The sequence below is a fragment of the Chenopodium album genome, chromosome 8 (assembly GCF_948465745.1).
Source record: "Chenopodium album chromosome 8, dcCheAlbu1.1, whole genome shotgun sequence".
NCBI classification, from domain to species: domain Eukaryota; kingdom Viridiplantae; phylum Streptophyta; class Magnoliopsida; order Caryophyllales; family Amaranthaceae; genus Chenopodium; species Chenopodium album.
The window spans coordinates 49,309,499-49,381,587 of record NC_137841.1 but is presented as its reverse complement, the minus strand read 5'-3'; the positions used below and the strand labels follow the sequence as shown (position 1 = coordinate 49,381,587).

General features: G+C 35.7%; 3 protein-coding genes, 1 long non-coding RNA gene and 1 other non-coding gene across 11 annotated transcripts; 4 read left to right on the top strand and 1 right to left on the bottom strand.

Annotated features, from left to right (window-relative positions):
- The first annotated feature begins 24,016 nt into the window (after positions 1-24,016).
- Positions 24,017-25,377, top strand: LOC145641851 (protein SLOW GREEN 1, chloroplastic-like). Its single transcript, XM_081692843.1, has one exon. The coding sequence runs from the start codon at positions 24,063-24,065 to the stop codon at positions 25,137-25,139; it is 1,077 nt and encodes a 358-aa protein (XP_081548969.1). The 5' UTR covers positions 24,017-24,062; the 3' UTR covers positions 25,140-25,377.
- Positions 25,378-27,822: 2,445 nt separating this feature from the next.
- LOC145641849 (uncharacterized) lies at positions 27,823-33,365 on the top strand. Of its 4 annotated transcripts, none has more exons than XR_014115565.1 (5): positions 27,903-28,782; positions 28,868-29,846; positions 29,953-30,039; positions 32,130-32,296; positions 33,035-33,365. It is a non-coding gene; the product is annotated as an uncharacterized LOC145641849 (long non-coding RNA). The 4 variants fall into 4 exon arrangements; XR_014115567.1 differs by having other exon boundaries at positions 27,921-28,782; positions 28,868-29,003; XR_014115566.1 differs by having other exon boundaries at positions 27,823-28,782; positions 28,868-30,051.
- Positions 33,366-39,661: 6,296 nt separating this feature from the next.
- On the bottom strand, positions 39,662-44,924 carry LOC145641848 (uncharacterized). 3 transcript variants are annotated; one of them, XM_081692841.1, is made up of 5 exons: positions 44,784-44,924; positions 41,819-42,030; positions 41,432-41,740; positions 41,273-41,354; positions 39,662-40,318 (listed from the first exon to the last, which is right to left on the bottom strand). In XM_081692841.1, exons 2-5 carry the CDS (start codon positions 41,899-41,901, stop codon positions 39,788-39,790), a joined length of 1,005 nt encoding a protein of 334 aa, XP_081548967.1. In that variant the 5' UTR covers positions 41,902-42,030; positions 44,784-44,924; the 3' UTR covers positions 39,662-39,787. The 3 variants fall into 3 exon arrangements, with proteins under 3 accessions (XP_081548967.1, XP_081548968.1, XP_081548966.1); XM_081692842.1 differs by lacking the exon at positions 41,819-42,030 and having other exon boundaries at positions 44,784-44,919; XM_081692840.1 differs by lacking the exons at positions 39,662-40,318; positions 41,273-41,354; positions 41,432-41,740; positions 41,819-42,030 and adding an exon at positions 42,088-44,073 and having other exon boundaries at positions 44,784-44,909.
- A 4,458-nt stretch (positions 44,925-49,382) lies between these two features.
- Positions 49,383-51,800, top strand: LOC145556103 (uncharacterized). 2 transcript variants are annotated; one of them, XM_081617775.1, is made up of 4 exons: positions 49,383-50,176; positions 50,259-51,179; positions 51,274-51,381; positions 51,561-51,800. In XM_081617775.1, the coding sequence occupies exons 2-3, from the start codon at positions 50,838-50,840 to the stop codon at positions 51,355-51,357; spliced, it is 426 nt and encodes a 141-aa protein (XP_081473901.1). In that variant the 5' UTR covers positions 49,383-50,176; positions 50,259-50,837; the 3' UTR covers positions 51,358-51,381; positions 51,561-51,800. The 2 variants fall into 2 exon arrangements, with proteins under 2 accessions (XP_081473901.1, XP_081473902.1); XM_081617776.1 differs by having other exon boundaries at positions 50,091-50,176; positions 50,278-51,179.
- A 4,808-nt stretch (positions 51,801-56,608) lies between these two features.
- Positions 56,609-56,716, top strand: LOC145557007 (small nucleolar RNA R71). The gene has a single exon (XR_014092090.1). It is a non-coding gene; the product is annotated as a small nucleolar RNA R71 (small nucleolar RNA).
- Positions 56,717-72,089: the final 15,373 nt, after the last annotated feature.

Here is a 72,089-nt window from a genome sequence, read left to right as displayed (position 1 = left end):
ATACCAATACAAATTGGTATATAAACTTAGTAACTCCAAAAGAAAGTTGCTAAGTTTAGATACTCAACTTTGAGTCTCATTTGACAAAAAGTGTGGTCCCTTATCAATATTATAATATGTTTTGTAATTTATTTAAGTTTAATTTTTTTTTCTCTAAAAAAAACGTATAATATGATTTGGTAGCCCATAGATTGAAAGTGACATTTGTATGTTTTAGAAAGTTTCACCATTGGAACATTAGACTTTATTTGAGTTCCTAAATTGAGAAGTGGATTGAGTATCACCATTAAAGGTATTTTTCAATACTCAAATTTGAGTCTCACTATAAATGTTCATTAAAGTTGGATTTACACTAATTTAGTGTAAATCAGCTTCTTAAAGAAAACAAATATTGTTTCCTTTTTTACTCACACGTGCGCGTTAGTTTTTTCAAATTTAACAAAAAGCGTAATTTTCTCTTTCTTCTTCATTATTCAGCAAACTACTTTCTCTGTCTTGTTTCTTCCTCAATTCGCCATTTTATCTCTCTTGGAACAACATTTTCGCTCTCTTCAATCTTTCTTCAACAATCAATTGTTGCTTTCTGCGTTTGAATTTCGAAGTTTATTTGCTATATTCAGGTTCGTTTACTTAATTTTTTTTGCGATTTTTGTTAGTTTAAGTTGTTTTGAATCTTCGATTTTTAGGTTTTTTATTTTATTTTTGTTTTCGATTTTCGTAGTGTTTTATTCTGCAATGGTTAAGAAGAAGATTACAAAGAAGTCTTCAGATGTTGAAGAAGGTGTGTTTACTTAAATTTTTAATCACTTTTCAAAATTTTCAATTGAATTTTCGCTTATATATGTTGAATTAGTAGTGCATGTTATTTTTGTAGTTTTACTTGATTTTTCATGCAGATTCTGATAATTGAATTTGAATTTTGAAGTTAATATGTTTAATTTTGCTTTATTATTTTGTTCATTGTTTATAATTTGTTAAAAATTTGTTATATATGTGTTGTTGTATGTTATACCTATTTTCATGTTTATTTTCAGAATTTTTTTATCATTGCTTATTTTTCCTTTTAATTTTGCATGTTAGGTTTTTAGCAGAGAATGCTAATTAAACTGATTTTAGGTTTAGGTTTTATGTTTTGGTTTGAGTATGAGTATGAGTATGAGTATAATAGGCATATGTGCATTGTGTTTGTGCATCTGTGTTTGATTAACATGCATATGTGCATTGGGTTCATTGTGTTTGAGTAATAGACATATGTGTCATTTATATGCTTTGACAATGTTCACTTTATGATGTTAAAAGGGTCACTTTATGCTGTTAAAAGGGTCATTGTATGTTGTTACATGGGTAACTTTTTCAGTTAAAAGGGTTACTTGTTGTGTTTAAAAGGGTCACTTTATTTATGCTGTTAAAAGGGTCACTTTATGCATATAAAAGGGTCACCTTTTGCTGTTAAAAGGGTCACTTTGTGTTGTTAAAAGGTTATCTTTGTTTTGTTAAAAGGGTCACTTTATGTAGTTAAAAGGGTCACTTTGTGCTGTTAAAAGGCTCACTTTGTGCTTTTAAAAGGGTCACTTTATGCATTTAAAAGGGTCACTTTATGCATTTAAATGGATCACTTATGCACATTATTCTAAATTTTTCCATGAGTAATTTCTGAATTTGTAATTTTTTGTTATTTCTCTGTAATAATTAGATACAGGTGGTTCAATAGGTGTATATCGTTATAAAATGCCTACAAAAGGAAAAGGAAAGCCTAAAGAGCCTGCTAGGGGTAAAGCAGTACCAAAAATTACCCAGATTGTTCCTGAGAATACAAAGCAGTACCTAAAAAGGTTGTGATAATTCCTGAGAAGGGCTAAACTATTTCTAAGAATGACAAACCAGAGTCTGAGAAGGCCAAAATAGTTCCTAAGAAGGCCAAAATTGTACCTAAGAAATCTAAAACAGTGGAAGATTCTGATTGTGAAATGCTTTCTAATTCTGATTCTGAGTCTTTTGTGTAAGCATACATAGTTTTTTTTTTTTTTTACATTTTTTAGTTATATTTTGTTTTTAGTTTATATTGTTTCAGTTACATTTTTATTTTTTTTATTATTATTTAGGGAGTGAAGAAGTTTGATTGCAAGGTGTAGACCATATTCATTGGAAATTTTGTTGCAGAACTTTAGTCCTGAGCAAAAACAGGCTGTTGAAGAAATTGGTTTTGGTGGTTTATTACATCTGAAATTGAAAACTCTTAATCGTCAAATGCTACCTTGGCTTGTTGAAAACTTCAATGGTGGTAGCTGCATGTTTACCATTGCTACTGGTAAAAAATTTGTTGTTACTAGAAATGATATATGCAATGTGTTTTGCTTGCCTTTGAGTGATATTTGCGTTCCTGAACTTAATAAAAATTCTAAAGATGAAAGTGTAGATAAACATATCATTTAGGCATGGAGATTTGATTATGGTCTTTCTAGTAAGCAACCTCTTCATTTGTCAAAATTAGAGTTTCGGATGGTTGATTTTGTTGATGGAGGGGAAGAATTTAAGAAGTGTTTTGTTCTTCAAGCTATGTCTAACTTTTTAGCTCCTACTACTAATAGGACTGTTTCATTGAAGTTGTTGAAAGCTGTTGAAGAAGTGGATTAAATTAAAACTTTCGATTGGTGTTCATATGTTTTGTAAAAGTTAAAGAAGGTTGTTCAGAAGTATAAGAATGATGAAACTGCTCAAAATGTTAGTGGTTGTTTGTTGGCTTTGCAAATTATGTATTTTCATCGTTTAAATTTTTCAAGGTGAAAAGGAAAGTAGTACTCTTCCTTTGATTCAACATTGGACGGATGTAAAGATTAAGAAGCGGATTAACTTAGAGATCAAAGCTGGTGGTTATGGGCAGGGACCGTTGGATACTTTTACATATCTTGTGTCACAACTTAATTTTAGGGAAACTGTTTTTAAGCCAGCTCCTACTTTGGGTTATGATAAGGGTGCTTCTACAAGTGGTACCAATGGCCGCATTGTTGCATTTGAGCTTCCAAAAGGTATTATGACCGATGAAGAAATTAAAGAAATTTCAACTGATGTAAGTGTTCTGTTTTCTTATATGTTTAGTTATTATTGCTTTATGGGACAAAAGTTAACCTTTTTGTATACAAAAGTTAACCTTTAGTTGCACCAAAGTTACCCTTTAAATGCATTAAAGTTATCCTAAATATTTAGTTAAAAGGGTTACTTTATGCATATAAAAGGGTAACTTTATGCATTTAAAAGGGTCACTTTATGCATTTAAAAGGGTCACTTTAAGCATATATTTTGAATTTTTACTTATTTTATTATTTTTATTTGTAACATTTATTTATTTTTCTTTGTTCATATGTTTGTAGGTTGCTCATTAAACATTTCTTTTGTTTAAAAGAAATATGGATGTTTTATTATTTGTTCAGTCAACTGGTTTTCAAACCTTGAATGATCTGATTACTTCTCGCAGAAGTGTTTCATTATCTTCTGATGATTCCGTTTCAGTTTCTCAAACTGAACAGCTACTCTCTGATCCTCATTATCTGAAGATTTTAGATGGTTTAATTGATGAGTGTAATAAAATGAAGTCTGTACATGATTTGTTTCGTGGTTTTTATGAACCTACAGAAGGTAATGAAGATGTTGTTCCTGAAAAAGAACCTGCACAAGGTTTCAATGAAGATATTCCTAAGGATGATGACAATGGTCATGGAAAAATAGTTAATGAAGGTCTTAATGGTTCTGGTCCTTCTGCTATCATTCCTGGTCCTACTGAAAATATTCCTGTTGGGCATATTGATCAAAATGAACCTGCTAGAAGTATCATCAGAGCAAATAAATCTCTATGCTCTCTGGACTGTGAACCAGTAGGTGTGCATGTGCCTTTTATAACTCTGTTTTTGAAGGGCAATGCTCGAATTTTCAGGAATTTGCCTCAGTTACATTTGGAAGTTCTCGATTATTGTTTGCTGAAGGATGTTTCAATGAATAGGAAGTTAAGTGTCATTTTTTATGATAATTATTTTTTTTATCTGTTTTTTTTTCTTATATATTTTTTTTAATGCTGATCTTATTATTTATTGTTTCAGTGAGAGCCTTGCTACTTTTGGAATGAATTTTTTAATTTCAAGAGAAGACATGGTGTCCCTTGTTGCTCCACTCAGGATTCGATGGTGCATTATTGATTGCTATTGTTTATATTTGAATGAGAAAGCATGTTTTGAGGCTACTGGTCCTCGAAAATTCTTCTTTGGTGTGAGGCAAAGTGTAAGTTATTTCATTCTTTTTTTATATATATTTTAACACATTTACTTTATATATATATATATATATATATATATATATATATATATATATATATAGATCTTATACTTTAATAGTTTGGATTCTTGCATGTTTGTGACAATATTGGCAAAGGTAACATTTCTAGTGCTGTTAAGGATTTGCACGATCTATGGGAAGGTTGGGTGAGCTATGAGAATCCAGAATGTGATATAATGGATGCTAATCTGGTATATTTATGCTAAACTTAATGTCATAACTTTTAAAGAGTTTTTTTTATGATATGCTCTATCTAAATCTCTTTTAATTTTGCTGTTTCAGATCTATTTTCCTGTTCTTATTGAGAATCACTACATTTTGTTTGTTATTGATCATACAAAGGAGTTGGTATATTATCTTGACAACGTTATCTAGAGTGATTCTGCTCTTGATTATATAAAAGAATTGTGTTCACACATGGTATGTTTGTGTTTATTTTTTGTTATGTTTCTGTTGATTCATTGTTTCCATTTTAACTTTTTTTATTTTAATGTATTCTAAACTTTTATATTTTATGTCAGTGTGTTCAAATGGGTGCTTTTCTTGGCAAAAGAAATCATCCAAAGAGTTCTCAGCTACCTTCTTATGGGTTTGAAGTTGTTGAGTTGGAATGGAGAAAAGAAAAAGTTGACAATTTAAATTGTGCAATGGGGTCTTTTTCATGCCTCACATGCTCCATTTTGTTGGCGTATAGTTCAAATTAAATGAACTCAAAAGATATTGGAAATTCTTCCTTCCTTGTCAAACTTCACTCTAATAAAGAAGTTTGGATCCTCTGATTGTTCCTGATTTAAAATGTTCACTAAAGTTTGAGCATCTCTAGCCTCAATTTGTTCCATTCTTAACCTTGAGCAGAAATTCAGGTGATCTACAACACTATGACCTACATTCTGTTCTCCTCCAGCCTCTGTAGCTATGTAATTGTAAGTGTCCATTGTAGTTAGACCTGAAGATTTCATTGTTTTTATTGCTTCAGCTTTTTCTTCTATCATTGTTCTTTTAGAACGATGCAAATAATGCCACTGTGACCTTGTTAGCTCATGGTTATGCTGAATAACATGAGCCACTACCTCAAACTGTCCTTCTTTATTCACTTTTGCTCTTATGCATGCCTTGCAATTCGATCTTGTAATGGCTACTTGTCTTGGCTTTCTTATTTTTACATTCACATCCTCTTCATCAACCATTTCAACTAACTTTGTTTTCTTGTCACCTGAATTTCTCTTTCCTTCAGCAGAACACACATAATTTTTCTCAGTTACTATTTTTTTGTGTGTCTTGTTTCTAGTTGTATGCTTTCGTATTGAAAACCCCAGTATAGCAGCATGTTTTTCATACAATTCCAAAATTTCTTCAAAAGTTTCTCTTACCACACCAAGAAATGAAACCTCTAAGATCTAAACCAGAAGCATGAATTGGATTTGTATCTGTGATTTAATACAGATATATTAGATTATAACCAGAGGCAACATATCATTTAAATTAGAGGCAACAAAAGGGTAACATTTGTTTGAAAATAGGGTCACTTTTATGCATGAAAAGGGTAACATTAAGGCATACAAAGGGTTACTTTTTGCATACAATCTGAATTTTCTGCATACAATCTTAGGGTAACATTTGTGCATAAATAGGGTAACTTTTATGCATGAAAAGGGTAACTTTAAGGCATACAAAGGGTTACTTTTTGCATACAATCGTAATCTTCTGCATATAATCTTAGGGTAACATTTGTGCATAAATAGTGTCACTTTTATGCATGAAAAGGGTAACTTTAAGGCATACAAAGGGTTACTTTTTGCATACAATCTGAAAAGTTTATAGAAATTACCTTCAGTTGCATTTGATTTGATTGTTTGTTCTGAATTTGAATCAATTGATTTTCCAGGTACCACTTGATTTTTTGCATTCTCAATTGCTTCTTCTGCATTCTCAATTGCTTCTTCTGCATTCTCAATTGCTTCTTCTGCATTGTTAATTACTTCTTCTGCATCGTCTCCATTATTTGGATTGTTGAATATTGGTACAAATTCATCTCCAAAACTCTTAGTTTCTTCTTCTTCTATAATCGATTGATTTCAAATTCAGTTTCAATTTGCCTCTGTTCTTGTAGCAATTCGTGGATGAGATTGCTACAATTTGTGGTATTGAAAGTCGAATTTTCCATTGATGATCGAATTCTCCCATTTGTGCGTTTTCACACTTTCTCTCTTCTCAACTGATGATCGAATTCTGCAATTTGTAAGTTTTCTCACTTTCTCTGTCCTTAATTGATGATCGAAATTTTCAATTTGTGCGTATTTTCACCTTTTTTCTTCTCAATTGATGATCGATTTCTACAATTTTTGCGTTTTCTCACTTTCTCTCTCATCAATTGATGATCAAGAGCTGCGTTTTCTCACTTTCTCTCTCCTCCATTGTTGTTCTGTGTTTTTTTGATTTTGAGGTATTAAATTCCATGATTTTGTTTGTTTTTTTTAAAAAAAAAAAAAACCTAGTAAATGAGTGGCACGTGCAAACAGTCCGATGTACAGTAAAAATATTGTACACCGGGTGCATGCAAAAGGGATTGATTGAAGATAATCTTACGGAGTAATATGAGGAAGTGGGACTTGCCCCTCTTTCCCATGTTTCAGTCACCAACCCTTTACCTTTCCTTATCTTATATATAATTTAAGAGTTTTTTTTTGCAACTTTCATTTACAGCACTCGAAATTCTCATCCTTGCAATTCTAGCCCTTCTATTTTTTATTTTTATTTTTATTTTTTTTTAAAATAACATAACCACCATTTTCACTCATAACTACCCATATCACTCAATTAAATCTAGCCCTCTATTTAAAAAAAAAAATATCACTTCTACAATTTTTTTCTCTTCTAAATATATATACTACATACACTCTAGTATTAAGTAATTACGGGGTTTTCTATATATAAATCTAAAAAATGAATATCCAAGAAATGCTCTCTGCAAAACCCATCCCCGTGAGGGAAAATACAAACCTTAAGGAAAGTTCAATTTCAATAGAAGAAATAGATCAATTGGATCGATCAAATAAAAAACCTAAGAGAAAGATTACTCAATGGATTTTTGATAGAACTGATAATGGAGTCCAGAACAATATGGACATTGATGCCAATACTAGTCAAGTGGTGTTCAATAATCCTCAGATGATTACTCCAACTGCTGCTCAGAATACCGGTGGGAATATGCCATTATCCTAGGCGACAGGGAAACAAATGTCTTTCAGAGATGTAATGAGGCTATAAGTGCTGAGTTCGCTGCTGGAGATGAAGATGATGACCTTCCCCCGGAGAACTTTGAAGACAATGACAGATGCCCTGTTATTCTGCTTACAAAAGAAGAAAAAAGGGCTATCTGTAGGCCATGGAGAAGCACCCTTATCATCCGTATGTTTGATGGAAGTCTGGGTTATATGGTATTAATGAAACGTTTGAAGAAAAAATGGCAATTAAAAGGTGATTTATCTCTTACAGATATAGGAAGCAAATATTTCATTGCAAGGTTCAATAACCAGGAAGACTACAACTTTGTGCTGACTCAGGGGCCTTGGCTAATTGATGACAAGTACCTGACAATCATAAAATGGACCCTGAATTTTATCCCGGAAGAAGCATCAATCAAAGTACTAACAGCATGGGTTAGAATTCCAAATCTCTCGGTGGAATACTTTGATAAAGATTTCCTCAAGAAAATTGGTGCTAAGATTGGTAAAGTTATCAGAATGGATAAATCCACAGCATATGCAGAAAGGGGCCAATTCACCAGACTGAGTGTAGAGATCGATTTATCGAAACCTTTATTATCAAAATTTTGGTTGAAAGGAAAGATTTGGAGGATTCAATGTGAAGGAATCAAGCAAATATGGTACAAATGTGGTAAATTAGGCCATACTGAGGAACAATGTGCCTCTACACAAGCCAATGAGGAGATGATAGTAGATCAAGTTAATGATATGGTCTTGAATGAGGCTAACAATGGAATAGCACAGGAAGCTAATCATGTCTAGAGGCCAGAGGAAAACCAAGATTTTGGTTCGTGGATGTTAGTGAAAAAACCAATTAGAAAACGTCCAAATAAGCCTGATAAAAATAACCCGGTGACCGGAAAAGATGATACTCCGGTGAATAAAAACCAAACAAAAGGAAAAATACAAATTCAAAATTCAAAACAAGTCAAAGATGGAGATTTGGGGTCCAGATTTAAGGCGCTAAATCAGGAGATATTGGAGGAAGAAGAGCAATCAAATGCTATATCTTTGGAAAAGATAAACTTAAAAGATTTAGCAAATAATTCTACTCTAAATGCGTCCGAAGATAATATTGGTGACTCCACTGCCAACCTTGGAGATAAAGCTCAAAATATTCCCCAATCTTTTAATTTCCAATTGGGAGTCAAATTACAAAAAAATAAGAATGTTAACAAATTTAAAAAAGTTAACATAAATGGAGGTCAAGGTAACCAAAAGGGTACTAGTCAAAAAATAAGTCCCCTAAAGTCGATTACTAATGCCCTTGAAATAGACACTCCAGTACAAAACCAACCCCAAAGTATTTTCCCAGGAAAAGAAAATCACATCACCTCTACCAAAGCCACAAAAAAGCCTAGTGAAGAAAACTCATACTCAGAAGATACTACAGAGGATCGTGTAGAAGAGCCAGTGGATATTAGTGAAGATGGAACTGTTTTCTCAGGAGGTAATATCTCTCAATATCCCTCCAGAAAAGACTCTGTTTGCAGGACAAACAATGGAGATGGCTTACATGATCACAGCCAACCCCCTGACTCACATAATGGAGGTTCGAATGGAGACTTGGATAGAACCAACACCGGAACCACCGGAATTGGTGATGAATCTCTTAATTCCAGTAGAAATTAATCGTATCATTAGATTAATTCAAGAAGCTTACCTAAGTGTCTCTAATTTCTCTATTGATTTTATGAATCATAATCTTGCAAACTTAGCCTCGAATCTCCTGCCCATATCATGTATGGTATGGAATGTGCAAGGAGCAGGAAGTAGAGAATTTATTGTTGCGCTAAAGGAAATTATTAGGGTGAATAAACCTAACGTGATAGCCTTGGTAGAAACTCACATGGGAGGAGCCCAAGCTATCAAAATAGCAAATATTATTGAATACAATGGTCATACGAGAATTGATGCTCAAGGATTCTCAGGTGGTATCTGGATTTACTGGAAAAAAGAACTAGTGACAGTAGAACCAATTCATCAACATGGGCAGTATATAACTATGAACATAACAAGAATGGGAGAGGTGCCTTGGTACTTTACTGCTGTATACGCAAGCCCAGACCCTTCAAAAAGACAGGAGCTTTGGAGGGAACTTAAAGAATTCGCCAGTACTCATAATATGCCATGGGTAATTGCAGGAGACTTTAATGATACCCGCTTCCAATGGGAAAGGAGTTCAAGCTGTCCTGAAACAACGAGACGCTCTGCTAGATTTAATGAATGGGTGGAGGATATGGGACTACTTAAAGTTGAATTTAGTGGAGCTTCCCATACTTGGTCTCGTGGTAAAATTGTTGATACTTGGCAAAGTGCTTGTCTTGATAGGGCAATTTGTAATAGTGACTGGAGCCTTCGTTTTCCTAATGCATCAGTCAAGCATCTACCAGCCATACAGTCGGATCATACACCCATTCTAATAGCCCCGAATGGTTTTGCTCCCATTGCTGACATTAACCGACCTTTCTGATTCCAAGCAGCTTGGATGACTCATGAAAACTTTATAGATTTTGTGGAGAGTAAATGGAAAAAAGATGCTCCATTAATGCCTCAACTCCACTCCATGGTAGAAGAGTTACAACAATGTAATAAAACTATCTTCCACAATATTTTTAAGAAAAAACGTAACCTCTTGGCTAGGATTGCTGGGGTCCAACGTGCATTAGCACACCAAAAAGCTCGGGATTTGATTAAATTGGAGTCTAAACTCAGGGGAGAACTTGATGAAGTTTTAGCTCAAGAAGAATTACTTTGGTACCAAAAGTCAAGGGTTGATTGGATTAAAGATGGTGATCGAAATACGACCTTCTTCTAGCTAAGCACCATAGCCCGTAGATGGAGAAATAAAATCTCAGCAATTAGAGAATCTCCAAATGGTGAATGGATTACTGGAAAAACAGAAGTGCAAGCAAATATTGTAAGTTACTTCCAAAAATTATTCGAGTGTGACAATACCCCCTTCAATGAAAACTTACCAAGGGATATATTCCCAGAATTTACTACTGCTGCCTGGCATAATTTAACTAGGCCCTTTCTAAAGTGTGAAATCGATAGGGTGATTAAAGAGATGGGAGCTCTCAAGGCCCCGGGGCCAGATGGATTCCAGGCATTATTCTTTCAAAAAAAATTGGGACTTGGTGGCTGAGAATGTTTATAAAGTTGTACTACGCTGATGGGAAAAGGCTTACCTCAAGATATAAATGAGACTTTCTTGGTTTTAATACCAAAGGTTGATAATCCGGAACTAGCATCACAATTCCGGCCTATTAGCCTATGTAATGTGGCGTATAAAATTATTACAAAAGCTATAGTTAATAGGATAAAATCTATGATGCCACATCTCACCTCTTGCAAGCAATCAAGTTTTGTTCCAGGTCGTTAAATTACTGATAACATTGTTATCGTACAAGAAGTCATCCATACTATGAAAAACAAAAGAGGCTCTAAGGGGTATATGGCTATAAAAATAGACTTTGAGAAGGCATACGATCGACTAAGATGGTGTTGTTTTAAAGAATACTACAAGAAGGGGGGGTTGAATTGTAGTATGAGAATTTAGCCAAACTTATTGCGGAATTAAAATTAAGTTAGCTAAAGGAACTGAAACATTAACTAAAGGAACTAAAGAATGCAAGAGAGATTTTACGTGGAAAACTCCTTGGCCCTAACAAGGAGAAAAAACACGACCACTTGGGATTTTGGGAAATGAATCTTCACTATAATAGGGCAAATGAACCTATTACAAGCTAACGACTCAAACTCAAGTTCCTCTACGAACTTGAGACCCTGAGGAACTAGTCACCCAACTAGTTACTCTTCTCTTCTCTTTCTCTCTTCTCACTTCTCTGTTCTCTCTTCTCTTTCTCTTCTCTTTATTTTATCTTTCTCACTTCTCTTTCTCATACACAAATGTTCACTCGAACTTCCCCATTCCCCAAATTACAACTCGAAAGAAAAAAAACTCTAGTATAAGGACATTAAGAGCACTCTAATAAACTTATGTGGAATTGACACTTGACTCGATTTGAAGCTTTAAAACTTATGTGAGCAAGGGTGAGTTTTTCCAACATAAATCAATAGCTATTTATAGATCAACAAACGCTTTGGAAAATCCTCTTTGTGCAGCAACACCATTACGCCACTACTCATACCCACTAAGAAGATCATGTTTCTAAAATTAAGGAAAACATGAACTCCTTAATGTGCAAGACCATGACTTGAAAAAAAATCATGGAGGAGTAGGCCGCAAGTTTTTAGAAAACGTGGGAGATTTTATTTTCTAAAGATATTTTCGAAAATCAAAAATAAAATAAAATCTTTTTGGTTAAGAAAAAGATAAACATTAAAGACTTAACCACTTTCCTAAAAACTAGCCTGCACAATTTTATCTTTTAAGACTAATTCCACACAGATTTTTTTCGAGTGCAAATAAATATCTTATACTTACATAAATCCTAAAATATAAAAATATATTTAGTCTTCATGTTCTCTTATGAAGCTTCTACTCCGAGGCTTCTGTTCCTTGGGAGGAACTTCTCTTCTCTGATGAGGCTTCTTCTCTGAAGCTTCTGTTCCCTGAGGGAACCTTCTCTTCTCCAGTCTTCATTTCTGAAGCGCCAGTTCTTGTGAGGGAACTCTTCTATATGGTTAGCTCTGCTTCTGGCCTTCTTGTTCCTCATGCTATTATTACAAGACACTTCATTCTCCTAGTCTTTGTAACTGAGTACACACTTAAACAATCAAGCACTTATTAGTTTGTAAGTAAGTGAGGTTGTGTCATCATCAAAATCATTAAGTCCAACAATATTCCCCCTTTTTGATGATGACAAACAAACCAAACTTACTTACAAGGAAACAGAGATAATCCATTTTATTCCTAAAGAAAAGAAAATGCACAAACGAAATACAATGCAAAATGGAAACTAAGTTAACAATACATAAATAAATAACTTAAGGAAAAACTGAAAAACTTGAAAAAAACTTGTATATACATTATACTTGCTTGTAGAGATTAGGCAGTTTGGGAAGATTTCGAACAGAGACCATAGAATGATTAAGTTTCCTTGATAGTTTGCATCCTTTTCCCCCTTTTGGCATTATCAAAAACTAACACACACAAGGATATAGTATACCATAACACAGCACCATCTAGTGGTTTAGTGTTAAGACAAGAAGCATGCATAGAGAGAAAACATTCACAAAGCATATAGGCAAGAGAAACATAGATTATAATCATCCAAAACCGATTTAAAACATCGTCCAATGTACCAAACTTGCAAGTTTACCAAAAGAAATTAAAAAGTGCCCAAAATATTACAGACCCAAAAAAAAATGTTTCCAAAAGCAAATAAACATAAGTTTCATCAACATAAAGATAATTCAAGGAAAGACAGTTTAGGATGCAATGCTCTGGTCATCATCAACAGCAAGATCCTCCAGCTTCTTGCTGATTTGAGACACGATGTCCTTGACAGTGGACTGTCTCCCCTGTTCTGAGCCCTTGACCAGTTCCTTCACAGTAGCATCTAGAGTGAGCACACTCTTCTTCAGTTCCTCCATCTTCACCTTTGACTGCTCTTGTTCCTTTAGCAATTTCTGGAGCATCTCCTTCATCTCCTTGACATCTTCGCTGGGAACATTAGGTGGGGAACTGAAAGATGCAAAACTTGTACCTGCAGATGCATGCTTGCCCGAAATAGGAGAGCTTGTGACTTTCTGCAATTCCTCTTGCACCCCAGTCATGTCAATGCAAATGGGTGTAGAGGTCTCCTTTTTCTTCATCAGCCTCAAGCTCTTCCTTTTCTTCCTTCCCCCTGTCTCAATGACCTCTTCCACTTGCTTTTCCTCTTCTTCCTCTTGCTCCTGAATTTCCTGAACAACTCCCTCAACCATACCAGCGACCCTTTCATCTTCCCCCTCAGATGGTGCACTCACTTCCCTAGGTCCAGTCTCCTTTTCCTCCTGTACTACTTCAAAACACCCATCTACAACCCTCAACTTATGGTTTTCAAGGAATATAGGTTGTATGTACTCAGTGTTTTTGAGAGGCAGGGGTTCAACATTAGTCAAGGAGATATCGAAGCTTTCAAATACATAGGTGAGTAGGTTTCCATATCCCACCTTCCATCCCTTAGGAACACAGTGGGAAAGGTGTTGGATCATGATGGAGGGAAAGTTGATTTGGATCTTTTTGGCTAGGCAATAGATTAGGATAGAATCAAGCTTGTTGGCACTGTCTCTCTTTTAAGAACGAGGGATTATATCATTGAACACAAATTTTAACAGAATTTTATCAAGAGGGGTTAGGTCATTGTGGTTATGTAGGTTTCCTCAGGGTCACCACCTAAATACTCCACTATTTCATCAATATTGGCATCAGGAAGAGGGTTCCTTATCACATTATTTTTGAAATAAATATCATAACCAGTATTGGGCACATCAAACAACTCAGCCAAATACATAGCATCAAACTCAATATCCTTCTTAAGCACACAACAACGAATTACACCTTTAGAATATTTAAAGCTTTTACAGAAATCCTTCGTAGCATCAACATACATACTCCAATTAAAGCATTCACACAACAAATTCACCCAATTCTGAGCCTCAAACAAATCTAGAAATTCATAAAGCTTAACAGATCTACACCAAGGTAAATTAAGTGCCAAACCTGTCACAAAGTGGTCACTGATCTTTTCCAGCCTCTTCATGGAAGCAGGCTTGTCTCGATAGTTGACACCCATCTCCGTAATGTTCTCGATTTCCTCTTGAATGTCTTCAGCTTTCCTTTTGCAAGAAGCGTTAGAGTCAGTTGGAGATTCATGCTTGGAGGCTTCAAGATTTTGTGTTTCCGGGATGATTTCCATGATGATGTCTTGGGTAGGGTTTGTGTTTGTTTCGGCTTCAATTTGGGTTTTTGGTGAGACAGATATTGGTGAGTAATTTTGATCGGAGTGATGAGAGAGAAGGTAATTTTTGTGTGGAGTGAATTTTGAGGAGGCTGACATTGCTTTTATGGTGGAGGTAACTTGGTGAAGTAAATAAGTGAGGTGTCGCTTGGGAGGTGAAGTGAATTTAGTTGATTTGACACTCATATTTATTGCTTAGGGAAACGCAAACCGTGTTTCAAGAGAGTAGTGTAAGTGGGCTACTTTTTGAACAAAAGATAATGATGAATTTAGATGCATTCATCCGATTTTTGTGTTTAGATAAAAAGAATCAGGAATTTTGAAAAATAGATAAACACAACAATTTTATCTCTTGAATTTTATCAATGAAGAACACTTGCAAATACAACTTGATACACGGAACAAATCAACAAGGCTCATGCAACCAATTTTGGACTTTTCATATTCTATGTCTTTCAAATTTACATGCCCTTAGTAAATATTACTCCTGCTTACAACTTGTCTTAACTATGTAATTAAACATATAACACTTGTGCACAGTATACAACAGATTAAGCATGTCAGTTTGAGCTTCATACCTGAGGGAACTTGATGCATTTTTCTCAATATAACTTAATCATCCCAAGTTCCATTCTCATCTTCTCATGCCTTTCTCTATTCAAGGGTTTTGTTATTATATCTGCAATTTGATTGTCAGTTTGGCAGAAATCTAATTTAATCAAACCCTTTTCAACATTATCCTTAAGGAAATGATGCCTTATATGAATATGCTTAACTCTTGAATGATGGACTGGATCTTTAGATATGCAAATTGCACTAGTGTTATCACAGTAGATAGTAATGCAATTAAATTTAATACCAAAGTCACGTAACTGTTGTTTTATCCAGAGGATTTGAGAGCAACAAGCAGTTGCTGCTACATACTCAGCCTCTGCAGTAGATAATGCAACAGTATTTTGTTTCTTGGAACCCCAAGAAACTAGACAAGAGCCAAGGAACTGAACCATACCTGAGGTGTTATTCCTATTGACTAGGTCACCTGCATAGTCAGCATCTGTGAATCCTCTAAGCATAAAGTCATCACTTCTAGGATAGAACAGACATAGGTCATTTGTTCCTTTGAGGTATCTCAAAATTCTCTTAACAGCCGTTAGATGTGATTCTTTAGGATTAGACTGAAATCTAGCACACAATCCAACACTAAAAGAAATGTCAGGCCTACTGGCTATTAGATATAGCAATGAACCAATCATACCTCTGTAAGTGGTTTGATCCACACTTGTTCCTTGTGGATCCTCATCAAGTCTTGTTGCTGTTCCCATAGGTGTATGATTTGTCTTGGCATTTTCCATGTTGTACTTCTTCAGAAGTTCCTTGACATACTTCTGTTGGTGAATCATTATTCCTTCAGCTGTTTGCTTTATTTGAAGTCCAAGGAAGAAATTCAATTCACCCATCATGCTCATCTCAAATTCACCACCCATTAGCTCAGCAAAGTACTTGCACAAACCATTGTTAGTAGCACCAAATATAATATCATCTACATAGATCTGTACAACTAACAAATCAGTTCCTCGAGATTTAAGAAAAAGAGTTTTGTCTACTTTTCCTCTTTTGAAATCATTTTTCAGTAGGAACTTTGAAAGCCTTTCATACCAGGCTCTTGGAGCTTGTTTAAGCCCGTAGAGAGCTTTATCAAGCTTTAAAACATGATTTGGAAATTTTGGATTTTCGAAACCTGGAGGTTATTCAACAAACACCTCCTCATTTAAGTAACCATTTAGAAAAGCACATTTCACATCCATTTGATGGAGTTTAAAACCCATAAAAGAAGCAAAAGCCACTAGGATTCTAATAGCTTCTAATCTAGCTATAGGAGCAAAGGTTTCATCGAAATTAATACCTTCCTGTTGGTTGTAGCCCTTCACAACCAATCTAGCCTTGTTCCTTACTATGGTGCCATGTTCATCAAGCTTGTTCCTGAACACCCATTTGAGCCCAATTACTTTCTTTCCCTTAGGCTTTGGCTCAAGGTGCCAGACCTTGTTCCTTTCGAACTCATTGAGTTCCTCTTGCATGGCCACTATCCAATCAGCATCTCCCAAGGCTTCTTGATGATTTCTTGGTTCTAGAATGGACAGAAATTCATGTAATGCGCAGTAGTTCCTCATTTGTGATCTTGTTTGAGTTCCTTTTCCTATATCACTGATAATGAGATCAGTTGGATGGGAACCTTGATACTTGAATGGCCTGGGTTGAAATTCCCTTGCTGGAACTCCAATTTGAGGAGCTTCTGGTTCTGTTCCTTCTGCTTCTTCTGCTTGTTCCTCATTCACCTGTTCATCTGGTTGAGGAACCTCTCTATTTTCTTGATGTTCCTGTTCTGGAGCAGGCTGTTTTTCTTTGGTTTGCTTTTAGGTCTCTTCTTCATCCCTGTCTCTTATCAATCCAATTTCAAAATCATTATCATCTTCTTGTTCCTGTACACTCACAAACTGGTTAACTTCATCAAAGATTATATGAATGTTTTCCTCAACACACATTGAGCTTTTATTGTAAACTCTATAAGCTTTGCTATCAGAGGCATATCCTAGAAATATGGCCTCTTCACTTCTTTCATCAAATTTCCCTAGGTTTTTCTTACCATTGTTATGTACAAAGCACTTACAACCAAAGGCTCTAAGATGAGATATGTTTGGCTTCCTTCCCCTGAATAGTTCATAGGGAGTCTTGTTGATGATACTTCTGATTGTTACCCGGTTAAGGATGTAACATGCTGTATTCACGGCTTCAGCCCAGAAGTTCCTTGGCAATCCACTTGCAATCAGCATCGTTCTAGCCATTTCCTCAAGGGTTCGATTCTTCCTTTCTACAACTCCATTCTGTTGGGGAGTCCTTGGAGCTGAGAAGTTATGATTCATGCCATTTTCCCTGCAAAACTCATCGAATCTTGAGTTCCCAAATTCAGTTCCGTGATCTGATCTGAGATGGACTATGGAGTGACCACTGATTTTCTGTATTTTCTTGGCAAAAGCAACAAACTCGTTAAAAGTTTCATCTTTACTAGCAAGAAAAATAACCCAAGTGAATCTAGAATAATCATCAACAATAACCAAAACATATTTCTTGCCACTCCTGCTTTGAATTCTCATGGGACCACACAAATCCATATGGATTAAATCCAAAGGCTTTGTAGTGCTCACCATTTTCTTCAATTTAAAAGATGAGCGAACATGCTTGCCTTTCACACATGCATCACAAAATTTGTTCTGTAGGAACTTGATAATAGGAAGTCCCACAACCAAGTTCCTTGACCTTAGCTTGTCCAGTAACGAAAAGCTAGAATGTCCAAAACGTTTATGCCATAGCAGGGGATCATCTTCAACAACACTCAGACATGTAAGGTTGTTCCTTGGGATTAAGTTGAGGTCAACTATATAAGTGTTCCCTCTTCTAGTTCCTTCTAGAACAACCTTTCCTGACTTGTTGTTGATGATGTTGCAAGAGTCAGAAGTAAAACTTACAGAATTTCCTTTATCACAGAATTGTGATATACTGAGCAAATTGTGCATTAAGCCCTCGAACAAGAACACATTATCAATGGAATGAGATTTTGATCTAGCAATTTTGCCTTTTCCAATGATCTCGCCCTTCTTATTATCCCCAAAGGTTACTGTTCCTCCAGGGTAGTCTTCTAGTGAGAGGAATTTTGATTTATCACCTGTCATATGCTTTGAACAACCGCTGTTGAGATACCACGAGTTGTTCCCCCTCACTAGGACCTGCAAGAAAACTAAGCATTAGGATCAGGAACCCAGGTTTCCTTGGGTTCCTTAGACGTGGATGTAACATCAGTTTTCTTGACCCACACTTGTTTTACATTTCTTTTATCAGCTTCTTCTCTTATCCTACACTGTCCATAGAGATGTCCAGTCTTACCACAAAAAGTGCATACCTTCATGCTAGGAAGTTCAACATATTTCTTTTGCTTACCTTTCTTCTTGGTCATATAACCAAGGCCTTCAGTTCTTTTTCCTTGAGCTTCATCTATCCACTTAGGTATGACTTTTGGGTCAATACTTTTATCCTTTCTAGCATTCAGTTCCGATTCAAGTCGATCCTTTTGGGTTTTTAAAGTAGAAAGCTCATTTTTCAAATTTTCAAAATCAACATTGAATTTAAGCAACTAATCGCTTGAGGAACTGCTAGAACTGATATCAGAATTTATGAGCTTATACTGAGTTAATTCAACATTCAGAAGAATACTTTCATTCTTAATTCTATCAGCTATCTCAGTTATGTGTTTATATTTAAAATCAAGCTCTCTTAATTTGCTTTGAGACTTGGCATAGGCTGTTTCCAACCAAGCACCATGTTCTTTGCAAACCTTAAGAGCTTTTTCACATTTGTTCAACTTTACACAAGTATCTCTAAAGAATTCTTCTTCTTCTAGACATATATCTATTAAGACATCTTTAGAGAGAGTTTTAAGCTGTTTAGGATCAAGAAATACCTCTTTCTGGAGTTCCTCAAGGTAAGCCTTTTCATCATCTGATTTTGCCATCAAACAAAGATTGGTCGTCTCCTCTTCTGGTTGGTCATCATCTTCTTCTTCACTTTCTGAGTTTCCCCAGGCTGCTATCATGGCCTTCCTCATGTCTAACTTTTGATAGTTTGCTTTGCTGAATTTTTCTCTTACCTGTTCCTTAGCCTTTCCTTTTCCTTTATCATTTTCCCAAAGGGGACAGTCTCTGATAAAGTGATCTGGGGATCCACACTTGTGGCAGCTGTAGTCAGGCTTTGGGTTTGAGGTTTTTTTCCCGAAGTTCCTTGAGGTTCGGCCTTTCTTGAACATCTTTTTGAATCTTCGCACAATTAGGGCAGCCTCATCCTCGTCCACTTCTGAGTCTTCCTCCTCATCAGCCTTAAGATCCAATCCCTTGTTCCTCATGGGTTCATTGTTGACTCCAAGGTGTAGCTCATAGTCATGAGATAACCTGCTAGTTGTTCAATATTGAACTTTGTAAAGTCCTTAGTTTCCTGAAGGGCTGTCACCTTAGCTCTCCATCTCTCATCTTGTGGAAGACTTCTAAGAACCTTCCTAACCTTCTCATCTGTAGGAATCTATCTACCAAGGGAAACCAACTCATTTATGAGGTTAGTAAAATGGGTTAGCATCTCTTGAATGGTTTCCTTAGGCTGCATTTCAAATCGTTCATACTTAGACATAAGTAGATCTATTTTTGAGCCTTTAACCTCATTAGTTCCTTCATGAGTAATCTGCAGCAAATCCCATATTTCCTTAGCGTTCTTGCACCCCATAACACGATTGTGTTCGTGAGGTCCAAGTCCACAGTGGAGCAATTTCACAGCCATAGCATTTATTTCCATTTTATCAAAGTCCTCTTTTTCATATTCAGACATAGGCTTAGGGATTACCTCATTCTGAGCATTGGTTTTGGTGACTTCGAAATCACCAACCTCGATGACCCTCCAGACTTGATAGTTCTCTGCCTTGATGAAGATCTCCATGTGGTTCTTCCAGTAGGTATAGAACTTTCCGTTGAACATAGGAGGCCTCTGAGTTGAGTATCCTTCCTCGAGCTTTTCATGAGTATTCATTTTCTCCAAGACCTTTCTTCTTCAGGGTTTCCTGATTTTCCTAGAAGTTAGGCTCTGATACCAATTGTTGTTTTAAAGAATACTACAAGAAGGGGGGTTGAATTGTAGTATGAGAATTTAGCCAAACTTATAGCGGAATTAAAATTAAGTTAGCTAAAGGAACTGAAAGATTAACTAAAGGAACTAAAGAATGCAAGAGAGATTTTACGTGGAAAACTCCTTGGCCCTAACAAGAAGAAAAACCACGACCACTTGGGATTTTGGGAAATGACTTCACTATAATAGGGCAAATGAACCTATTACAAGCTAACGACTCAAACTCAAGTTCCTCTACGAACTTGAGACCCTGAGGAACTAGTCACCCAACTAGTTACTCTTCTCTTCTCTTTCTCCCTTCTCACTTCTCTGTTCTCTCTACTCTTTCTCTTCTCTTTCTTTTATCTTTCTCACTTCTCTTTCTCATACACAAATGTTCACTCGAACTTCCCCATTCCCCAAATTACAACTCGAAAGAAAAAAAAACTCTAGTATAAGGACATTAAGAGCACTCTAATAAACTTATGTGGAATTGACACTTGACTCGATTTGAAGCTTTAAAACTTATGTGAGCAAGGGGGAGTTTTTCCAACAGAAATCAATAGCTATTTATAGATCAACAAACGCTTTGGAAAATCCTCTTTGTGCAGCAACACCATTACGCCACTACTCATACCCACTAAGAAGATCATGTTTCTAAAATTAAGGAAAACATGAACTCCTTAATGTGCAAGACCATGACTTGAAAAAAAATCATGGAGGAGTAGGCCGCAAGTTTTTAGAAAACGTGGGTGATTTTATTTTCTAAAGATATTTTCGAAAATCAGAAATAAAATAAAATCTTTTTGGTTAAGAAAAAGATAAACATTAAAGACTTAACCACTTTCCTAAAAACTAGCCTGCACAATTTTATCTTTTAAGACTAATTCCACACAGATTTTTTTCGAGTGCAAATAAATATCTTATACTTACATAAATCCTAAAATATAAAAATATATTTAGTCTTCATGTTCTCTTATGAAGCTTCTACTCCGAGGCTTCTGTTCCTTGGGAGGAACTTCTCTTCTCTGATGAGGCTTCTTCTCTGAAGCTTCTATTCCCTGAGGGAACCTTCTCTTCTCCAGTCTTCATTTCTGAAGCGCCAGTTCCTGTGAGGGAACTCTTCTATATGGTTACCTCTGCTTCTGGCCTTCTTGTTCCTCATGGTATTATTACAAGACACTTCATTCTCCTACTCTTTGTAACTGAGTACACACTTAAACAATCAAGCACTTATTAGTTTGTAAGTAAGTGAGGTTGTGTCATCATCAAAATCATTAATTCCAATAGATGGGATTTCATCAGAGACACGCTAATGGAAATCAGATTTCCAATTCTTTTAGTGGATACCATAATGGAATGCATCACTACATCTTCTATGAGGTTGCCATGGAATGGAGAACCGACTCACATGTTTACTCCAACTAGGGGTATACAACAAGGGGACCCATTGTCACCCTACATTTTTGTGCTTTGTATGGAGAGGTTAAATCATATTATTGAAGAATCCATTATCCTAGATAAATGGAAACCAATTAGAGCAAGTCGTGAAGGGCCAAGATTATCAAACTTAGCATTTGCGGACGATGTTATACTGTTTGTAGAAGCTTCAAAAGACCAAGCAATTATTATTAAAAATTGTTTGGCTCGTTTTTGTGACTCCTCTGGTCAAAAGGTGAGTAATGCTAAATCTAGAATTTATTTCTCACAGAATGTGGGGAATAATGTGCAAGATGATATAGTCAGGGCTTTGGATATAGAGGCAACAACAGACTTGGGGACATATTTAGGTATGCCAACTCTGACTGGTCGTGTGACAAGGGAAACATTTGGATACCTTTGTGAAAGAATTTATAGAAGATTAGCAGGCTGGAAATCGAAACATCTTTCTCTTGTTGGCCGAATTACTTTAGCTAAATCCACAGTGACGACTATGGCATCATATGCTATGCAAACTGCTCGAATTCCAAGAACTATCTGTGATGACATTGATAAAAGAACTAGAAGGTTTATATGGGGAGGAGATGAAGAGAAGAAACGAATTTACCTCATATCTTGGGAAAATCTGCAAAAACCAAGAGAATTGGGGGGACTTGGCATACGTTCATCAAGGCAAGCTAACTCAGCATTCCTCACCAAACTTGGCTGGAGACTCCTCACTGAACCAAATGCCTTATGGTCAAGAGTTCTTCGAAACAAATATTGCAAAGGGCGGATAGATATAGACATGTTCGAAACAAAAACAAACATGTCTAACGTTTGGAAAGGTATTACAGAAAATGCCCATATCCTATATAAAGGGGCAAGAACGGCTGTTAGTGATGGATCAACAACACTTTTTTGGGACCACAGATGGGCTTGCTCAAAGCCACTCCGAGAGCTGGCTGTCACAACAATACCACTTGACATAGAAGGAGCTACGGTTGCTGAAATGTGGAATGAAATTAAAGGGTGGAAGTGGGAAATATTTGCTGATTTATTACCTAAAAATGTGCTAAGAGAAATTGAGGCTCATGCCTTAATTAAAGACCCTGATAGAGGAGATGTTTTCTATTGGGCTGGTAGTTCAAAAGGTGGCTTTTCAATTAAATCAGCAATGCAAATTATAAGGCAAGATAATGAAGAGCACGAAGATGGTTCATGGAATTTGGTTTGGAGACTGAGAGTTCAGCAGCGAATTAGAGTTTTTCTATGGTTGGTTCTCCATGACAAAATCATGTGTAATGCCAACAGGTTTAAAAGAGGCCTGACAGATGAACCTTGCTGTAAGCTCTGTCCTGAAATAGAGAAAAACACCCGGCATGTTTTACGTGATTGCAAGGCAGCTAAGGAAGTTTGGCGTCAGGTAGGAGGACCAGCCCATGCTCCAGATTTTAGAAATGGCTCACTAACACAGTGGATAGTGAGGAACATCAGAGTACAGCAGCACAAGGATATGTCTCCTGAAATCTGGCCTACCTACTTTGCCATAGTAGTTTGGTGGATTTGGAGATGGTGAAACGCAGTAGTGTTTAATCGATCCAATGATATTCCAATTGATGTAAGACAATTTCTCTTACAACGTTTTGAAGAAGTGTGGTGTGTGCTTGGAGATGGAATTACAAGTTCTTCTCAAATTACTGCTGCAAGAAGAGAAGAGTATATCAAATGGATTGCTCCTCCAATGGATTGGTATGCCTTAAATTCTGATGGTGCAGCGAAAGGATGTCCTGGCCTGTAGGGGGAGGTGGTTTGATCAGAGATACTACAGGAAGGATGAAGTATGCATACTCTCTTAATTTGGGGAATTGCTTTGCTTTCAAAGCTAAAGTATTAGCAGTTGAATATGGTCTGGAATTGGCAAAAAAGATGGGAATTACTAAGCTCCAGATCCAATTAGATAATCAAGCTGTAGTTCAAATTCTGACTAATTCGAGTGAGTATAGTGGCGAATGTATTCATGATGTGAATCACTGCAAGAAGCTAATTACAAGGCCAAAGTGGAACGTAGAAGTGAAGCATGTATATAGAGAAGCAAACCAAGCTGCAGATTGGCTTGCCAATCAAGGAGTCTAGCAGAAGAACAAATTTCAGTTGATTCAAGTCCCACCCCTAGCTCTAGGGCGTATTTTACATAATGATGTAGTAGGTGTGGCTTTGCCACGTTTTGTTCCCCCTTAGTTTAGCTTTTGTTTTTCCTTTTCGGGCTTCGGCCCTCGTGTGCACCAAAAAAAAAAAAAAAAAAAAAAAAAAAAAAAAAAGTAATTACGGAGTAACACACTATCTAGAAAGCCCGAGGATTTTTCAATCCCTTCCACTTTTCTCTTGTCCTGTGCAATTCCCTAATTCAAAAATTTCCCTGTAAACAAGCTTCAAGCTATCAACAATGGAGGCTCTTACTAAAATCAACTATAAGCAGCCGCCATTGCCGCTCTCTCCCCGCTACCATAACCGCCCATCTTTCTCAACACCCATCTCTTCAATCTCCTTCAACACCAAATTTTCTCGTCCTTTCCCCATTAAATCGTTGTCATTCAAAATTAGATCTAGTTCATCTCCAAATCAATCGTCAATGGCTGATATCGCGAAAATTTCAGCAAAACCTAAAACCCTTAACCCTTTCTCTCTCCTCAAAACCCCTCTTTCAATTGCCGTTGCCGCGACCGCAATTTTCTTCTCTGGGTTGGGTTACAGGCCGTTGATTGCAAGAGCTGAGCCAGCTGCACCGGCTATGGTTGAGACGTCAGAGAAGGGAGAAGATGTAAGTTTCAGCGAGGAGAGAGAAAAAAAGCTTGAGGAAGCTGTTGCGGCGAACCCGAATGATGTCGAAGCATTGAAATCGTTAATGGAAGCGAGAATCAAGAACAAGAAGCTTCCAGAGGCAGTGGAGGTGTTAAACAGGTTGATTGAGCTGGAACCGGAGGATGTTGAGTGGCCATTATTGAGGTGTCACATGTACACCTATATGGGAGAATCGGAAATGGCGAAGTCGGGTTTCGAAGAGATCATAGCTAAGGACCCGCTTCGTGTTGAGGCGTTCCATGGTCTTGTAATGTCGGTTTCGCAAGGGGAATCGGATGGGAAGCAGATGGAGGAAGTCACTAGGAGGATTGAAGAGGCGACAGAGAGGTGTAAGAAGGAGAAAAAGAATGAAGAAATGAGGGATTTTAAGCTGTTGATGGCACAAATTCGAGTTATTGAAGGGAATTATGTGGAAGCATTGAAGGTTTACCAGGAACTAGAGAAGGAAGAGCCTAGAGATTTTAGGCCTTATTTGTGTCAAGGAATTATTTACACATTGTTGAGGAAGAAGGATGAAGCAGAGAAGCAATTTGACAAGTATAAGAGGCTAGTGCCAAAGGGTCATCCTTATGCAAAGTATTTTGATGAAAATATGCTTGCTACTAAGGTATTTTCACAAATGGGAGAGAATGAAAGAATGAAAATGGGGTCACAAAATTAGTTGCTTCAGTTTAAGGAACTTATATTCAAGTTTTGGTTTTTATATTTGATTATGTTTTAATTTTATTTACGGTGCTAGTTTATGTGTTAAGAGTTTTACCATCATTAGTGGAAGATTGAAAGAAAATCGAATTGAGTTATTTAGTGACAAAACTATGAGTAGTTTTGAGTATGGCATTGTAGTACATTGAGTAATTTTCTGTCAGAAATGAAAAATTTCAAGGCTTGGTTCCATGTTCTATACTGCTTATGATTTTCATTTGTGAAGAGTAATTTCAGGACTTGAAAGCAAATGTCATCAACAATAACAATAGTTATTTGTTCTTAGATTTTCATGAATCAGCGTACCTTTGATTTTCATGGGTAGATTGCATATTGGGTTGGCCAATATATATTACATATTTGAACTAGTTTTTGAGGTTTATATGTCTACGACAAGCCAAAGAAAATCCAGGATGATGAGTTGTTATATGATAGTATGGTACATTGTATGGAAGTTGAGTTATTCGGTTAATAAACTACTAATGTACAATGCTTGCTTGCAAGTTTATTTGATTATCATACACTGCACGAGTAATATCAAAAGGAAACCCAAGAAGCAATAATAATTCAAAACAATATTTGCTTGTTAATTTTTGCAAATGTGCTGATATCTTTAAGTTTGGTAGGGGTTGCATATTGGGTTGGCCAATTTATGAGCAAGTTTTTCTAGTTCATTCTTACTGGTTTTGCTAGGGGACTGGGGAGAATGATAATTTTATCCTCTATCTCTTAATTTTGCTAGCAATTTGCCTTAGATCATCCCTGATTTACTTACATGATTTCAGCATTCCAGTTAGAAGATATTCCTAATCTATTTTTGAGCTATGTTTCTTATGCATATCTTCGGCAATTATGTAAAAATATTGAACTTTTTGATTGAAAAGATAACACTGAAAAATAGAAATGGTGAAGTCACACTTGGTTTTAACGTTACGTTGTCAGCCGTCAGTGAAGCCTCTCCAAACAAACAATCTACCTTAGCCTCACAACAGAGTTTAAGCCATTCAAATTCACTCCTCTCAAGGCAGGCAACTTAAGGTGATGAATGCGAAGTTGAGAGAGCTTGTAAAATGATTTAAGAGGAGAGAGAATCTGAGAATATCAACCAATTCCCACTTAAAATCTTGAAGGTAAGAGGTGATATCATCAATTACTTGTATTTTTTTTGTTATGTTTGCCAGATGCATAACCCTAAATATATTCCTTTATAAACATGAGTAATTTGGTGAAGTTCTTATTCAGGTGATGTTTGAAGATGAGCATGTTAATTTTTGTAAAACATTGTACATGATTTAATTCATGATCTTATTTTATGTTAAACTTTGTAGAATTGTAGTAAGAGACATTAAAGTTGGTATGAAGTAGCAGATTAATTGATTCATATTATTCTATGGGAAATCAGGAAACGGAATTGTCTTTTGTTACTATGTAGTATGTACAATATAGGATGGGCTAGCCTCAGGGGCGGACCCATGAAGGAACAAGGGGGGACCATTGTCCCCCCACTTTCGGGAAAAAAAAAACAGAGGAAAAAAAATTTAGGAAAAAATAAAAACTGGAAAAATAGTTATATAAAATTGAGTGTAAGAATAAACAAATTGTTTGCCTTAGCTAAGTTGGTAATGGGCTAAAAATAGTTAAGGCGCCCAATTTTTTAGGTTTACCTAGATCAGGGTTCGAATCTCCCTTGTAACATCATTCATTTTTTTTTTAGAGGTGGTAAAAATAAAAAATTCCTTTATTTTAACCAAACCACTCGACTACTCCATTATTCCTATTTCCCAACCACGAGGCACAAACCACCATCCACGCAACCACGAGTCACGGACTGCAACGAGCATCTTCGGCAAATGTTTGTTAAGAAATTAACATCACAAGATAATATGGCATTCGAATCCCCCTTGTAACATCACTCCTTTTTTTTGGGGGGGTGTTTTATTTCAACCATACCACTCGACTACTCCCTTATTTCTATTTCCCAACCAAACCCAAATTACTTGTATTGTGTACCCGTTTTTTTTTTTAAATAGGTTGATGTTAGTTGAATTATCGAAATTGTCCTCCATTGTCAAATTTCTAGGTCCGCCACTGGCGCCTAGCCTGTACCCTGTAGCTTGACCAATTAGTAGGCTTGATAAACAAGAAAAAGTTTAACCTAGTAAATTGCCAGTATGTTGTATAAGTTTAGGGGAAATGAGTTCATTTCAATTCGTGCATTTGAGTACGAGGACAAGGTTTTTTTTTCCTTTAATTGAGTCATTGATATAGTTGTTCATGTTGTGTTGTTATTGTTTATGCTGTTACCATGTTGAATGTGAGTGTCAATGAATGTGGAGAGAATGCTCTAATTATAATAATTAAACATCAAGGTAAAAGAGAGCAAAAATGAAGTTCCACACTAAATCAGTTATGTGTATAATTTTATTTTTTAAAAATTTTAATCTTTAATCGAGTTGTTGCTATAGTTGATGTTGTAGCAGTTTTATTGTTTATTCCATTGTCATGTTGAATGTAAGGAATGTGGACTGTGTAGATATCCCTAACCTATAAAAGCCCCAAGAACTAAGTAAGGATTGCCTCAAAGTGATGCTTTGCTTAGCTACAGTTCTATTGTGAATTTGCCCTCGAAAGTAACCTGCAGTGTTTGGACTTTTTGCCCCCCAAAAAGTCCAATTACATATTTGTCCTTCCGTGTGGCATGTGCTCTGATCTTCTACATCCCTCTTTGTGTGGTCGACGTCTCTTAGATTTGCTTCACTCTTTGCCTGCCTGAATCTCTCTCTCTCTCTCTCTCTCTCTCTCTCTCTCTCTTTCATTTCATTTCCCCATCCTTCCCAATAAAAGGTCACTTTTCTCACCAAGAGCAACAGCTACAGCCGCTGAGAATTGCGAAGAAGGCTCATCCATGCTTTGTCTTATCATCATCTAAATCAATTTTACGGTTCGGTTCATCGTTAATTTATTTGTTATTTTAGTCTGTTAGTTCTATTTTCCTTTCAATTTTCGTTTTTAGTTTATACAAACTGAGTACGATTTGGGTCTCCTCCATTGAAGTGGCTTATGAGGTAAGGTTATTTTCCAACTATTGAAATCAATTTTACAATCTAGAGTCCGTTCTTTTTTATTTTGTCAATTAACTGTTTTTCCTTTCAATTTAGTTAAATTTGATTTTCCTTTTTTAACTTTAAATTTTGTTGTTTTTACTTTTGTTTTGTACTACTTAAAAAAAAAACAAATAATAATAAAAAAAAAAAGGAAAATTTGTCAGAAACAACCTTTTAAAGTGTTTTTTTTATTTAAAACAACCTTTTAAAATATATTTTGCAACTTCAGACCACATTAAAATTTTTTTTTACAAAAGACAACCCAAAGCAAGTTTCCGGCGTTGACTGAATCTTTTCCGATGTTGACTACGCATGTGCAAGACACGTGCCTCATATATTACTTAATACACCCAATTTTCCTCCAATAAAAACCCCTGCTTCTCTCTCCTTCCTCTTTGTCGTTCAATTGGAAAAAAAATTGCAGAACAAATTCCTCTAAAGCTGTTTGAATATGGGATTTCAAGGTGTCAACCAAGCATTTCATCAATTTCAAACCAGGTATCGTGGTTTTTGTTTTTTATTTTACTTTTTTTTTCTGTAAATTGGTGTTGCGAAAAATTAGGGTTTTTTTCCCCAAACCCAGGACGGAAATTCTACGCTTGTAAGTTCTACAAACATGAAACCGGTCAAAGGGGATGCAACACGTTTGAGTGGCTTGATGAAGACATTCTTGACTAGCAAAGGGATGTCACTAATGTCTTGATTGCAGAAAGGAGCAAGTAAGCCACTGATTTAAGCATTTTGAAGGCCAAACTTATCACTAACAGAGCATGAGAAGCAAAGGTTGTATGAATAATCGGACAAAGTAAAGAAGAAAATGCTCAAGAAAAATGAAAATCTTCAACAAACTAATGTTGGAATTCAAAGAAAAAGAAAAAAGAAAAAGAAAAAAAAGAAAAGAGGATAAGCAATAATTGAGAAAGTTTAAAACTTTAAACAAAAAATGAATGCTTACTCTACTTGGAACCTCGTAATTAATGGGTTTTTTTGTTTTTTTTTTTATTTTTTTTTATTTATTTTTTTTTATTGGAGTTAATTGGAGGAAAATTGGGTGTATGAAGTAATATATGAGGCACGTGTCTTGCAAATGCGTAGTCAACATCGGAAAAGATTTAGTTAACGCCGGAAACTTGCATTGGGTTGCCTTTTGTAAAAAATTTAAAATTTTTTTTAATGTGGTCTGAAGTTGCAAAAAATATTTTGAAAGGTTGTTTTAAATAAAAAAGACACTTTAAAAGGTTGTTTCTGACAAATTTTCCTAAAAAAAACCACTTTAAATTTATTTTCTGTTTGAATTTTTGGGTTTTAATGGCCATTTAATTCACCTACGCACAGTGGCGGAGCTATTTAGGGGGCCTGGGTGGCGCTGGCCCCCCAATTTTTTTTATTTTTTTTATTAATTTATTAAGTTAAAGTTGTAAATTAATAGGTTAAATACAATTTTAATGCAATAAATAACATCAATTAGCTTTGTCATAGTGGTAATGCGTTGAGTTTGGTGATCATTTATTTTTGGTGATCTATATCGATGGATTAATCTGTATGTTTTTGGCCTATTTTTGGTGAGTTGAGTTTATTATTATTTTTTCAAAATGAGAGTTTAGATTATTGGGGTTTATGGTATAATAGGATCAATAGTTTCTGATGGGTTTTGATTTGGGTTTGCAGCTAGAAGACGAGGAGATGGTTATGCCCCATTCTGATGTCGCAGTACTACTTCTACTACAGGAGAAACTTATTGTGAAGAGCTATGAGGTTGGGAGATTAGTAAGACTGCTACTTTATTATGTGATTGTTTAGTTGTTTTGATTTGTGTGTGTGTGTGGCATAATGAGCAAATAGTTATTAAGCATTGGGTATGAGGAGGGCCCATGCTGCATCCACATTTCTAGCCCAAACGGGCTCTCGTGTGAGGGGGCGTGATAGAGTATAAAAACATATTTCTGGGCCTCAACCATCAGTTTAAGCTTTTGGTTGAGTTGGTCCTTTAATATGGTATTAGAGCTACGATTTTTTTTTTCCCTCTTTATCATCATGTCTTCTGATCATCAAGCTCTTATTCCCAACTCTAATGATCCTTCCAAACCTTTCACTATTTTTCACCTTCACAATGCAATTAAGCTTACCCCTACCAACTATATCGCTTGGAAAGCTCAAATTCAAGTCACGTTATTAGGCTATGACCTATACAAATATGTTGATGGTTCTTTTCCCTCCCCTCCTGCCTCAATTAATAATGCTGAAGGTACCTCCCAAGCCAACCCCGCTGCCCTTACTTGGTTTCGCCAAGATCGTCTCGTCTATGGTGCTCTTGTTGGTACCCTATCTCAAGAGCTTGTTCCTCTTATTTCTCAATCGGCTACGGTTCAAGAGGCTTGGAATATTCTAGCCTCTACCTATGCAAACCCATCTCGTGGTCACTTCAAACAAATCAAGGATCATTTAGCAAAAATAACCAAAACAACTCAAAGTATTTCAGAGTACATGCAAGCCATTAAGCAATGTACTGATCGTCTTGCCTCCATGGGAAGGCCTATGGAACATGAAGATATCATTGATAAGGTACTTCTTGGTCTTGATTATGATATTTATAAATCTGTTATTGATGCGGTCAATGCTAGGGATGCCCCTATTTCCTTTGAAGAGCTCCATGAGAAGCTCATCACTAAGGAACTTATGGCTGCATCATCAGTTTCATCTACTCCATTCCCCACTTTCAGGTGGAATATTAAGCACTGGGTATGAGGAGGGCCCATGCTGCATCCACATTTCTAGCCCAAACGGGCTCTCGTGTGAGGGGGCGTGATAGAGTATAAAAACATATTCCTGGGCCTCAACCATCAGTTTAAGCTTTTGGTTGAGTTGGTTCTTTAACAATAGTTACAATGTACCTGCAGATTATGTCTCCAATATGAAACTTTTAACAATTGCTAAACTTTAGTAAGCAATTTGGTTGTTTTTTTTTTCCTTCAGCTTGCAATTAAGGCAATTTTTGTTGATAACTAAGCCTTAATTATACCATTCTGAGCTATTGTTTCTATTTGTCAAATATTTGTCTTTCGAATGTGTTAGGTTGGTTTTAATTTTATTCTAGAAATCAATTCAAGGTTTATAGGTTCTTCAACATTGTTTTTAACAATGCCTTATTGAATGCCTTGCGGAAACTAATATAAGTAATATCAGTGGCATTGGATTTGGCTTTGGTAATGATTGGTTAATTTTTTAATTTCATTAGTTTGCTTTGTTTTAATCTTAATTTTGAGGTTTGAACTTATGGTTCATCATTTTTCTTTTTAAGTAATGGGTTGATTGTAATTGTGCCTAAATTTAATATCCCTTTGATCAATAATCTATGTTTGTTACTTTTCAATTTTAATACTTAAATCTTAATTGAATTGTGTGTGTGCATGTTTATTATGTGATCAGCTTTTAGGGGTTGAAAAAGTAGCTCATTGAATAAAGTGTGGGTTATCCTTTTTATCTCATTGCTCAGTCTATGCTTCGTATGCTAAATGACAACTCGTGAATGCTCTTTTAGCTGAGGTAGGGAACTAGGTAGGAGAACGGAGTTATTTTGAAAGTGACTTTTCTTATCTATGCATGTTATGGTCACTGTATAAACTTTTGCTATAGCTCTCTGAAATTCAGTGAAATGCAAAGTGAGGTGTAGTTGAATTTATTGTTTCTTGGCTTTTGGTTGGTTTTGTTCTGACGTTTTTGCCTTCAAAAATAGTCTGCACTTTGCTATAAGCTCTTAGAGATATATATGTGTATCCAGCATGCAAGTTTAGTGATATGCTTTTAAACAAAACTTCATGTTTTCTGTGAACAATCTTGCAACTCAGATCTCTTGTGGTTTCATAAGCTCTTAGAGAACTTGCAAGCAGCATAAAAAACAGGCGTCATTGCTCTCCATCAATTCTCTTTGGACAAAGTCAGAGACAAGTATGCAGTGAGCTCACTAACTGTAGCTGGGGGTATTGCTGTTTGGGGTTCTGTTGGCATAATCTATGTGAGTCATTTCTGTCTCTGCTCACTTATCAAAAGAGTGATTTGTTGCATGGATTGAACCTCTATATGAAGTATATAATTTGTTAGTCTTGCGACCAAGTAATCTTCAGTGACTTTGGTTGAGAGGGGTGACTATTACATGTAGAGAAATGAATTATTATGTTACAATAGACTATCTATAACTTAGGCCGATATGACTGTAAACTGTTGCTGAACATTTCATTCCAACTGGTTGATACTAGGTGCACCCCTGGCTTACTAGGGTATTAAAAAAAAATGCATGATGGCAGAGTGTTAGAATGATCCATTTTTAACTAAAAGCTGAAACTATGTTCAAGTCATTTTTGTATCGAGGCATGAAAAAAAGCGTAAAGATTAACTCCTTTCTTAGGGAATATAGAATAATTGTACTATAAAACATACTAACAGATGGGTTAATAAATTGCTATCTTGTAGGCAATTTACAGGCTACCTTTTTTCCCAGTCAATTTTGAGCTTGTAGGTTTGGTTACAGAGGGTTAAATCTCAACACCCATTAACTAATTTTATAGGATTGCAATGCTGTTAATCTACTCAAATCATGTTTAATCTGAATTCACCTGTTGTTGTTGTTGTATTATTATGCAGTGATTTGTATACCAGAATCTAGTCTTCAATCCATTAGATCGAATTAAATTATCACTCCTACAATCTTATGCCAATTATCACATCGTATTTAATCCTTTACATTATGTTTCAGGGAAGCTTTGCTACAGAAAATTTAAGGCACATACAATGAACAAAATCAACAAGCAGACAAGTTAGCAGGAAATTTGGAGATGTATGCCCAAAAGAGTTGAACAGAGATTCTGCAAAAAAAAAAAAAAAAAAAAAAAAAAAAAAAAAAAATTGCATTTGAAATGGAAAATCCTACTACTCTTTTGTACTCATAATTCCTCTAACATTAAGTAAACTCTTGTAATTTACCCTCTCTCCCTCTAATCGAAAGGCACACTCTTGTACCTATATTCTTCTAAAACCCTATGTCTTAATTTGACCATCATCACATAATACCAATAATATTTCATGCTTTTCGCCAACTTCATGCCTTATGTTATTCATAATATGCATCATCAGAACACAATGCAAGTACAACCTAGATTGATTGAGTATATCGGCAAACAGGTCATTCGGGTCTGGTATGGGCTGGGTCAAGTTCGGGTAAAAAAGTTATCGGGTCAAGATTGGGTTGGGTCATTTCGGGTTTTGGGTTGATTTCGGGTTGGGTCGGGTTTTGGGTCAACATTTTGGGTCGAGTTCGGGTCTGGTCAAGTTCTGTTCGGGTCAGTTCGGGTCGGGTTGAGTTTCGGGTCGAGTCAGATCGGGGCGGGTCAATCTTCGGGTCAGCTTCGGGTCGGGTCATATTCGAGTCGATGCATTGGGTTGAATTCAACTCTATATACTACATTTGTTTCATATTATTTACATCGATTTGACATAAAGTAGAAAGGAAAAATGTCTAATAGTTGCAAATAATATGAAACGGAGGTAGTATATATTTATATATTTTTTGACGAGAAACTCACTATATTTATTAAGGGTACTTTTTTCATGGAATACAGTAATTGTTTGAATTTAGATTATTTTGTAAGTTCCTTTAGTATTGAACATTATGTCATGTACGCATTATTATTGCATTATTTTTTTTTTCTAGACGTGAGAATTGTGACTTTTATTTCGAGCTTTAGTTAATTTTTTTAATCTTATGGACAAACTCTGTAGAATAGTCGTTAAATTTCAATCTTTTTACGATTTTTTAATAAGTTATAGAGATAAAAGGCCGAAGAAATAGAGAAAAGTAATGCTCAAAATATGTAATTACTTACACTGTTAAACATTACAAATTAATACAAAAAATTTAAGTCAGTTTGGTTGCGGTTTTTTTCTATTGCGGTTTGCTCACGTCAAGTCTTTAGCTTAAATAGATTCTGGTCTTTTAAGGTGTAAGATAATTTTGGTTTGGGTCATTTTGGGTTTCGAGTCTATTTGGGGCAATTAATTCAAGTTAAAGGTCAGGTCACTTTGGGTAACGGGTCAACTTCGGATCCGGTCGTTTTGGGTCGGGTCATTTCGGGTTTCGGGTTAAGGTAGAGTCAATTCCACTTCGGGTCGGGTCGGGTCAGGTTGATTCGGGTTTTGGGTCAATTTCGAGTCACTATTTTCGGGTTGATTTCGGGTCATGGGTCGGGTCATTTGGGTCGGGTCATCGGGTCTGGGTCAGAATTGTCAGGTCTAGACTGATGGAGCTAGATAAGCTACACACTTATACTAACCCATGAATTTAAGATTCAATTACAAAAACTTGAGCTATAGAATCACTAACAAAACTGATATCTTCATTATTTCATTTTAAGAAATGGTTACATACTTCAAATTTTTTTTTTTTTTTTTTTGCCAAATTCTTTCTTATATACTTCAAATTATTTTCTTTTTGTCAAATTCCTATAAGATTTCGGAGGATGTATAAGACATATGAAAATAGTTGTAGAATAGTGTAATTCTCCTTAGTTGGAGTATTCTCATTAATCAATATATATAGGTATGTACAATCCTAATTACGAGAACCCTAATTACACAAGATATATCTTTACAGAATATTAACAAGATAATATTAACCTATTATCTATTGAAGCGGGAGAAGATCGAACGCTGAGATTGTCTCTGAAATCAAAAAATAGTTGCAAGGTAACCCTTTTGTAAAAAAAATCTGCATATTGGTGTAGGCGTCGTTCGAAGTGCGCCTATGTTAAGCATGTTGTTAATATACTTGGCACTCATAGGAAGTGGGAATTGACGTAATATGATTACGGACAAGGAAAGTAGGGAGCCGCCAACAAGTTTTTAAGGAACTTGTAAACCGTTGACGGATCATAAAAGGCAACCACGAATAAAGGGACAACGATAGGAAACAACGATTGACTCGTGAAGGTTACACCCCATTAATAATCCATGAGATTACTAACCCCACATGGTTCAGAACCACGAAAGGAGGATCGGGGATGATGGTACGAAGTGAGTCACAGAGTCACATTTGCCCGTATTGGCCTCTACTCGATTCTTATAATGAAAAGTGATTCCTGCGATCTCAAAGGAATGCAAATAAAATATTTAGTTTGCTCCAATCTGTTGTTAAGCTAAATTGGTTAAATATTAATGCAACGCATGATTCTAAATTATTAGTGACCACTTGATCAACACAACAAGATTAAAAAAGAACCTAAACCGGTTGTCCAAATTATCTTATTAGGAATTGATATTTAATTACCTATTCCCTTTAAACATGCAATATGGTGATCAATAAATATCTAATAGAATAAACATTAATATTGGAAGCAATTCAACAATAAATTGTTAGTAAAATCAAACCATAATAAACCTAATCATGATAATAGCAACAAGAATAAAAATAAGAGTAATTAAGTAATTAATTACTCACTTTCTGCGTTTCCTTGAATTTCTACATTATGAATAAAATGTTTGTAACTTCAATAAATATATAAATCAAATTGAAACAATTAAATTAAGTAAAAAGTAGAGTTGATTTGGTCCAACCCTCAGTTAATTATACCTTTCACGCCTTGGTTTTGAAAGGAATGGTGTCCTTCGAACAAGTATATTATACTAATAGTGGGTTCAGAATTATTAGAAAGCTAATATATTCAGTAAGGTCAAGTGATCGTAATGCCTGGGTGGAGGCCGCTTCCGATCAGTAATATTAATGCATAATTAATATTACAGCTTAATCTTAACTGAACCCTTCGGGTCACACCCAAGCAACTAACAAATCAAAGTGACGAATTAATTCATAAAGGAATTAATGACTCGACCGAGAAATTTATATTTTGACATCGGAAATTCGAGCTTGGAGCGTCAAAACCGAGCGTCAGAGAATCTCAAATGTCGAGCCAAAATTTAGGAATTGGCGAGACGGGAAAATGCTTCAAGTAACAAGTAAAAACTCTAGCCACGCAAAAACAAGGGAAGCGCACCAAATAAAAGTGTGCCACGTGGCAGCACGCCATGTGGCAGCTCACGTGGCAGCCACCAAGTGGCAGCGCGCCATGTGGTAGCGTTCCACGTTAGCAGCGCGCCATGGTGGCTGTTTTGGGTAATTTTACCCATGCCACGTGGTCTAATCAGACCTTGACACGTGTCATACCCTGGTTGGTCCAAATTGGGCCAATCTCCTTCTGACACATGTCCCTCCTAGAACTTTGGAGAAAAAGGCGGCCTTCAATGGCCCAAATCGCGATAAAGCTGTAATTCGGCACACCCTAGAATGATTAGGTTAGAGTGACCTAATCAAGGGCACTTATTCCAATGACCCTATAAATAGGGAGATTTTCCCCCATTTTTGGGGCATCTACAATTATTTACAGCATACTCTACAATCTCTTATATCAGAGAATCACCAGATCTCAGAATCCGAGAAAATCTCACCTCTTTTTCCGCACTTACTCCCATTTATCTTCAAGTACTAACTTGATCGTCGGAGGCGGAGCTCTAACCACCCGGAGTCTTCGTTGTTTTTGCAGGTACAGGCCGCGCGCAACCAGTCTCTGAGATGTAACTCTCCCAAGGGACAAAAACACCGAAAATATTTGGCGCCGTCTGTGGGGAGAGTACCTCAAGGATGGTTCAAGAGTTTGTACCACCTCCTGACCGCCAGGTTAACCAGCCGGAGGTCTTTATTGACCAAGAGGATGATGATCCTTAGATCAAAACCTACATAGCCAAAGATGTCTCTCTGATTACTAAGCGCATCCGTCCCAGAGACACTCTGGAACGGGGTGCAAGCCAGGAGTATACAAGTCGACCCTCTTGTCAGCCGATAAGGGAAACCCATACGACAGGCGGGTCTGCCCCGGTCACCCGGGACGAACTCATGAAATTCATGACTAGTTTCAAGGGTGAAATCAAGGATCTGATCACCAAGAGCAAGGCTGGCCCAAGCAAGGGCCAGTCGGCAAGAAAGACTCCTCCAGAGTGGAGAAAGCCAATCAGGGACAGGCAGCCAACTCCTCATCCAAAGGACAAGGAGACTGGGATCTTTGACTGGTCCAAGATTCTTCTACCGCCAGAAGAATACAATAACCGCTCGCCGGGATGAACAGCCAGTGGGTAACAAAACATCAATTTCTGACGCTCGAGAAATCATCACCCGCAGGAGAGGTCAACAGCTATCTGAGTCAGCCTATACCTCGAGCTTTCCAAACAGCTTCAAAAATACATCTGCAGGGAATGCTCAATCCTTGCATGAGAGCCATACAGGCGGTAATACTGTCCACTCTGGCCCTCAGATGATCGGGAATGCACTCTATGTACCCCCTATGGTCTACGATCAATATATATTCCCCTCATTTCATGCAGCCGACCCTCTTTGGGGGTCAGGCGGCATTCAATGTCAAACCTTTGGACTGGCAGGTCCGTATGCTCAAACTTGGTGAACAAACTTCTACGTTCACCAAGGAGATAACCGAAGCTGCACAGCCGGCCAAGGTTAAGAATGTGTTGGTTGGTGCTTATGATGGTACCATCAACTCGAAGGACCACCTCATGGCCTATTCCAACCTCATGCACATGCAGGGGATGGAGGAGGCTATGTGGTGCCGGTGCTTCCCGGCTACATTGAAGAGCATTGTCCAACAATGGTTTGGAAACTTGCCAACCGAGCGCATCGATAGCTTCAGGAAGCTTGCTTTCCTGTTTGCCTCCAACTTCTCGATGAACATCCCTGTCAAAAAGACAAGTCTCGATTTGAGCACCATCCGGCAGGGAGATAGAGAAGGACTCCGCTCCTATATCAGGCGGTTCAACCTGGTGAGAATCCAAATCCAAGGGCTGTCTGACGAGGTAGCCTATACAAAATTTTTCAAGGGTCTGAAGGATGGGTCGACCTTTAAGTTCGACCTTGTCCGCAAGAGGGTTTTTACACTTTACGAGGCGTTGATAGAGGCAGAAAGCTTTATTCAAGCTACCAACCTCTGCTCGTCCAATCATCAGTCGGACTTATATCACTACAAGAAAATTTATCTATAGAGGCAAAATTTTGAGGCAAATAATTTTTCATAGCCTCTAAAAGATATATTTAGCATCAATTAAAGTATGATTGTCTCTAAATGGTAGTTTTTGCAACAGTGGATTATATGATGCCTCTAAATATTCTTTTTTGCATCAATGAAGTTATTGTTGCCTCTAAAGGTTAGTTTTAGCATTAGTGAATTTATATTTGCCTCTAAAAGTTCATTTTTAGCATTAGTGAAACTTTGATTGCCCCTAAAATTTATTTATAGCAATAATGAATTTTATGTTGCCTCTAATTTTTTTTTTTTTTTTATAGCAATAGAGAAATGATGGTTGCCTCTAAAAGTTTTTAAGCGAACTTTAAAAAAAAAAACGGAAATTGTATATATAATTCATGAATAGAGAAATAATTAAGTGGTTATTCTTCTTGTGCAAGCCTTGTACAAAAGCCTTTCATTTGGAAACCTTTTAAGCTTTTTAATTCCATTTTGCAACATTTACTTGGTTAGTTTTCTCTCTATAGATCTTACCTTTTGGTTAGTTTTCACACCCTCCATCGCTCAGATTAAAGTAGCTTAATAGTTTTTAATTTTTCGGAGTAAATTTGTATGTATAGACTATAGATATCACAGAATTTATGTGCAAAATTTTTAGAATTATATCGGATAATTATACTACAATTCAAGTAAACTTGTTTAATTTCATAATTTTTAGTTATTATTTTTATTCTAATTAATTGGCTTGATAATTCATTAAGCTATGATCATCAAGGAATTGAAGAAGAATCCGGATATTTAAATCAATTCACTGGAGTTCGAAGGTTGTTGAGGTAGAGTCAATTATTACGCCCTTCTTCATATCACACTTTTCGTGTAACAATATAATTGTCAAGTTGTTTTTTGTTTTTTTTTTTTTTTTTTTTGTGCAAATCAATTGTCAACTATCTAACATCTACAAGTGAAAAAAGGAGGCACACCAAGTCAGACACTACTTCTAATGGTATCCATGTCCCCAAAATTATACCCTTGTATCTATATCTGCCTCTATATTTTATTTTTTCAATGTATTTACAATATACTTTTGGTATTCCTACAATGAATTTAATATGTATCTAAATAAATATTAAGAGTAGAAAAATAAGGCAAGACTATCAACTACTCCATAGATACTAGCACATACAATAAGAAAGCTGCGAAAGTTCTATAAATTACTACTCATAAAAAACTCTTATTACGGCAATAATAATTTTATTGAGACAATATCTTATGGTCCATTCCACTCTGTAATTACTTGGAATAATTGATGGACTCCTCTCAAATCATTATATTAAAAAAATAACATCACATATAAAGTAGCTAGGAACCTATATTTAGACGGCAATAGTTTTACAATTATATTAAAAGAAAAAGATAATAATAATAATAAAGGGTCATAGATATATAGTATCTATATAATTAGTTTCATCATGATCATTGAGCTTCGGAACATCATAGAAGTTTCTTGGTGTGGTCTTAACTATAACCTTCCAGTTTGGCTTCAAAACATCATTGACATAAAATACTTGGTGAGCTTGTGTAGCTAAAATGTAAGGATCATTAGCTAACAACTTTGATGTATTAACGCTTACGAAGTCAAAACAATCGCTATTGATCCCTCGACCATGACTATGCACATCCCACCAGTCACACTTAAACAAAGTGACGCGATTTCCTCCAAGGTATTGAACTTCTATGATTTCTTGTAAGAGGCCGTAATAATCAAGGGTTGATGATCCAGTTTCTCCATTCACAACGATCCCACTATTTTGAGTTTCTCTTCCCCTTTCACTATCCTTTGCACGAAACATAAATCCATTAACCATGTAGCCGTTTACAGAAATCACTGCACGATCTGGACCTTGTGCTAATGCTCTTAAGTTAGTAGTAGCACTTAGATGGTTATCCTTTGATAAAATTGTCACCTATAAGATTGATAAAATATATAAATTAGAAGATTATAAAAAAAAAAATGATGTTAAAAATACTTAACCATAATGTATTAAAAGATTATCTATGTTGTAATCAAGGAAAGCATAGATTCACCAAAGAGAACCACACAAGATGCTTGCATCAATAATACAACAGTTAATTTCATTAAAACTTTGTTTAGCAGTACATCCTCAAATCCAAAATTTATTATGTCATTAAATTTGTGTCTAAAATGAAAATGGGGAAACCCAAATCATTATCAAATCACATGGACTCAACCTAGCTCTTGCAATTAAAGTGATAATGTTACAAAAGCATGAGCTAGTGTAAGAAACATCATTTTCTAAAATACTCCGTATATGACTAAAAACATAAGAAGCCATCAAAAACACCAAACATGAATCATAGTTTAATTAGTGGGTCCTTTTTATTACTACTACTCAATTGAATTTGGAAATGAAAAATACACTGCTCCTCAACCCCAAAATTGTATATGATTATAACAATGCACCTCTCATAAACACAACTCTAATATCCCTCCTTTTCCCCCTTCCCCCTTCCCCCTTTTTTCAGGGGCATTACTTTTGTTCAGATCACTAAAATGAATGCAACATTGTACTGTAGTAGCAGTTTGACATACTTGTGTTGATTTATTCTAACTCACCCAACTAATGTTGCTGCCACTTAAAAAGATATCAAGAACCATCCATAAATCATATGCTTTCTTGATTTTTGCACAAAGACATATGAGATTCTATTTCTCCATAATAAAGATCATGAAGCAAATCCTAATTCATGCTGGAGTCATACACATCATATATACCAAAATAAATTACAACTACTTTTCAGCAACTAGATCAATCACTGTGATCTCTACACCATTTCATGAAATAATAAAAGATATATTTTCAAAATTGAAAACATATAAGAAATAAAAAAACACTTACTTGATCTCTAAACCACTTTATAAATTCTCTTTTATGAGAAGAAATCATCCTCTTGTTACTTGTAGCATTGCGAGTGTACTCACTGTGATTGATAATTAGTAAAGTTATATATTTTCTATAAAAGTAAACTTTATACTTACTAAAATATATAAAACTTACTCAATAAATGGTAGTACTTCGTCACAATTATTCAGAACATAAAAGTGAATTTCTTCCCATTCCTTTGTAGTAAGTAAACGAGGACATTCCTTCCCGAATGCTCTACCTCTTGTCTCAAATATAGGTAGAATATCAATTGGAAAAATTTCACGATCATCATAAATTCTATCTTGTTTGTTAAATTTTGTCTCTATATCCTCCATATATCTTGAACAAAATGTCAAGCATTCCTCTAAGAGATACCCTTCTGCTATTGATCCTTCAGGGTGACCTTTATTGCGTACATACCCTTTTAATTTTCCAAGATACCTATAAAAAAATTAAACATTACATATTTATTTATTATTATTACTATAAAAAAATAAAAATAAAATGAAAATTTTCTACCTTTCAATGGGGTACATCCAACGATAATGAACTGGTCCCGCAATCAAAGCTTCACTTGCAAGGTGAATGGGTAAGTGTAGCATGATCACAAAAAAGGAAGGAGGAAAATTTCTTTCTAGCTCACATAGGGTAACCCCAATTTGTTTTTCGAGTTTCTCTAACTCATCAATCTTTAAAGCCTTAGAACATAACACTTTGAAAAAGGTGCTCAACTTAGGCCAACCACGTATAGAAGAGGCAATAGATGCTCCATAATAACATGATAATCATGGCTTTTTAATCCAGAGAGTTTACGTTCTTTAAGGAGGGAATTTTTTGAAATATTTGAAGCATAGCCATCTGGAAACTTCACACTAGTAAAAAAATTACACAAATCTCTCTTTTATTCCAAAGGTAATGTATGAGGAGCTGGAGGTAGCTCTTTTGATTTATCAGGATGTGTTATAGGGTGCAATGACTTTCTAATTTTCATTTCAACTAGATCAAGACGTGCACTCAAATTGTCCTTAGTTTTTCCTTCAATATTCAATAGTGTACTAAGTAAAGTTTCACACACATTTTTTTCTATATGCATTACATCCAAATTATGACGTATCAAAAGACTACTCCAATATGGCAATTAAAAAAAAATGCTCTTCTTTCGCCATAATTTCTTTTGTTTTGTCTTTTTATTATCACACTTTCTCTTTTTCTTATTACATTCAGCTTGTTCAGCATCAATTTGCTGTAACACTTCCTCACCGGATAATGGTCTAGGTGCAGGTCTCAGCTCTTGTTTCCCATCAAAGGTTCTTCCATCATATCTCCATTTATGATCTAAAGGTAAGAATCTACGGTGACACATATAACAATGTTTATTTCCATTTGGTAACCACTCAGAACTAGTATCGCTATTACAAGACGGACAACCAACAACTCCTCCCGTTTTCCAACCTAATAAATCACCATAGGCAGGATAATCACTTATAGTCCATAACAAAGATGCATGCATTTTAAAGTTCTCTTTCTTTGAAGCATCATATGTTTCAACACCAACTTCCCAAAGTAATTTTAGCTCCTCTATTAAAGGTTGCAAATAAACATCAATCTTATCTTTTGGCCCCTTAGGACCTGGTATAAGCATTGAAAGAATGAAAGAATGTTGCTTCATACAAAGCCGTGGAGGTAAATTATATGGTATAAGAACTACCGGCCATGTACTATTAGCAATATGACCATTTCTAAAGGGACTAAACCCGTCACTTGCTAACCAAAGGCGAACATTTCGAGGTTCGGAGGCAAATGAAGGATATTTTTCATCAAAAAATTTCCACGCTTTAGAGTCCGTTGGATGTCTCATTATACCATCAGGATCATCAACACGCTCATCACTATGCCATCTCATACTTGCTGCAGTTTTAGATGACATATACATTCTTTGAAGCCTGGGAATCAAAGGAAAATAACGCATTGTCTTTCTAGGAGTCCTTCTAGGCTTACATTGTGACGTTGAAGATTCATTATTACGTTCATCAATTTTCCATCTAGAAGCATGACACTTTACACATTCATTAGCATTAGCATGATCCTTCCAAAATAGCATACAATTATTAGGACAAGCATCAATTTTGATAGACTCAAGGGAAAGGCTTTTTATCATCTTTTGAGCATCATAAAAAGATTTTGGCAGAAGGCAATGCTTCTTTAAATAGATCAAGAATCATAGACAAGCTTTTATCACTTATTCCACCTAAGCATTTTATGTGGAATAACTTAAGCAAGAAAGACAGTTTTGAGAATTACTTACAGCCAGGATACAACTCTAACTCAAGATCACCCATTAGTTTGTAAAAGTTTTTTGTTGCTTCCGGAGGATCTTTGCTTTCACTCACACCAATTGTCTCGTCCCCCACGACATTGTCAGATTGTACTCCAAAGGCATCATGTAGCATATCAGACATGACATCATGCTCATGCAATGGGTATTCATTTGACTCATCTATAATATTATCAAGAATTGTTGAATCATCAACCCGTTCTCCATGTCGCAACCAACGTGTATAACTCTTAACAATCCCAAATTTAAGCAAATCTAACTCTATTTCGTCTCTACATTTTCTTCTTTCATTGTTGCATTTAACACATGGGCAAGGCACTACAGCTTTGGCATTCTTTTGTGAAAAAGCAAATTCTAGAAACTCTTTTACACCAATCTTGTACCTAGGGTCACTTTTTTTGTATTGCATCCACTCGCGATTCTTTGACACCATGATCTCCTATATAATTATCATATTAAAATGTTTTTATTAGGTTTTTTTTTTTGGTAAGCATGTATAAACAAGTTAATTACATTAAAGATGTTGTAACATAACTGCAAATAAATAATCACAAAATTAAGCAAACAGAAATTCAGGAAAATAAACTATTTATAGCACATAAATGACAATTACATAATCAATTATACACAACACAAAAACAATGAAAAGAGTACTTTCAAGAACAAATCTTTCTCCAAATAAGTAACAAATCAGGTGGTTCTCTTTGTGTTCTTTTTGAAAAAAAACTGGAAATACTTCTTTCTTGGGATCTCTTCATTAAATTAGATTTCTGAAATCTGTAGCAATGTAGCATTATTAAGTAATTAAGCTTGTGGTTTAAAAAAAAAAAAAAGGGTTTATTAAGTTTGTATTAGAACATATCATTATTAATTTATTTCATAGTTGCAAGTTCAATCATCATTACAGCTTCAATTTAATTTAAAAAAAAAAAAATAGAACTTCAACTAGGCAGTAAGGCAGTTGGCAATTGGCAGATTCAATTCAACAATTCAACAATCAACCTACTTCACTAATTGAAATCTACAATTCATTTCAATTATTCAATTTATAATTGAATTCATACTCAAAATCTCAAATTCTAACCATTTAACCAACAAAAAACAGAATCTAATTGAAACAAGAGAAAGGAAAGAACTCAAGAAGAGAACCTTAATTGGAGCCTTGGAGGAGTTGGAACCTGAGAACACTGAACAGTGAGCACCCCCTAAACACCGTCACTCTGTCAGGTCGCCGACTTGCCGCCGAGAAGAACTCCGTCTCGGTGACTCTATGACTCGTGGCTAAGCAGGGAACTTGATGAGTACGTGCTAAGATAGAGGTTATTTCACTTTCTATAAATTTTCTATAAATTTTTGGGGCTAGTGCTGTTGAAATTGAAGATATGGGAAGATTTGCTGGGATGTTTTGGTTTTTGGGGAAATAGTGGCGGTGGAAGATACTAAGGCCAACATTGTAGGGGTTATTTCACTTTTTTTTTTTTTTTTTTTTTTTTTTTTTTTTTTTTCAATACTGGCCTATGAATCTATAATACGAGTATACGACATTAGGGATGTCCTTTTATTTTATTTTTTAAATTGGTATTTATTTCTTTAAATTTATGTAATAAGTCCAATACAACAAACATACTATATATATTTATTGTAGACTAAGCTTATAGGCTTATAATATAAAGTATTGTTAGTAAGAGAAAAAAATAACAAAAAAAAAAAAAAAATTAATGTGGGTAGGGTTGGTAGGAAAGAAAAATAATACTTCCTCCGTTTTTTTAATATTGCACCACTTACCTTTTAAGGTAGTTTTACATTTATTGCACCATATCCATTTTAGGAAAAGAAATTTATAAGTTCACACTATAAATACCTAATATACCCTTGCTTTTCAACCCTTACTTTTATTTTGTGCATACAATCACATGGGCAACTTGGTATTTCTACCTTTCTCTCTCACCCTTTCTTCCACTATCAAAAAATTTGTGTCAAACCCTTATGGTGCAATAATAAAAGAACGGAGGAAGTATAATACTTGTTAAAGTGGGGTTAGTGTGAGAGAGAAATTATAAAATAATGATGGATTTTTTCCTAATATAGAAGTGTTGCAATTAATATGAAATGGAAGGAATATAACACTTTAAATAATTAACACGTGTGAGTTTTTATAGATTTTGAGGGTTTGTTCACATTTATTGAACTGAGCTAAACTGAATTGCACTGAACTGAGTTGATTGGAGCTGAACTGAACTGAACTGAACTGAAATAATTGGAGCTGAATTGAATTGAATTGAACTGATCTGAAATGAATATTTTATTAGAGAAGGAAATTAGGAGCTGAACTGAACTGAACTGAACTTATTGGAGCTAAACTGAACTGAATTGAAATTAAGCTGTATTGAACAGGCTATAAGGCAAAACTAGCTTATGTGTAGATGAATGAGAGTATAAAATTAACATATTTCCTTATATTGACTAAACTATGACACTACATACATACACTAAGGGCCTGTTCTGGTTTATTGAATAACAATTAAGCGGTACTGAACTTAAATGAATTGAACTGAATAGAGCTGAAATGAATTGTTTATGAGAGAAGGAAATTGAGGAACTAAATTGAACTGAACTGAATAGAGCTGAAATGAATTGTTTATGAGAGAAGGAAATTAGGAACTAAAATGAACTGAAATGAACTGATTGGAGCTGAACTGAACTAAAATTAAGCTGAAGTTAAGTTGATATTAACTTAGATTATGTAATGTGAATATAACCAATTTGTTATAATTAAATTTGAGTGTGACAGTTGCACAATAAATAAAATTGAGTAGTAAATTATTATAATTACATATGAAATACTTGAAAAACTAATGTAACTTCACGCTATCTAAAATATACCTTGTCTTATTATCTTGGAAAGGCAAACTCTAATTATTTTATGTATTGATTTAATTTTAAATAGTATCTTGATATTCAACAAATTGATATGTTGATACTCTCTTCATATTTCTAATATTTGTTTTATAATTTTCGTATCTGGAGAAATGGAGCAAGTAATAAATACAAAGGGAGATTTTAATTAATATGTCTGTGATTTAATAAGTAATAAACTACTACTCTTATTTTTATTTAAGTTAGTTAAATTATTCTAAAATTACGTGTCTATCAAAGTGTAACACTTAAAAAACACACGGAAGGAGTATTTACGTACCACTTGAGTTTTTTTATACTACACATAAGACAAGAGTTTATGTTGTACACTTGTAATACCCTTCTCTATTTCATAATAATCAGAACAATTTGACTTATATTTGTGCGAAGAAATGTTTGTATATTAAGTATAAAAATTTGATACAATGATAATTTACGTAAGACAAATGCAAAGGTATTTTATATAGCAACACATTTTTTTTATGTATTGATAAAACCTTTAGTTAAATTAAGTAAACAAACAGTGCAATAAAAGTCAACTCATTTTGTATAATGTATGAAAGTATGTTGTATAATGTTAATGTATATTGTACTCTAGATCTCAATCTTTTCCCATCCCATACAAAAGAACGGAGGAAAGCAAACAAATATAATAAGGCAAAACAAAAAAAACAAAAAAAAAGAAACCCCAACACCTTAAACAAAGCTCTTCGTATGTTCCGCCATTATTTCCCCAAAAAGAAGCAAACTACCCACCAAATCTTCCTAACTTATCTTCAATTTCAACAAATCAGAAAAAAATGGAAAATAATAAAATTCTTGATCATCTTAGCGGAACTATGATCCAAAATAGTGAAATTTTCAAAACTGAATTAACCCCAAAAATTGAGAGGGATTTTTTTTTTATTTTCATCTGTTATTCCCTCCTAAAATTTTCACAATTAAAATACAAGTATGTGGTAAATAATCCCCTTCTCTATCCTTTTTTTATTAAATTTTCCTCCTATAAATTTACACTAAGCAATCTCAAAAGTTAGATTTAAAATAAATCTTACTACTCGAACTCAGAGAAATCAGAAGAAGAAAATAGCGATTGGAAGCAGTCGAATTTGATTTGTTGGAGTACTTATCACCGTCCAAGGTAATTAATATGTTTAATTCATCAATAGAAGTAATTTTTTTTGGTTGTTTTTTAATTATTTTAAATATGATATTTTTAATTATTTTGAATATGATAGTATTCTAAATTTTTAGATTGAACTACGAATTTATTGTTATTTATAGTTTTTAAATTAAACTACTTTGAATGTGAAATTTAATTGAATGATAAAATGTATCAACTTTGAAGTTTGCGGTCTACTATTATACTATAACGAATGTTTTGATTATTAGTTGAATTTTGTGCAAATATGCGTAGATTAATGATTTTTGTGAGATCTGTCGTAAGACCATACCCGTACCCGATTACCGAACCGCCCTTTCGGCTATGATTGAGAGTCCATATTTCTCATATTACCCATCATTTTTATTTTCTGTATAATCAAAACACTAATAATAATAAAACAAATATGTGTATTCGAGTGATAATTAAAGAAAACAGAAAGATTGTGGGAGTAGAGAGAAAAGAAAGAAAAGGGTGAGTGTTTAGTCAGGGTGATGCTATTTTGGGTGGGAAGCGTAAGTTCAATGTAGGTACTCTGTTTGGCTATTAACTTTGATTAAGGTATGAAATTTTGTTTTGTTTGGTTGAATAGTTGAAAAACTACTTTTATATGTAGGTTCAAATACATAAAAGACAATTTTATGACATTTAAGGTTTCTTAATGTGTCAAATCGACAAATTAATCCATTAATTAAAATATTATTTGGTTTAAATAATTTTACAAGGTTTTGATTTATTGTAATGCTTTTATTCATGCACATACTTACCGTAGTTTATCACTTTGATTTCTAATAGTTTTTCTTCTTTAGCTCCAATATGTCAAGATCAGGAGGAAAGGCTCCTTCAAAAGAAAACTACATAGCTCAAAATGAGTATGATTCATGACAATTGAAGCTAACAAGACGAGGATGAAGACTTTGGGCATAAAGCGCATTGCCGCTTCTTTGACAAGTTTAGTAGATAGCTCAAAAGTTAAGAAAAGTAAAGAAAAGTGTACCGCATCTCTTGAGAAAGATAGTGATTATGTACCCGATGAGAATGAGGAAGTTGAGTATGAGAAAGAAACTCACAATGTGACTTCAAATAAGAAGGTATTGACTTATTTTTCGTAAAGTTTTTTTTAGATACTATCTAATAATCATGTATTATCTTATATTTGGTTACCTACTCTTTATTATAAAAAATTTCTGGTTAAAATTAATGAGAACAAAGAAAGGGATCGAAGGAGCAATCTCATTCCACCAATGTCAATTGCTAGGTTATTAAGATCAAATAAAAAAAGACAGGCAAGACAAGGAAATAAAAACGGTGATAAAACCGGAAGACGTATACAAGGAAATATTCATGCGATTTCTCAATTTTGGTATATTCTACTAACTTGCCCCAAAATGTACTTGATATAGGACGATATGAAGCGCAACACTCTGAAAACAATAATGATAATGATTTGCAAGGTCGAGAAGGAGTTTAGATCAAACAAGAGATGACATTACTTTAAAAGGACAAGAAGATTTCAACAATGCAGACATGATTAGAAGTTATGATGATGAAATACCTATAAATGAAGGAGAAGACAACAATGGTATTATTTGTTATTTATTCAATGGTTTTTATTTACAATGCACGAATTAATACATTTCATAATGTTTTATATTATAGGAACTAAAAAAAAGAGAAAAACTTTTAAGACTAACAATCCTAGAGGCCCTACAAGAAATCTTCAAATGGCAAAAATGAGACCCGGTGAGAAAAAAAAAGTGGATTTTAACATAAAAGGTCAGCCGATTGGTGTGAATAGGGCTTGTTTGGCAAATTATTGTGGTGCTCTTGTACGAGATCCTCTTAACGCTCCACTTTATGAGGTGAAAGTATTTTCATAGATTTCGAAAGAAAATAAGGAGAAGATGTGGCAACTTGTTCTGGTATATTTTTTTTTTAATTTTATACCTTGATACAAATAGATTATTTTTTTCTTGCAATTTTGTTTTTTTTGGCACTAATAACTACATTTCTATGTATTGTAAAGGAAAAATTTGATATAGGACTTGAGGATGATGAGGATGAAGAGGGACGTGAAAAGAAGTTAAAAGAAGTTAAAAGAAAGAAAAAAGTTTATCATGGAATCTTTGAATAAGAAGTATAGGAATTATCGCGCAAGATTGAAAAATACTTATTATGATACAGTTGGTACAGATAAAGATCGACTTAAAGAGGAAAATATGCCTCCAAATGTTGATGAAAATGACTTGAAATGGCTTGTTGAATATTTTGGGTCAACAGAATTTAAGGTATAGTATAATGTTATCATATATTTCTTTCTTTCTTTTTTAGTTTTGGACATTAATTATATATTACTTTTCATATTTTAAAAGCCATAAGTAAAAGAAATGCTGACAATCGATCTTACCAAGATGCTGGACACACTGTTGGGACAAAGAGTTTTGCTCAAAAAGCCGAAGACATGGTAAACTCTTTCCTTTTTTTTTTTTTTTTTTTTTTTTGCAAAAAAAAAGTAATTTTATGATGTAACTTTTTTATGATATCAGTTCAATCGTGACAAAGTAGTGCCAAGCATGTTGGATTTATACGAGGAAACTCATTCTAAAAGTGATAAAGCACCTATCACTGAAGTGGCAAAAGAAACCATGGTAAGAATTTACGTAGTAGTAAGACTAATATTGAAAAATCATACTATATCTATATTGTATTACAAAAGCTAATGAACAAATCCTATCAATAACTTAATTCATCGTATTTGTATTTTTTATTCCTATATTATTAAAGGTATTTTGAAAGTTAATTGTGGAGGTGGTATATGTGTTGTGATTGAAATGATGTTGGAGTTGTTTTATGTTTATTGTGTGACAGCAGGTTGAAATGATTATATTAAAGTCGGTTTTCAGTCATATTATAAGGGAAATTCTGTCCAAATTTATGTAGAAGTAAAGATACATTGTATTTGTTATTAGTTAAAAAGACTTGTGGCCTTTATCCTCTCTGTAGGATCAATCTAGTATATAATTAATTGATTTCATTTGTAATTATTAGTGTTTTTAGTTTTTCCCCTTTTTGTATAATCTTACATTTAATTTTTTTTTATACAGTCAAAAATTAAAGATCTCCTTATGCAACGTGAGGAAGGAGAAATAAACATGACCGATGAAGAAATCTATGCAAAAGTTAAGCCCATTGGTAAACGTGGTCGTTATCGTGGCAAGGGAGTCAGTCCTTCTATTACATCATTATATGGGACATTTAGTGAAGGAGAAAAGCTACGCAAAGAAGCCGATGAAGCAAAGAATGAGGCAATAGAGTCTAAACAAGAGGCAAAAGAAGCTAATGTGAAAAATAAAGCCCTAAATAAAAAGATGAGAGGCCTTCAGAATGAAATGGAGGTCGTGAAAGATTTCATGGGGATTATTTTGAACCATCTAGGCTATGATTTGTCTGAAATAAATATGGATGAGGTATATTTCATTATTTAATACTATTATATGATTATTGGATTAAATTTAAAAAATAGTTTTTATTTGTCATTGCATACTGATTATGAAAATATAGGTTAATGATAACGAGGATGACGATGAGGAAGATAATGAGAATGACGATGAAGAGGATGATGAAATTCAAGTAGATGAAGAGTAGTAGTAACATTTATTTTCATTCATTGTAAGTTCTAGTGAACTAAATTTTTTAATCTTTCTTTGGATGTGATAACATTTAATTATGATCATTTACAACTTTGTTTTATTATTTTTTTTTATTTTATGAATTAGTGATCTATACTTATTTAAATCTAATTTTTCATCATTGTAACAAATATTTAATTTCATACTTTTCAATGACAGGAAATTATATAATGAAGATGGCTAGAGATGGAATTGGAAGAAATTGAAGAAAATAATGTTGTTTTCAAGCTTATAGTTTTAGATAGAAAACTCTTTTGTATTCACATTATCCAAATTTTTTTTAAATTATTTTGAAGTTAAGTAGTTTAGTAACTTAAATAAATATTTTTGGATCAATAATGTAATGACTATTAAATTATTAATAATGTTATTTTTGTTTGATTTAATGAAATCAACTTGCTTTACATATGTTATATTGACATGATGATAAATCTTTTAAAATGATTTTGCCTATAAATGTACAACAAAAATTATATCATGACATAAAAAATTCTTGTAATATAAATTACTATACATTTCGAATTAATATATTAGAGAAATATACAATGTTCTTTTGCCTCTAAAAACCTTTTATGTCAAATTTCTAATTTGCATCTAAATATCATTAGCATTAATATACAAAATTGCATCTAATTATATTTTGAGACAAAACTATATGATTGCTTCTAAATGTATATGGTATGTAGAAGCAAATAGATATAATGCCTCTAAATATATTTTGAGGCAAAATTATAAGGTTGCCTCTAAATATATATGGTATTTAGAAGCAAATTTTCATAATGCCTCTAAATATATTTAGGGGCAAGATTATACGGTTGCCTCCAAATATATTTAGGGGCAAGATTATACAATTGCCTCCAAATATATTTAGGGGCAGGATTATATAGTTGCTTCTAAATATACGGGTTTTAGAAGCAATGCATTGTATTGCCTCTAAAAGAGGCTTTAGAGGCAACCATCAATTAGCGACGGAATTTTTAGAGGCACTTGATTAATTATCTCTAAAAGTTATTAGAGGCAACATCATTATTATTAGAGGCATTTTTTACTTGCTTCTATAAGTAATTTTTTTTTTGTAGTGTTGGAACTCCAAACCTAGGAAAAATGATCTTCTTTAGAAGCTTAAGCACAACCTTGTGATCATTGGTAGGTGAGGGTATGGCTTCAATACATTTCGTAACATAATCGACCGCTACCAAGATATATAGATTCCCACAAGAAGAAACGAAAGGCCCCATAAAATCCACCCCCCAAACATCGAAGGGTTCAACTTCTAAAACACTTTGTTGGGGCATTTCGTCCCTCTTGGTAATGCCTCCGCTCCTTTGACATCTATCACATTGCGCAACGAATTGGTGGGCATCTCTATGCATCGTCAGCCACCACAATAAAGATTGAGAGATTTTTTCCACTGTTTTGTCAACACCACCATGCCCTCCACATGGTAGTGAGTGGCAATGCTCAAGAACTCCTTGAATTTCGTGATCTGGAACACACTTCCGATAAAGGCCATCTCCACATTGCTTGAATAGGTATGGGTCATTACTAAAGTACCTTCTCACTTCCTTGAAAAACTTCTTTTATTGAGAAGTGTACTCCGGGGGAACGAATCCACACGCAAGATAGTTGGCTATATCCGCGTACCAAGGGGTAGAAGTTGACACCAAAGCCATGAGAGCCTCGAATCCTATCTCATCCTTAATCGGTACATCCTCCTTGTTCTCAAATGGTAGCCTAGACAAATGATCCGCTACATAGTTCTCCGCTCCCTTTTGTCCCTCATTTCCATGTGAAAGTATTGGAGAGAGAGAACCCAACGGATCAAGCGAGGATTTGCTTCTTTCTTGGTCATGAGATACTGCACCGCGATGTGATCCGTGTACACAATAACTTTTGAGCATATAAGATAGGACCGAAACTTATCGAATGCAAACACTATCGCTAACATCTCTTCCTCCGTTGTTGTGTAATTCTTTTGAGCCTCATCTAGAGTCCTACTTGCGTAGTAGATGACACATGATTTTCCTTGTCTATTTTGACCAAGAACGGCACCTACTGCAAAGTCACTAGCATCGCACATTAGCTCAAAAGGCAAGCTCCAATCCGGAGTTTGCAAAACGGGAGAAGAAATGAGAGCTTCCTTGAGCTTACGAAACGCCTCAAGGCAAGCCTCATTGAAGTTAAAAACAACCTCTTTTTTGAGTAATTCTGTCAAAGGTTTGGCGATTGAAGAAAAATCTTTGATAGACCTCCGGTAAAAACTGGCATGCCCAAGAAAAGCCCGTACCCCCGTGATGGAAGTAGGAGGGGGCAACTTTTCAATCACCGAAACCTTGGCCGGATCAACCTCAATGCCATTTTTTGAAACCTTGTGGCCGAGGACAATGCCCTCCTCGACCATAAAATGGCACTTTTCCCAATTTAAAACCAAATTCGTCTCTTGACACCTTTTCAAAACTTTTTCAAGGTTAAAAAGACAAGTGTCAAAAGACGAGCCACCAACACTAAAATCATCCATGAAAACTTCAATTTCTTTTTCAAGCATCTCAGAGAAAATGGAAGTCATGCATCTTTGAAAAGTAGAGGGAGCATTGCATAATCCGAATGGAATTCTTTGGTATGAAAATGTCCTATATGGACACGTGAAAGTAGTTTTCTCTTGATCACTTGGATGGATAGGGATTTGGAAAAATTCGGAATACCCATCCAAGAAACAAAAGAAAGCATGGTTAGAAAGCCTTTCAAGCATTTGGTCCATGAAAGGGAGAGGAAAACAATCTTTCTTGGTGTTTTTGTTCAATCTCCTATAATCAATGCACATTCTCCACCCGGTCACCGTCCGGGTGGAGATTTCCTCTCCCTTTTCATTCTTGATTATGGTCATCCCACCCTTCTTTGGAACTACATGAACTGGGCTAACCCATTTGCTATCGGAGATAGCATAGATGTTGCCCGCCTCACGTAGTTTCAAAATTTCTTTCTTCACAACCTCTTGAAGGTTGGGGTTCAAACTTCTTTGAGGTTCAATGGAGGTGGAATGATCATCTTCAAGATGAATACGATGCATGCATAAAGAAGGGCTAATACCTTTGATATCATCAATGCTATACCCTATCACATCCCTATATTTTCTTAAAACATCAAGAAGTTTTTCCAAATTAAGAGCATCTAGGGTAGCATTGACAATAATAGGGTATTTTCCCTCCTTATCAAGAAAAGCATATTTCAGAGAAGGGGGAAGGGGCTTGAGTTCTACCTTGGGAGGAGGCTTAGAACTCTTCCTCCAATTTCTCCTCCTTGGACTCAAGCTCGATCTCAACTTGTTGTTCAACTTCCTCCTTTGAGGATTCCTCCATTGCCATGACAAATTCTTTAGCCTCTTAAGCGTGGAACTCTTCTTTGCATGTAAGGGCTTCTATCATTGGATCTTGAGGCCTCATCACGACCCTCCCCAAGCGATCTAGCTCTTCATTCACAACATCAACTCTATAACATTTTTCAACCATGGAAGTCTTGAGCAACTTAAAAAATTCAAAGACAATCTTTTCATCGGCCACTTCACAAGTGATGGTGTTGTTCTTGCAATTAATGACCACCCCTAAAGTTTTAGGAGCTTCACGTCCCAAAATCAAAGGAGTGTTAACATCTTCCTCCATATCAATCACTACAAAGTCACAAGGCACGTAGATGTGTCCCACTTGAATTGGAACATCCTCAAGCTCTCCATAAGGTAATTTCACCGATCGATCGGCCAATTGAATTGTCTTCCTTGTAGGGATCATCTCAATATTGAGTTTTTGAGCAATGGATAGAGGGATTAAACTAACACTTGCTCCAAGATCGGCTAAGGCGCCCCTAGCTTCCATGTTCCCAATTTTCACCGGCAAAGTGAAACTTCCCGGGTCTTTTTCCTTCTTTGGCATCTTATGTTGGACAAGTGCACTCACTTGATGTGGAAGGGTGATAAGCTCATCATTGAGATTCCTCTTGTTGGTGAGAATATCCTTGAGGAACTTGGAGTAAGATGGCATTTGTGTCACAACTTCAAGAAAAGGGAGGTTGATATGCAAATTCTTCATGACACTAAGAAATTTTGTGAACTTGTCATTCAACTTCCTCTCCTCTAGACGACCGGGAAAAGGAACCGGTCCATCAAGATTCCTAGCCTCACTAGGAATTGAAGTTGTCTTCTCATTGTCAAGCTTCTTCTTCTCCGAACCTCCTTCTATCTCATCACCTTTTTCTTTCTCACCTCCCTTGTTTTCATTCACACTCTTCTCACCTCCCTTCTTTTCCTCACTATCCCCTTCATTTGTCCCTTCATAGGAAGTTCCCAACCTCAATGTGATCGCCTTGCATGTATCGGGTTTCGGATTGTGAGATGGGTTAGGTTGTGGTTGTCCGGGTAGAGTGGATGGTGATTGAAAGGAGTTCTCTCGGCCAATTGAGCTAGTTGTGAATCAACCATATTAAAGTGAGCTCTTATCTCTTGCATTTGTTGCCCAAAATATTGCATTCACGCATGCATGGCTTGGAGGAGTTGAGTTTGAGTTAGCTCCGCTTGAGGTGCTTGTTCTTGATGATTTCTTTGAGGTGATTTGGTTTGATTGTTGTATTGGTTGTTCCTTGGATAGCTTCCTCTTGGGTTTTGGGGTTGAGATGGTGGTGTATTTTGATATTAAGGGTTGGAGTTATAGGAAGGTTGAGCTTGTTGGTTCCATTGTTGAGGTTGAGGTACAAACCCGGGTGGTGGTTGTCTCCAAGCTACTCCACCGCCGCTTCCTCTAAATCCCTCTTGCCTTGTGTTGTATGCCGCTACATGTTAAGGGCTTAAACCTCCACAATAGGATGTATCATGGTTCGTTCCTCCACAATTTTGACAAGAGAAATAGTTAACTTGAGAAGAGCTTGCTCCACCACTTGAACTTGCATTCACACTCGTGTTCAACTTGGAAAGCCCTTTTGTTAGTTGATCAATTTAATGTTGTAATTGATCAACTTTCTCCAATTCGTAAATACCACCTCTCTTTAGAGCGTTTCTTCTTTTCCCCCCCCCCCCAAGAGTAATTCTTTGCTACCTCTTTTATTGTGGCTTCAACTTGATTTTGAGGGATCTTGATTAATTGACCACCCGCCCCCGCATCCAAATTGGCTCTTGACATGGGCTCCAATCCGTCGTAGAAAAACCGCATGAGCAATCCTTGATTGTACTCATGGTGGGGACATGCTTGTACCAACTCTTTGAATCTCTCCAATGCTTCACCAAGACTTTAATCGGCCTCTTGCTCAAATGATGCAATTTTCCTTCTCATTTCGGCGGTCTTCTCTTCGGAGATAAAGCGCTTCAAGAACGCCTTTACAACCTCCCTCCATGTTGTGAGAGTGTTAGGCTTTACTTGCTTTAGCCATTTCTTTGCTCGTCCGGTGAGAGATTGCCGGAAAAGGTGCTTACGAATGTAGTCTTGACTCACTTCATTGGTTTGCATCATTGCGCGGCATCATTGCGCACAATTCAAGGAATCGGTCCAAATGTTCGATAGGGTCCTCACTTGCACTTTCGGAAAATTGCTCCGATTGGACCATTCGAGTATATTGTGGATTGATTGAGAAGTTGGTTTCCGTGACGGGTAGCAAAATACCTCCCGTGAGTTCATAATCCTCCTGATTTCCGAACTCACGAAACAAAACATCATTCTCTTGTCCCGCCATTGATTCGCGTGGTGAAATTGAAGAGTAAGTATCATTCTCACTATCAACTATATCACCAAAACCTCTTCCCTCGTCTTGATAAAGCCTACGGACTTGTCTCAAGGTTCGGTTGATTTCGTGGTCAATTTGATGTGAGGGTGCTCCTTGAGACTTCCTAAGCATTCACCAAAGCTAAGCAAAAAATTAGCAATGACAAGGATGATAAAACAAAAAAAACAAAAAGAAAAGAAAGCAAAAATGACTCTAACAAAAGCAATAATAGACGCTAAACAAGCCGCTTCCCCGGCAACGGCGCCAAAATTTGATCGCGGGTTTAATAGGTCGTTTGGCTACCACCCTAACCAAATTATTCATTTATAATACCTAAACCTACACTAAACTAGTTAGTGGCAAGTAAAGGGTTGAACCACTAGGGAAGAGCACTAATTCAACATCAAATATCACTAATGCAAGAGTGAAAAGGGGATTGTTTTTGTTGATTTTGTTGAGTAGAACACTAAAACTACAAGTAAGCAATAAAATGATGATTAAAATCAATAGAAAATGACTCTAGGGATACGAGGGTGTCCAATATGATTAGAAAGAGGAGAATAATGGTGATTATCATGAAACATATGCCAAAGAACACAAGGTTCTACCTAAACAATTCATTCTCATGCAATAGTCTAGGCAAATCAATGAAAGAGGTCTACACTAATAAGGATCATTCTCATGCATCCTATTAGTTACAATCAAATCAAGAGAATAAAGAAGCACAATCCATAAAAACTCCACTTTAATAACTCATTCTCATGCAATCATTAAAATAGAGGTTATCCTAATCTAATTCAAATCACTTTCATGCATTTAAACTAGAAAACATCAAATAGAGTGCAACAATAATCCCAAGCTAATAAAAATCATGTCTTTCATCAATATATGGCATTAGTTCAATCCAACCATCATCATTCATCCAATATCAAATCATATCTTCCACCCCCTTCCCCTAGCTAAAAGTTTAGCCTAGATAAGGGAGATTAAACATAATATCAAAACTAGAAATAAACTCAAGAAACTAAAAAAAAAACATGATTGAAATTAATGAAATCAATAATAACTAGATAAACTAATAAGATTGACAAAAATAAGTAACAATAAAACAAATAAATAATGTTAAAGGAAAGGAGAAGAGATTACTAAAGAAAGGATTAAAGAAAGATGAAAACTTGGATACTTGCTTGATTGATGGAAGATTAAAACTTGAGCAAAGTTGAATACAATAAAGGATGCTTGAATAACAATCTAATTTCTCTCTCTAGATTAGGCTAATGTTCTATGGAATTAGTACTGAGTGTCTTCTATTACAAAGAGTCCCGTCCATATATATGTGGCTCCCCCCAAAAGAAAGAGACTTGGACAACAAGGCGCAAATAAATCAGAAACCCAGCCGTGCGCGCCCGCATACGACACATGCGCGCCCGTGCAGTAGATGTGTGCGCCCTCTCAGCGTAGTGCGCGGCCGCAACTTTGAGGGTACGGGAACATAAGCGCGTCCGCAAAGTAGGCTTGCGCACCCGCGCATAAGGTTGCGCGCCCGCAAAGATGTCGCACAACAAGTCGCACAAACTCTTTGGTTAGGCTCTGTTTCTAGAGTCTGGCTGCGTGGGTTCTGACAGGGCTGCGCGCCCGCACAGCCAAACATGTGCGCCCGCACAGCATCCGCGCACAACAGTTAGCTTGGCTTCTTGATATTCTCTTTCTTTCTGCACATAATACCTACAAAACAAAAGCATGGAAATCAAAATAAAAACAAAGTGAGAAGACTAAGAAAAGGGAAGATAAAGGAGAAAAGAAAGGAGGAAGCAAAACTAAATAAAAATGCTTAGAAAAAGGGCCAAACAAGTGCAAATGAGGGGAGAATCCTTAGAGAAAAAGGATAAAAGAGTGGCATAAATGCCACTCATCAAGGGGGTCCCTCGCAAGAACCTGTGGCAAGCTATCATCACAAATATCATCCATTATATCAATTACATCAATATAACAACAATTTTCCTCTAGCATAGGCCCTTTCAAAACTTTCCCTAGATTAAAAGTAACATTATTGTCACCTACATAAAGGGTTAGTTTGCCATTTTTCAAGTCAATAATAAATCCTGCAGTATGGAGAAAAGGTCTACCTAATATAATGGGTATTTGTGTATCCTCTTCCATGTCTAACACAACAAAATCAACAGGAATAAAAAATTTACCAACTCTGATAGGGACGTCCTCTAAAATACCTAAGGGGTATTTTACGGAACGATCTGCCATTTGCAAAGTTATATTAGTAACTTTTAATTCTCCCATATTAAGTTTAGCACAGACAGACGATGGCATGACACTGACACCAGCACCCGAATCACACAAAGCTTTATCAATAAAAACATTCCCTATATGACAAGGGATAGAAAAACTACTGGGATCCTTTAATTTAGGAGGGGATTTGTTTTGCAATAAAGCGCTACACTCCTCTGTGAAAGCTACAGTTTCTACTTCATTAAAGGCCCTTTTCCTAATTAGAATGTCTTTCATAAATTTAGCATAAGCAGGAACTTGAGTGATTAAATAAGTGAAAGGAACTGTTACCTGCAGGTTTTTCACAACCTCTAAGAACATATCGAATTGTTTATCAAACTTACTCTTCAATTGTCTATTAGGGAATAGAAGTTTGATAACCGGGCTCTGCACATCTCCTCCCTTATCCTGAGATTTACCCTGCACAGAAACATTAGTAGAGTTAGTATCTATTTGTAGCCTTGTAGGGTTAGCAGAATTAGCGTTTGGTATAGAGGAATATAGATCAGGAACTGGTCTATCTTCCTTTGGCATGGGAGGTCCATCATAATGTGAACCACTCCTTAGAGTGATTGCATTGGCATGATCTGTAGGATGGATAGGTTGTGACGGTAGAGCTCCATACTGGCGGGATTGTAGAGTAGATGAAAGTTGTGCAATTTGATTGTCCATGATTTTATTATGGGCTAAAATAGAATCAATTTGCGCATCCCTACTCTCCATATGCTTTTGTATATTGGCAAGCATTGCTTTAATTTCTGTCATGGCAGGGTCGGAAGATGATGAGGGTGATGCTTGGCTTTTCTGGCCGGAATTAGGGTGATAATATTTTTGCTGTGGTGGGGTTTGCTGTTGTGGTTTTTGTGGAGGTGGAGGGTTTTGTACATTGGTGCTCCGGTATGAAAGATATGGATGGTTCCTTGTAGGGAATATTTCAAGCGTTAATCCCCTAGCTTGAAACCCTCTGTGATCATACCCTAAAGTACGGTGGCGTCCAAAGGGAAAGAAGATAGAGCAAAAGAGTCGCCAACAAGTTTTTTAGGAACTTGTAAACCGTTCACGAGGTGAAGGTTACACCCCTTAACGATCCAAGAGATCGTCAACTCCATACGGTCTTGAACCAAATAGGGTTCGGGGATGAAGGTATAAATCCAACCTAAAAGAGATTGAACCTACCCTAATAATAGGCCTCTACTTTATTCTGATCGTATTCATTTGCGCTTTCTGACTAACATGCAATCAATTAGTTAGCCCTAAACCTGTTTATCTATGTTGGTTGAATATTAATGCACAAATAAAACTATTATTGGCGATCACTTGAATTATAATCAAATTAACCCTAAACAAGATTATTAATTATCTTATAAAGCGTGATTACAAGTACAAAATTCCCTTTAAACATGCATAAAAGGCGTGATCAAGCAATAACAATATATAATCAAGCAACATAATAATCATCATCATCATCATAATAATAATCATAAAATAATAATAATAATAATAATAATATTCATAACCATAATCATGAATCATAAAAATAATCATAATCATAATTAATAATCATAAATCATGTTAAAGCATAATAATAGCAAGATCCTAGGCATGATACTAACAAGATATATAACAAACCCTAGCATGTCACTAAACAGTAAAAATCATAGATCATATATTTATCCCTAACATGATACTAACAATCATAAATATTAGGAAGAAAAATAAAAGGCATCATACTTTTAATCATACTTGATATTAAATTTACCCTAGACATGATAATAGGAATTAAAATAACAACCTAAGCATAAACTCTCTATCATAACATCAATAAAAACCATTAAAGTACTTACTTTGATGCCTCGTACCTCTTTCTAATAACAAAATACACACGTTAGTAACTTCAAGGAAAATAATAAACAAAACAATTAAATTAAATAATTATTGAAATAGAGATTTGGGACCAAACCCTCAGAAATTAAACCTTTCACGTCTAGGGTGAAGGAAACTTCGAATATGGCTAGGTGTATCTAAGTCTAATGACTGCGGAATTTTGTATTTGAGAAAAGCTAGTTTAGAAAAGAGAGAGAAAGAGAGTAATCAAGAGAAACTTGATGAGAGTTGGTAGATTATAGATGAATGAAAATTGGTTATTGAAAACGGAGTTTTTAGCACGTTATTTATAGAGAAAATCAGCAAAAAAGATAAAATATCAAAACAGAGTTCTGGCGCAGATGAAATCTGATTAGCGCGTACGCTGGCTATTGGCGACAGGCGCCAACATTAGCGCCAGGCGCCAACATTAGCGCCAGGCACCAAGCGTAGAGTCAGACGCTACAGCTGGCGTTTGTCGCTGATTCAGAAATTCACGCGTTTTCTTAAAATCAGATAGAAATTGCCGTACAGGAGGATAAAATCGTATTTTTCCTCAAAAAATGTTCTTTGATTTTAATTAAAACTCTGAAAAATCAACAAAAGTCAATTTATCAATGCTAATTGAATTAGGAATGAAAATAACCTTCTAGAAGAATCTAGAAGACTAAAACCATTCCTAATTGCATTAGGAATGATAAATCTATACTAGGCCCTCCCCTAGATCATTGGGCCGCATATAAGGCTAAAAACGGGCCCAGTGTAGTAAATTGGCCATAACTTCCTCAATATTCATCGGAATTGGGCTTATAATATATCGTTGGAAAGCTCTTGTCAAGCCCCATCCAACTACACTACTATTGGACCCATATCATGGACCAACCAAACTGGATTGGCTGTTATTCTTAAAATAAGTTTTCAAAAAAAACAGAGAGAAGAGAAAAGAAATTAAAACTATCCGCAACACTAAACCTTCCACACTTTCACTTCATTCGATTATGATTCGACACAAATGGGGAGATACAAATGGGTGTCTACATTCCTATAACCGACATTGTAAGAATTGGAATAAGGGTTATTCTGCCTATAGGTTTGAAAGGCATTAACTTGTTCCATAGAGCTCCTACAATGTTGCTCCCAATGCCCCACAATTCCACAATTTTCACAAAAAGCTTCATTGTTAGCAACAGCAGAAACATTAGCTACAGAGTTAGGAGTGACATTAAGATTATCTAATTTTTGACAAATAGACGTTAATTGAGCTTGCAAAAAGGATACGGAATCGACATTATGTTTTCCTTTATTTGCAAACCCTCTCGGATTCCCATATTGGGAATTGTGTATTGCCATGTCTTCGATAACCTGTCCTGCATCGTCCATATTTAAATTCATGAACCTCCCACTGGTTGCAGAATCTAGAACTGATCTAGAAGAATTTCCAAGTCCATTGTAGAATGCTTGGATCAATTGCCATTGTGCTAGATTGTGGTGGGGGCATTTTCTCTGTAGATCCTTGAACCTCTCCCAAGCCTCATATAGCGTTTTGTCAGCTTCTTGAGCGAAGTTCTGAATAGCACTCCTTAGTACCGCTGTTCTCTCTGCAGGATAGTATTTATTATAGAAATTCAAAGCAAGAGTTTCCTAGTCAGTAATACCAAGTGCAGTTCTATTCAAACCATTAAACCATAATTTAGCTTTGCCACATAATGAAAAAGGAAAGAATCTCCCTGATTTGGTCCTGCGTGACCCCGACTTGTCTAATGGTGTTACAATACTGGCAGAAATCTGCGATGTGAAGATTAGGATCTTCACCCTTAGCTCCACTGAATTGCTTCTTCTCTATCATAGTGATAAATTGGGGCTTGATTTCAAACTGAACTCCATCTAGTGCCGGAGTGGGAGTAAGGTGCGGGAAATCTGTGAGCTTTGGCTGCAAGTAGTCACTGAGTTTCTTCTGGGTCGTCATCTCTGATTCTGAATCTGTAGAAATTTCTTTGTCACTAGAATCAGAGGGACGATCTCTTCGACTGTTATCCTCCTCGGAACCCGCCAGAATTTGTCTATAGATTTTCCTTTGCCTATGAAAAAAGCGCTCGATCTCAGGATCGAATGGGATGTAACCTGATCTGGAACACCTGGGCATAAATAAGGAACTAAAAGACAAATATGAGAATTGCCTCAAAGAACTAACGTTCTCTGAGACAAAAGGGGATAATCTAGACTATAAAAAAAATCAGAAAATAAAAATAAAACCGTTTCCCCAGCAACGGTGTCAAATTATGACAGGGTAAAGTCGTCTCCCCTAATCAAAAGTAATTACTTAAGTCCTCTAACTAAAGTAGATAGGGAAGTAGGGTCGAATCCACAGGGAAACAAGTCTTTCTACTCCTAATTAATTATTATAATCTAAATTATCTAGGTAACCAATGTTGTTGTAAATAAAGGATATACTACAAAGAATAAGATCGGAGGGAATAAAATAGGGAGAAATGAATTATTAAAAGACCTAGGGCATAGGTTCACTAATAAACAATAATCCACGGCAAATCATAATAAGCAATCATCAAGCATTGATTAATCAGATTATAAAGGGCTTTCGCTACGTATTATAATCACAGAGTTAATTTACCGGTATTAAATCTCATCTGTCGAATCTCGATTTAATCATTTATAAATTAGTCCGCCTATTGAACTAAGCCTAAACATCAATTCTCATCTGTCGAATCTCTAATTAATATTGCTAAAATCATACAATTAAATCTGGCCAAACCTAATTGCATAGCATTTAATCAATCAATAGGAAATTAACCAAGCATTGATAATTAACAATCTTAAATTTACCCATTCATAATATTTATTAGATCCCCATAAACCCTAGAAATAAAACTACTCAAGCATCATCATAACTAAACTAATCAAATAAATAAAGCAAGGCATAATCAAAGAATTAAATAAAATAACTGAAATTAAAAGAGAAGAAATTGTTACCAAAAGAAATCTGGATTAATGAAAGTAATTAAGAACAAAAGTTGAGAGAGAAATTAAGAGAGAGAAAATATCATAAGTAGAGAGAGAAAATCTAAAAGAGAAGGTAATCAAAATTTACGTACATAATTCGTACTTAAACATTCCTCAAAACAAAAATTAAAACAAAACTAATCAGCTCTAAGAAAAACACGCGCCCAATGGGGCGAAGGGCCGCCCGATCGGGCCAGCCTTTTTACAACGCCCTTGCTTGGTATGTCGCGCCCGATAAAGCTTATTCTTGCCCAATCGGGCTCGACTTCTTCTTCGAGGCTTGGATTTCGATTGGGCTCGATTCCTCGGCCCAATCCGGATTTCCTCATCGGGTCTTGATTAATTGATCCAATAGCCCCGGTATCACATACCGAGCCCTTAATCACCGGCTCTCACTGATCCTGGGCTTCAAGAGTGGTCGTGTCCTTCTAGCTTCCGTAGTTGATCCATGAAAACCCGGGAAAATGCTCCAAAAGTGTCATTTCCTGTAAAACTCAACTAAAACTACAAAAACACTAGAAAACACAAATTAGTAATAAAAGTGGCCCTAAAGGGCCAAAAACACTACTAATTATGACCGGGGGACAGGGGTAAAACACTATATAAATTGGACATATCAGGGCTCTCGGCCGGGCTGTGGTTGGGCCATAGGGCCGAGTACTAGGGGAAGCAAGTGGGAGCATATGGAAGCAAGTGGGGTGAGGGACATGTGGCACAAGGAGAGTATTGAGTGGGGAGCAAGTATAGTCCCCTACTCTCCTTGTGGTGCTCACCACCCTTTACATATGATAGTGCCACTTGCAGATTTATTATTGGTTTGCTTATTAATTTTAAAATAGCTTTAAAAATAAATTGTGGAATTTCATGACTCCCACATTGATGGGATAGAAATTCCCACTCCCCCTCTTGCCTATAAATACCCATCTTGGGTTTTTGGGAAGAGTGCTTGAGTAAAAGTTCAATAGAGCATTGCATTAGCAAAAACTCTTAAGCTCATATAATACTCGGGTTTTGGTTGGACCTCGCTAACCTCGAGGTAACGGACCTAAAAGTCGCTAGTAGTTTTTGCGGGTGGACTTCCGTAAGAAGCTCGCTTATGTTCAGAGCTTAAAGCTTTCAAGTAAGAGCCCGACTTTGATGGCGAAGAACGCTACAAAGGTAAATTTCGATTTTATCCTTTTATGTTTATTTGTTATGCTTTATGGTTTTATTAATTGCGAGTGGTTCTTTGGGTCGGGGTTGTTTTCGCGGTAAGTTGGACTTACCAAACCTTAACACACACATGCGTGCGGGCTACTATTACCGAGGGCTGCTGCTAGCATGCCACACACTAAATGCGGGCTGCTGGCCGCAGCTTGCTATCAAGCCTCGCACTTGGTGTGGGCTGCTAGCTTGGCTAACCCCCTAACACTCGGTGTTTCGATGCTAGGGGTATTTTGGTCATTGTTGATTTATTACCGTTTTACCGTCTCGTATTGTAGGGAATATTTCAAGCATTACCTTAAACTTGAACCCCACTGTGATCATACACTTAAGCATGGTGGCATCAAAAGGGAATGAAGATAGAGCAAAGAGGCGCCAACAAGTTTTAGGAACTTGTAAACCGTTCACATGGTGAAGGTTACACCCCTTAACGATCCAGGAGATCGTTAACTCCAATAGGTCTGGAACCAAGACTGGAAGTTCGGGGATGAAGGTACAAATCCAACCTAAAAGAGATTGAATCTGCCCAAATAATAGTCCTCTACTTTATTCTTCTCGTATTCATGTGCGCTTTTTGACTAACATGCAATCAATGAAAGTCAGTACCTTCCACTCGTTTCGTGACAAAAATGACGGAATATTTTTGCTTTTGCATTTTCTGTTACTTATGTTTGCACACACACACACACACCATACACACACACAACCATAAGCTATACACATGTCATGTCGTGTCAAGTCAAAGCTTGGTCAAGTTAGTTGGTCAAGTTTATTATAGTCTATACGACTCCCTTGGCAAATTTTATTTTGCAGGTCTCAATTACAGCCCACGTCCGGGGACAAGCTGACCATCTACAGCCCACGTTCGGGGACAAGCGAACCATTTACAGCCCACACAAACCATCTACAGCCCACGTCCGGGGACAAGCAGACCATCTACAGCCCACGTTCGGGGACAAGCGAACATTTTACAGCCCACGTTCGGGGATAAGCGAACCATATATAGACCACGTTGGGGACAAGAGAATCAATTACATTCCACGTTCGGGGATAAGCGGACCATCTACAACCCACGTTCGGGGACAATCGAACCACTATCATTTCACGGCGCAAGGTTCTCGATACACAGAGACATGCAATTTCATCATCTGTCGACTTTCCTCGAGCATGGAAAGAATTATCCGGTGGATTTCTTCAAGCATAGAAAGCCACAAATTCATATGTCGGCTTTCCTCAAGCATGGAAAGTATCATCTGGTATATTTCTTCAGGCTTAGAAAGCTACCAAACTCATTAGTTGACTTTCCTCACGCATGGAATGTATTTCAACAAAACGTCATTTGGTGGATTCCTTCTAGCATAGGAAGCTACCAAACTCATTTGTCACCAATACACTAGTGTCAGATAAGCATTTTATTCCTTTACTCTTTTATGTGTGGAACTAACATTTTTCTGCAGGTATCGGCGTATATAGAGTGTTTTAGGCTCTCAGAGCGTCTTAAATCATTCTCCGTCCCTATTGACTACTTTGACTATCGTTTTCGAAACTGACGTTTCTACAAACTCAGTAAAAGTGGGGGATTCTGTAGACACCTAAAAATGTCTCCCCAAAACCAAACCCGATGATGAACACCTTTCATCGCCATTATTGGTCAGGTTGAGTATTTAATATTTGGAGTGATTAAATCCATGTTCTATCCAATACATTTCATAAACAAATCCATTTCCTAGGTCATTTTCCTAAATCATAACTTGTTATCCACTTTTCGTGTCCACATTGCAAAACCAAGAGAAACTGATATTTTGGTCTTATAATTTTGATCCAATTATTATTTGGTTGGATGAGCTTTAAAATAATCTTTCCAACCATATATCATAAGCCCAATTCCGAGATATAACGAAACAGATATGAGCAAAACACTAAACTCGGCCCAAAATCGACACCCTTCCACTAAAACGGACATATCTTAAAATATACAAATTATTTTGACCTAATTCTAATTGGGTTGGAAAGTATACTTGATAAGCTTTCCACTAATATATTGTATGCTTTATTCCCAGTTACGGATCAAAAGTTATGATGATTTTTAAAACGGGTAAAAATCTAGAATCACCGCGCATAGTGCAAAAGCACTGTGTCACGAGAGTGTGCCCCGTCTGACGGTGTCTGGCACCGTGTCACAGTACTGAAAATCGTGTCACGATTCTATTTTCAAAGGTTTTTTGCGTCAAATTCCACCATGGCCCGATACCTGGTGACGTTACACGGTACTAAACACCGTGTCACAGTGCTTTTTCCGTGCAATTTCCGTGTTTTCCCATACATTAACGCGGTGTACTGTACCGTGCCACAGTGGACACTATCGTGTCACGGTATGTGTGCCGTTTCATGAAATTTTCTCGTGTCTATTCTGCGTAAACCCTTCACGCGTTTTCACTTCCCGTAGGTCAAATATTTCCCGCGTCGCACTGTTGTCCACCGTGTCACGGGAGTGTGCCTCGTCTGACGGTGCCTTCCGCCGTCTGACGGTGGCTGGCACCTTGTTACGGTGTTCTCTGCCGTGTCGCAGTGTTAATTTTTAGGGTTTTATCTTTTTAGAGTTTCGTGTGTTCCCTCTGCTCATTTTCCTTATAAGTAAGACCCTCATTTCTGCAGTTCGGGGCATCAAATCTTTCTCTCTTTCTCTCTTTTACACCAAAAATCATTCTCTTCTCTTTCGCTCATATTCTAAGCCTCAAACCTATATTCCTTATTACATCATTCTTCCCCTAAGAAACTCCAAAGAGTCTATACTTAACCCGAGGTTCCGTCCTTAAACCAAGGCGTGAAAGGTACAAATAACAGAGGGTTTGGACCCAATCAACTCTACTTTTTATTTAATTTAATTTAATTTTAATTTGCTTTATATTTTTTATTGAAGTTACTAACAGTTTATTCATGATGTAGCAATTTAAAGGAACGCGCAGAATGTGAGTAATTAATTAATTTAATTACTCTTATCTTATTTTAATATTGCTGGTATCATGATTAGGTTAATTTTATATTTGATTTGACTAACGCTATTATTGTTAAATTGCTTCCAACATTAATGTTAATTCTATTATTATTATTTTTTATCACCATACTGCATGTTTAAAGGGAATATGTAATTGAAAATCACGCCTAATAAGATAATTTGGAAAATCGGTTTAGGTTTCTTTTTTAATCTTGTTGTTTAATCAAGTGATCACTAATATTTTAGAATTATGTGTTGCATTAATATTCAACCAATTTAGCATAATAATAGTTTGGAGCAAATTGAATCTTTGTTTGCATGCCTTTGAGATCGCAGGAATGCTTTTCACTATAAGAATCGAGTAGAGGCCAATACGGGCGAATGTAACTCCATGACTCACTTCGTACCATCATCGCCGATCCTCTTTTTGTGGTTCCGAACCATATGGAGTTAATAATATCATGGATTATGAATGGGGTGTAACCTTCACGGGACAATCGTTAGTTGTTGCCTATCGTTGTTCCTTTATTCGTGATTGCCTTTTATGATCCGTGAACGGTTTACAAGTTCCTTAAAAACTTGTTGGCGGCTCCCTACTTTCCTTGTCCCTAATCGTATATGTCAATTCCCACTTCCTATGAGTGCCAAACATATTCACAACATGCTTTAACTTAGGCGCACTTCGAACGACACCTAAAATAGGTTTACCCTAAACCTGTTTATCTATGTTGGTTGAATATTAATGCACAAATAAAACTACTATTGGCGATCACTTGAATTATAATCAAATTAACCCTAAACAAGATTATTAATTATATTATTGAGCGTGATTACAAGTACAAATCCCTTTAAACATGCATAAAAGGCGTGATCAAGCAATAACAATAAATAAGCATCAAGCAACATAATAATAATAATAATAATAATAATAATAATAATAATAATAATAATAATAATAATAATAATAATAACAATTATAAAAATAATCATAATCAATAATCATCATCATCACGATAATGCATAATAATAGCAAGATCCTAGGCATGATACTCACAAGAATAATAACGAACCTTAGCATCTCACTAAACAATAAAGATCAAATATGTAGCCCAAACATGAAACTAACATGAATATTAGGAAATAAAATAGGAAGCATTCTATTAATCATACTTGATATTAGGAATTTTTAGTAATACCCTAAACACGATACTAGGAAACAATAAAACATCCTAACATGATACTAGAAAATAATAATCTAAGCATGATTTCTATATAATAATATCCATTAAGCAATTAAAGCACTTACTTGGATGCCTCGTATCTCTTTCTAATAACAAAATACACACGTTAGTAACTTCAAGGAAAATAATAATCAAAGAATTAAATTAAATAATTGAAATAGAGATTTGAGACCAAATCCTCAGAAATATCAAACCTTTCACGTCTAGGGCAAGACAACTTCGAATTTGGCTAGTTGTGTCTAGATCTTGTAAAATCGGAATTTTGTTTGTAAAAAGCTAGTTTAGAAAGAGAGAGAGACAATATCAAGGATTTCTTGATGAGAGTTGGTGAAAATTGGTGAGAAGAATTGATATGAAGAATTGATGATTTAAAATTGGAGGTTTAAGGAGGCTATTTATAAAGAAAATCATCCGGAAATGATAAAAAACGAATCAGAGTTTCGAAAAGAATAAAACACGACGTTGTTGCCAAATACGCGCCTGTCGCCAGACGAAAAGGCTGTCGCCTGGCGACAGACGTGTCGTACGGCGCTGCAATCAGTTTTTCCACGCGTTTTCTTATTTTGATAAAATTTAAGGGTACGAGAGGGTAAAACTGTGATTTCCTTAAAAAGACTTCTTTTATTCTAATTAAAACTCTTAAAAGTCAATTTATCAATGCTAATCTAATTAGGCTTCAAAAGAACCTTCTATAAGATTCTAGAAGACTATAATCAATCCTAATCGCATTAGGAACGATAATTCAATAATAGGTCCTCCTCTAGATCATTGGGCCGCATATAAATATCAAACCGGACACAATTTAGTAATTTGGCCATAACTTCCTCATTATTTATCGAAATTGGGCTTATAATATATCGTTGGAAAGCTCTTTTCGAACCAGACCTAACTACACTATTATTGGACCCTTAACATGGACCAAACCAAACTGGATTGGCTATTTTCATAAAATAGGTTTTCAAAAACAGAGAGAAAGAAAAAGAATTAAAAACTAACCGCCACACTACACTTTCCACACTTTTACTTCATTCAATTATGAATCGACGTGAAAGGTACTCATCACTGGGTTTGGTTTTTGGGAGACACAAATGGGTGTCTACACGTCTGATATTATTTTTTGACACGACTTACGACGCTCGGTTTTGACGCTCTAAGCTCGTTTTTCCGACGTTTAAATAAATATTACTCGGTCGACTCATTAATTCCTTCCGAATTAATTTGTCGCTTCGGCTAGTTGACTACTTGGGTGTGACCCTAAGGGTTCAGTCAAGATTAAGCTGTAATATTAATTATGCATTAATATTACTGATCGGAAGCGTCCTCCACCCAGGCATTCCGATCACTTGACCTTACTGAATATATTAGCTTTCTAATAATTCTGAACCCCTATCAGAATAATACACTTGTTCGAAGAACACTATTCCTTTCAAGGAGTGGGTTCTTAAATGGTTACATTGGTCTTTCATTTCTTAAGAAGGCTTTTTATGTGTTTAGACATGGTGATCTCCCAAAGATAGTAGCTCAAAAATCCGATCACAATACACCACAAACACCACAAGAAACACCAACCAACACTTCAAGATGCCTTAATCACACTCCTTTACCAACACCGTCAATCATCAACTCATTACCAAAATCAAATAATCTCAAATTTATACAATTACCGCCAATTTAAATCAACAGTTGCTTCCCAATAAATCACCAATCACAATGAAACCAATAAGCAATACTCAACAAACCAATATAATACTACAAAAAATCCGACCTCACCAATTCTCTACAAACATGCTTAATTTAGCTACAAAAACATCAAACAATACAATGTGAGGCAATAATAATCAACAATCAACATAAATAATCATCCAAAATTCAATATCAATCATCAAAATCACTAAAATTTATAATACTACTATTCACAACCATAAACAATCTAATACTTGCAACTATATGGTATAAAAATGCAATTAAGAGTAAAAGAAGATGATTATACCATACAAGTAGCAAGATTGAACAAGTTTTGGCAACCAATTCTCTCAAAATCGAAAAAGCCCTAATTTGCTTCAACAATGGATGAGAGAGATTGGAGATTGAAATGGATGGAAGTAGTGTATTCTTTGTTGAAAATAAAGAAAATGTAGGAAGATTTGATGATGTTTGATGAAAAATTGGTTGATTATGTGATGATATTTGATGGGAGGGAGTTAGGGTTTGTGCGGTTTCAGAGTGAGGGAGTAGAGGGTGCGTTTGAGTGTGATAGGGAAAAAGGAGAAATGAGGAAAAGAAAGGGGAAAGAAGAAGATAAGGCACGGCTGTAGCGGGGGTGCACGCCCGCGCGGCCAGGAAACG

What these genes read in the sequence shown, in the direction of transcription:
- LOC145641851 (XM_081692843.1), top strand. Translation starts at nt 24,063, where the DNA reads ATGGAGGCTCTTACTAAAATCAACTATAAGCAGCCGCCATTGCCGCTC.
- LOC145641848 (XM_081692840.1), bottom strand. Translation starts at nt 43,457, where the DNA reads ATGATAAAAAGCCTTTCCCTTGAGTCTATCAAAATTGATGCTTGTCCT.
- LOC145556103 (XM_081617775.1), top strand. Translation starts at nt 50,838, where the DNA reads ATGCAACGTGAGGAAGGAGAAATAAACATGACCGATGAAGAAATCTAT. An exon ending in CTGAAATAAATATGGATGAG is followed by an intron (nt 51,180 to 51,273) that starts GTATATTTCATT and finishes ATGAAAATATAG; the next exon opens with GTTAATGATAACGAGGATGA.